Raw genomic sequence first — 72,089 nt, 5'->3', positions numbered from 1 at the left:
TGCAGGACATCATATGTGAAGTCTTGGACGAGTATATATCGGCTTACATGGAGCAATCACTGCATGAGCTTCATGTGTCATCACAGCCTGACTTATGTCAGGAAGAAATAAGAGTCCTGGAGAACATCACTAATCTTCCGAGGAGCTATGACACCACTGGATCAAAATAAAGTTGCATCACATGCTGCAACATAGTCTTGTCAAGTTATTCGTCGATGCGCATACATTTCCAGCACCCCGCTCGAATTCTCATCTCTGATGCGTCAATGTGTGGCAAGACAATGCTCACACAGAATATAATGAGACACCCTGAGTTATTTAGCATTCCTCTGCAGAGGATGCTCTACATACGAAAGTATGTGGCCAGGTGGGAAAAGGATTTTGACAGCATAGAATTTATGAACAGGATACCCACAGATTGTGATGAATAATACCGCACCCTCATAGCTATTGATGATCAAATTACGAAGGGGGTCCTATCGGAAGTACAGTCCTTGTTTTTGTGCGGTAGCCACCATAAGAACACGTCCGTGATCATGATCACGCAAGCCTTGTTCTATCACAATGATGATTTTCGAACGATATCCTGAACGCGAGTTAATCGTATTAGTCCAGCACGCCAGGTCCATACAACAGATCGAAATCTTCGGGCGTCAAGTTTTCGGGAAACAGTGGCTCTCCTAGTTCGTGGGCGTATATAACCAGGCGACGGAGATGGCGCACAATTATTTAGTTGTAGATATTCACTCCCAAACACCTCATCTCATAGCCTGCGGATGCGTATTTTACCGCACAAGCGGCAGTTCCTGTTTACGCCAGCGAAATGACCAATCTTGGAAGACATCTGACGCTTTTCAAAGTATTGGCCCTCAGCAAACCAGCGCACCGCGCATAGCTGCTTAAAGAGCCCACCTGCGACGACATTCGAATCCTTTCGGAAATCTGGCTGAACATTCTACACAGTAATATCTCACTTTCGATGGAACTTCATAAAAGCTTAAAACACACAAAAAATCATTCACTTCCTACAAGTCACTTCATAAGTGCCCCCAGTGGTTGAAAAAATATATTAGGGGACAACGAGGGGGTCTCATTCCCATACTCCCACTGCTCCTCTCGGGGTTGTCAAGTCCTGTGGCAGGAGTCGCAGGGCGAGCGATATCCAAAGCCATCGGTCATAGCTCATAGAATCGAAATAGGTGAGGTTCTGAAATCCAGCGTCCCGGACGCTATAAAAGTGGGTAAAATACTGAGAGCTCTTTATTACTTGCTCAAGCGTGCACACTTTCATCCCTTTCCTCCTTTGGAACATGCCACTTTGGAACGGGAAGGGGAACCCAATTCACCGGAATCCAACCAGTTCGATTGTAATCTTCTACCCTCGGACGTTGATAAAGCACGCTCGAAATCTGTGCTAAAAGAATTGAAGAAAGTTTTTACCTGGCAGTCAGATAATGTGCTAGTATATAGAGGGAAACAAATCAATCGCTCAAACACTGTGGCTCTCGTGAGCTCCTTAGCACGCCATAGCGCGCTCATCAAGAAACCCAGTTGGCTCAAGAAGTATCGACAATTACCTTGAATTGCCCACTGGAGCAAATATGGGGCCCTATCTTTCACGCACACCCGTGGTGTATGTGAAAGATTCGACAGGAAAAGAAATACTGGGGTCGTTCTGCGAGCAGAAGTTGCAGCCCGTCCACCATCTTTCATTGCGTAATAAGCGACTAATATCAGTGGTGATTAGAAAGAATAAAATTAATGGGGTGTTGCACTGCGTGGTTCGCTGGTTCGGATACGTGAAATATAACGAATGTTGGGTGCCGGCCAGCGATGTCAGAAAATCAATTTTAGGTATCTGGTCTCGAACACCAGCATGGATCTGCACATATACAACATGCAGAACGACTTCAAGATCGCGTGAGATAAGCCGCTACACCTGGATGACTCGTACATTGTTGGTCTGGAGGGATTTCCCAACAGCTTCCAGAACGCGAACCAAGTGGCTGATAAACTGATAACGCTATCAATGGAGAATAAGCAAACAAAACACCTCACGTTCGAAGATACACACGCTGTTGAATAAAATACCGGCCTTGGTGGCTCAGTCGGTAGCGTGTTCTGATTTCGAGATCGCGGGTTCGAACCGAGCTGAGGACGCCAGCAACGTGGTGGCAGGGTACAAGTTGCCTAGACACTCTGTCTTCCGCGAGGGACGTTGAATATGGGATGCCGTGTGGTGAGATTTCATTGCACGATAAAGAACCCTCAGGTGGGCAAAAGCTATCCACAGACCGACCGCTGTGGCGTCGCTCATGATCGTGACGTAACACCCAATTAAAAAAAAAGTTGAATAAAATATTCCAGAATACGGAATATAATGGACTTGCGACGAAGATCACTACGTGTTTAAGCTACCATCGAGCATGTGCTTGACGTAGACGGTAGACCGCTGCATCTCGCGCTTGGAATTGCCGATATTAAAGGAGAAAATCTGGAGGGTGGCAGAGTACGCCCAGTTCCAAACGTGCTACCGCTGCCGGAGGAAAGAGTCGTTATCATGCGAGTTCGTCGAGGGATACTGATTTCTACCGATCTAATTTCGGAACCCAGATCGCCAATTACCGGCACATTCAACGAATTCTTCAGAGTGACGAACAATACAGTATAAGGGGTGGAATACAAAGACAGCACTTACTCTATCTCTCTCCTAGTAAATTTCAACGTGTTGACAGAGTTCCTTGATCTCATTCAGGTGAAGCACATCTACATTGAAGGATCCCAAAAAGACATCATGTGTAATCCCATAGTGAAGGCGTACAGCGTTCGCATAAACACTTGAGAGACGGAAACTCGTCGCATTTCACTTTCACCAAATTACTACGAAGTACGCGGAGCTCTCCTGACCGCCGTCAATGTGCATCTGGAACCCATGCTGACGTCGCGTACGATGTGTGGGCATGGACGTGCTCGCTGAGCGTGCGAGAAAACGTGTCGGTTACATTATCCGATTACTTTGCATACCTACTGGGTTTTGGTGCGAAAACCGTATTTACCGAAAATGATAAGGGCGTTGACGAAGTGATGATAGATCTTCCCATTAACTGTATTACGATACACACGGATCTCGTTGTCGCCTCCGTAGTGGGAAACGGACGTCATCCGATACTCAAATTAATTTCCATTTTTTTACAATAGAACACAGGAACAACTGAGTTTTAGCTTTCTTCCGGTTCAGCGCGTTAGTGCAACGCGAGATTTCCTCAATAACTGTTTGTATCCGCGACGACACCGGTCACAGGGTACCGGTGCAAAATCGCGGTAGGACGCACACTTTAAGCATGTCCAGTAAAGCAGTACCAATCTACAGAATTGGTGTTCCAACGATGTACAAGTCGCACGTGTATACCAGAGGGAGACAATTTATTTTCTCAGCTCGGGCGTCCACTCTTTAAACGTGCATCGCCGTACATATGGCTGTCGCCGCAGCTAAATGCGTGGCCAAAAGTCTGTCGGACAGGTATTCTTTCTGAAGAGCGGTTCAATGATCGGCGAAAGATACGGGCAAAGAAATTCTTCGAGATCTCGGAAGGGCTGGACGAAGAAACGGAGGAAAACCGGACGTCTTCGACGGCATAAATCACACTGGGTCCGCGGCAACGATTTAGTTGCGAGATAACACGATTAACGTCGTACACCCCGACGCCTCTCTGTTGGATAAGTCGGAAACATAATTATTTTCCATGCCTGGAACACAATAGCATACACTGAAGGGGGAATAGAAGGTATTCTACCCGGTCTCTGATATATACTCCATCACTGAGTTCCAACACTCGAATTTGGGGCATCACTGTCTCGATTTGAACTCTGCGTACATACTGACGAAAGTCCGCATCGTACGTGACGATGATAGGACGACGTAAGACGATGTCTACCGCCTGAACGCGTTCGCCAGCCAAGAATGTAGTCGTTTTCTTGAATCAGACCGTGATTACGAAGAACAACTCATATATAGTTATAGAAGCTATCTGGGTATTCTGTGTCACGCCAGCGCCACAAAGCAAAATACCATGCTTAGATCGGGTCTGTACACGCAAGATGAACGGAATTAGGAAAACAACATTCGTGCTCGTCGACTGACCGAGCGATGCAACGTCATGCGTTTGCCTCCCATCGAACCCGAGCTGAAACGTCGATTCGTCGACGAATATAATGATGTTCATATTCAGAGCCTCTATTCTCCAATGTGTGGCGTGCATTGTTGTATCGTGGCGACGTTGTTGGCGAAAGGGAAATCACTGAAGCGCATTGTATCCCTGTTTTCTAATAATCTCGCTGCTAATGACCTAAAATCAATAAAGGTGCTAGAAAAGTTTTTTGCTTCAAAAAGCGTGGTGTCCATTATTCTATACAGGGTGTCCCAGAAAACGTTGTTATTGAATTATAATTAAAAAACTCCACCAGCTAGAATCATGCGGTCAACAGCATTCGTTCTTACTAGGTGTTTGCCACCTACTGATGTGAATGTCATGTAACGTAAGTTTAATTATGTACATCTTTGTGAACAGAACTCGAAAATTTTCCAACTAAATGCCACATTTTCACACCATCAATGTGAACAACGTGTCGAATTTACTCAAATTAATGATAATTGACAGGGACGTTGAGGCACTATCCCATCAGAAATATAGCCGAACGTCATGCTTTTCGGGGGCACCAAGAGCATAGCGCTCGACGACTTTTTGGGCGGAATCATTGTCAGTCTGAGGAAAGGATGTTGGAACCTCAGCCCACCCCGGGATGGTAGAAAAAGATAACACAGACATAGCTTATCGCATCCGGCTTCCGCTGGGATCATGCCTTCCGTCTCCCAATTTCAGGAACTGTCACTTTTTTACTATCACTCTGTGGGCTGGGTTTGCGACCTTCTTTTGTTGGCGCTTCACATTGGTGGGGTAAAAAAGTTACCTTTACTTGGCAAACTTCCGAGTTCGGTTCGCAAAAATGTACATAATAAAACTTACGTTACACAACATTCACATCTTGAGGTGGCAAAAAGCTAGTAAGAACAAATGCCGTTGACCGCATGAGTCTAGTTGGTGTAGTTTTTTTATTATAATTCAATATTATTGTATTATATTATATTCTAGGACACCCTGTATAGCGTCCCACGAGCTATATTCGCTTAGCCGATGAATACCAGCTATAATCGTTCTGTATAGCTTTCTATCATGTCATCCTATCTATATAGCTTCCTAATCCCTACGTATCGATTCATCACACAACACAGCATTTTTTTCTGACATCCGGAAATGCGTCTATTTTATTTACTGATGATTACATATGGGATTATGCATGCAGCCATTCAGACGGGGCTCGTTGGGACGCGTCACTTTTCCTTCACATGAGTAAAGATGATGTCGGGTGATGCGACTCTTTTACCTTCCCAGAATTTCTCCTTCCCTAGTTTCAGATCCTGTAAGTGACGCATTTCTTCAAACTTTTCATCTGTTAATCACTTAAACCGACTGGGTAAGTACACTTTAACACGTTTATCGTTTTTCTCAGGAGTTCCACGTATACTGCCTCCCCATACATAGTTTCGACCTTGCATAAGTCCAACATGTCGAGCTTATCATTCTTCGTAACCATGTTCATTTTCTGAATGTTCCCAACACTGGTTTTCTTTAGTTTATCCAGCTTCTCGAAAATACATGACAAATCCTATTTGATGACTTCCCTTTCAACTGAAACTTTCTACACACACCGACTGAACTGAAAACAAGAACAACTATTATTTAACTTTCTCATGTGGAAGACAATAGTAAGAATACCTTCCTCACCGTGCGCTTGAAGAATCAGCCCTTAGTCGACTGTTGGATATAACACGGCTCAAGAACAGGTAGCTTCTTTACGGTCATGGAACTCAAATGAGTCATATTTATGACAGCTTTTATATAGAGAACCCCTGGTGGGGGGCTGTGGCTATTTTAGACTGTGCACAGAGGTGGTGCACTGCAGTAGGCTTATAGAAAGAGTTGGGTCGGATTTTGTTTACACAAAGTTCCAATCACATAGGAACAGTTCTTTAGCCTGTGATATAAAACCGGTGGCGCGCGCATGTTAGCTGGGGTATATAGAAGGAGTTCGACAGCCCCATTTCGAACTTCCTGGAAACCCGGATATGGTAACTGCAAAAGCGAAGACTTCTTTTAGTTATAGAAAGCTTGTTGTAGCATGCGAAAGTAAGCGGGCTTTGATTTAAAACAGCCGGTCCGCTTTGACGTGGGCTTATAGGGATTTTTTTTTGCTTCAGATAGAGTTCTGACTTGTTTAATCATGCAGAACAGTTTATTCTTGGGGTACGTAATAATACATGTGTCAGAGACCTCAAACGAAAGTTCGACGTCCCCATTTCTCGGCAAACATGATTTACAACCCCAAACCGCGGGAGCATGCGGAAACAAGTGAGCTTCGATATAAAACAGATGGCTCCCACTCGAACACGTTGGGGCATGCAGTGGGCTCAGCTTCAAAAGTTCGATGACCCACTTTTTTGGAAAACATGATGTACAACCCCCAAACCATGGGAGCTCGCTTGACCCCAACAACACACTGTTATCCCAGGGATATCCTAAGAGCATCATGCATGGACGGGGGTGATATCCACAGGACGGGGGTGATATCCGCAGGACGGTGAATCTGATCCTCAAATCATCCTCAACATGTCATTTTGGCACTATATAGCGTCCAAATGACATCCTCAGATCATCCACAGATCCTACGTAAGGACCACTTGAGAATACTGCTAGAGCATTTCTAGGGTGCAATTTTTTTAATATTCATATCCCTTTTTCAGTATGCGCACTTATAAAACACCCCCCAAGTCGTCAGAGAACCCATATCAATGTTTTTTTTATTTATTGCGCAGACAACAGTTGCATACTGACTCTATGCATCTTGGTTAACTGCCAGAATGAAGCCTGACTGTTCCTTTCTAGTACATAATGGACAATAAGCGCAGACGCACTCCGAAAGGTATTAGGAAAAACCTTCCCGGAAACAACACCGAAAGGTATATATGTATTGGCATCATCGTGGAAGACCAGCCATCACCGAAAGGTATTCTTCTTTCTTTAGAAAAAATCTTCCGAATCTATTCTCTTCCGAAGCTGAAACAGATACTGTTTATTGCTTTCACGCGACTCTCCGTGCATTCGAGAGCCATGCTCGTCTGCGACACAAAACAAAGGGTGAGCTGTCCATGTTTGTTTCGATTACGCGAGGAAAAACTACAAAAAGCGAAGAATTAATTGAAGTATTAGCTCTACATCACTGCAAAGTCTGTTTCTTACTCATTCTGGTTTGAGAAATTCAGGTGGGGCCTTTGCAAGTCAAAAGCAGTAGGACAGAATCGCACGTTTCTGTCATTTCCACGAGGTGGTGGTGGTGATGGTGATTGGGCTTGCCGTTGTCGGCCTCACGAGAAATGCTCCATGTATCATAGACAATCATCCTTTTCGGAGGCAGATAATTTTATGCTGGACCACCCTTCATTTCAGAAGAATGTCAATCGGGTCCAAGCATCGGCCGGAAAAAAAAAGTGTTTAGGGAGTCTGAGCTGGTAAACTAAACAAAGTAATATTTCTCGTCCCACTATCTACCCACAGGGACGGGCACAGGACGTACCAGAATGACTCTTCACTGACTGTCCGCGAGTGTCACCCTCAGGATGTTCTGGGGATACACCTTGAACGACGAGGACACGATGATACTGTGGGGACATCCTGAGGACCGTGTGTGTTCTTGGGGGAGTACGTGGAAACACGCGAGCTTTGCTATAAAACAGATGGCCCCCCTCACTGAACATGTTGGGACATTCATTGGAAATACCGATTTATAAGCCACGGGAGCGCCTGAGGGGGGGAACAGTCTTCATTGTAGTCTCGAGAGCGCGCCTACAACTCCCTTCAAAAGTAAGTTATTCTCACCCGACTCCTTGTTGCACATTTCTTACGGTTTCGTCTACTTTCAGTGCCTAGACGTGAATTCTGCTTTTTCTGCAAGTACGCATCCGGGGCAGGCCGCCGAACCGTACGGTTAAGGACGTACGCGTAGGAATGACCGCAGTTGAATTTACCTGCCATATTGTGAACTGTCTGACGTCCTCCACCACGACTGCAAGGATCAGCGCTGGCCACGCAAGTACGGATCCGGTGGTGGAGCGTTTGCGTACCATTCGGAGACGGAGAGAGCGGAAGGCTCGGCGATCCGGCCAACTTGCAGATGCACAAGTCGCGCGTCGTGCAAATGCATCGGTACAGAAAGCCTTGAAGGCTGTCGACAAAAAAAGATTGCGTCAGTTTTGCGCGTCTCTGACTCCGTTTCCAAGCCCTGCGAAGGTCTGGCGGATTGCGCGGAGTCTCCGCGAAGCTCCTCCCGCGAGGAACCCCCTAAGATCTCTGGCACTCTCAGTATCTAGGCCTGAGAAGGAAGTTGCCTACGGCTTCTGCAAAATTCTGGCAGCAAGGTCCGAGGCAGCGAAATGTGCAGCCTTTCGGAGCCATGCATTGGTGCTGCAGCATGCTATTAGTCAAGCCCTGTCAGTGTCTGACCCTTACATGAACGCAGACCTCACGTTTGCTGAGCTCAAGACTGTGCTGGCACTCTCCCACAAGAAGTCGTCGCCCGGTCCAGACAAGGTCACCTACGTGGCGCTCCGCAATTTGGACGACGCATCCCTTTTGGCGCTCTTAGAGGTTTATAACATATCATGGAGGTATGGGCAGGTCCCTGCTGCGTGGAAGGAGGCACGTGTAGTCCCCATCCTGAAACCAGAAAAAACAACCCTCTGATCTGGCATCTTTCCGACCCGTGAGCCTCACCAGCTGCTTAGGCAAAGTGCTTGAACGTATGGTACTGCACAGGCTCGAGTGCTGGCTGGAGCGAAGACCTGTTTTTCCTCAGGATATGGCGTATTTCCGCAGGCGCCGTAACTCGATGGATTCGGTGCTCGATTTAGCCTCTTCGGTCGAAGAAGCGAAGGCGCGAAGACAAATAGCGATGGTTGTCTTCCTGGACATCAAACGGGCGTACGATTCCGTAAGCCATCCTTGTGTCATTCATGGGTTGTTGCAGGCTCAGGTGCCTCATAGGGCGCTGACGTGGCGCTCCGACTTCCTCCGTCAACGGAAGATTTTCGTCACTACAGGCGAGGGGGACACGGAAAAGATCACTGTGCCACAGGGAGTTCCTCAGGGAAGTGTCCTTTGCCCTCTGTTATTTAACGTTGTCTTGATTAGCCTCAAGGGGTGTCTTCCTCGGAGGGTGCATCTGTCCATCTATGCTGATGATATCTGTGTCTGGACGGTTGGCAAGTCCCGTCTTCAATTCAGCAGCGGCTCCAGATCTCACTTGATGCCATACGTGCCTATACTTCCTGAAAGCAGGGATGGACATCTCAACTAAGAAAAGCGCTACCCTTTGTTTACCCGGAAAGAGATGCGCCGGTTCCAATTACATATCGGGGAATCCCCCTTAAAGGAGCTAGGAAAGCACTTTAATCACTAGCATTTTTTTTAACCAAGTGGTTAATAAGCATATTAAAATGCACCATGCGAAGTAATACTATCAACAGGTGCATAAATATCGCAGAATTCGATTTTGAAAATCGCGACCGTGCGCAACGGTGGCAATACCCGGAACGAGCCGTCGAGCCGCTTGCGTCATTTTGACGTCAGAAAGGTGGATCCCCTGATTGGTTTCGAAGAACGTCGTCTGCTATTTTTCACTCGGAACCCCGCTGCAATGGTGGAAGAAGTTTCTTTTGCTTTTTCTTTGGTTTATCAGATACAGTAAATGAAGACTGGTCTACAGACACTGTTCAAGGTTAGACCGTGAGATTGTAGAGGCCTCCTCATTGAATTCCCCGAGCGAAGTCAACCAAAAATCGGTGAACCTCTCCCTGCTTGACCTTGCTTTCCCTAAAGCGACCTTCCGGAGTAGGTGGATTATGAAAATAAACTTCAGGTGCCAGTTGAACGCTCTTCTGTCCGTGTCTGTGTTTTGTATGCTGTTCGTTATTGTGGTGACTGTTTCTTGTTGTGTTGTTGGTGGCAATACGTATAAACACAGTGCGGCACTAAGCGCTGCTTCACTTCACGCCTCGAAATTATCGCTGCATGACTATGACCACTAATTCCGTCCGCTATGTCATTATATCAATATACGCTATATCACTAATTTGCTATGATCACTAGTGCCCGTCACTTTGACTAGCAACTTTGTTAGCCATTCAGTTAATTCCTTATTCAGCTGGAGGAGTGTTCTTGCCCATACGTTGTCAGATACAATCCAGTGAAATCTATCGCAATATGCCGTCGCCGGCACATCGTGGCATCAGGAGTTGAACATTCATTGCCTGAGTTACACACCAACATAGCCAAGCAGTGTCATAAGACCACCACAATTTATGGTCAACTTACCAACCATCGAGCTAAACGAGAATTGGCCGACGCAGACTACAAATGTGGACGACGCAGACACGCAAGTTTGAGTTGATCCGTGCTCGGCGCCATTTGTTTTGTCACCATATAGTGCATCAGTTTTATCCACCATATAGTGACCGATAACGCCGGTTAAGTTTGCGTCCGACGACATATATCAGCATGCACTGAAACAACACGTGACTAGCGTAAATTTTAGCTGACTATAAAATGCACATGTTGCGCGCGGAAAACTGCCAACGGCAAACTGTGACTAACCCACCCATAATATTGCAAGCACACAACTAACCAACCAACATGCCGCCCTGCTAAGCCAAATGGCTTCTAAACGTGTCTTTCGTTCGCTAAGGCGACTTGAACACATATAGAAAATTCCTGAATTTGAGTGGTTAAATAGTGATGTTATGTTCTTAATCGCGGCATAACATCTTACGAAGCAGCATTTCCCCTTTTCCTTGTTTCCAGAACATGAATATCGAGGTCCTCCGTTATTCATCCCTTGACAGAGAGAAAGCAGGGTGAAAGAATACGGAAAGAAAGAAAAGAAAACCAGTCAGCATTGACCCGGATAGAAGCGCGGTCGCCGCTTTCAACTTTTATTACGTCACCAATGACGTTTTTTTCTTTCTCCTCCTCGTTTGACTCCGGAGGAGCGAGTCGAGTGGGAACACGTGCGGCGATGTTCAAGTGTCTTTTTTTCTACGAAAAACATCGCGCACAGAGAAAATTTTCGTGTTAATCATCAAGTTAAGTTACCTGCTTCCACAACGCGTTCGGAACGGAAAATGTTTGAGATGGCTTTCAGAGTTCCTTTAAGGCAGCTGAGACTTGGATGGTGGTAGCCGAAGCCAGGGAACTCCCATGGCGTCCTCCATCATAGAGAAACTTTCCGCCACTATTTGCGATTGCGGTCACCATCGCCGTCACCCACTGGTACAGAAGCTTCGTAAGCGGAACGACAGCAAAATCGCGCTGTGTGTGCAAGAAGTAACGGGCCACATACCTGCCTTCACTGTTGCCCCAACCATTTCTTCAATAGCACCATCACATCGCCGAAACTTTGTGGCGATGTGGTTTCACAACAACAACTTGTGGTTTCCCGACAAAAATCCGACACATTATAGAAGACCGTAGCCAGTACGTATGCGGGCGACGGGCCTTTAAATGTCAACTTGAAATGCTGGATCAGAGGCCATTCAACATCTGCAAAGTTCTCGGCCCATGGAGTAACCCTGCACATCAGTGCCGTGCACTTTGCACTTTTCTTTCCTTTCTGAGGGTTACCGGCCTCCTTCAAGAACTGTAGGGATTTCCTTCCCTCGTATCCCTTCATATGAACCTTTTTGGAATGGGTAGGGTCCTGCACTCAACGCAGGGAAACATCCCACATCATCATCATCATCCATTCATCTATGTTGTTGTTGTTGTTGTTGCTTTTTCGACTCCCATGATATCGAGGGTGAAGAGCTATCGGAGAGACGATTTTCGGGATCTCCTACACCAGCGAGCGCACCTCCTACTGAGTAGGAGCGCACCTCCTACACTGTGCACACGTGTGATACCATGACACCCCGACGTGGGGTATATGCTACCTGCGTTTCTACCAGACTGACACTGCATTTCGAGGTATTGTTAAATGGTTCATGCTATTGGTGTCTGTTCGGGATCAGGGTGTAGAAGATTTGCAACAATATTTAATTATTCATTTCCACGATATGGTTGCTATATTGAGAGTGCAAAGAATACCCTTTAGGTTTAGGAATAGTAAACTGACGTCCCGTTTGGCTGACCTTTCCCCCTTTTTTCTTTTGGTCTAATAAATACATATCCCTTTAGGTATTGCATTTGTTGTGACGCTTTAATGAGTAAAGAAATTTGGGGGAGATATAATTGCGTACATCGCCCACTTTATGGTGTTTGCTCGCGAAGTCCACAGCGAAGGAGCTGTTGCGAATATTGACGGGCTTGATTGAAGAGTCCACCAGGTGTGTCGAAAACTGGGAGCTGGAAGGGATTGGGTTTGTATCCACTGACGTCCAAAAGGTTCAAATGTGTATTTCTGTTGTGAAAATTAGTAAATTTGGATGCGATGGGGCACTTCCCACTAATTGGCTAAAGACAGGTACTTGCTAACGAATATCCATCTACCGGCGCGTAAGCAGAGCGAATGTTTTAAATACAATGAGCTTGCCCTCCTGCATTAACAGGAAAGGAATTTGTGGAAAAAAATTCACAATTATGCATTGGAGTACTGGTGACCTAGCCGCTTCTCCGTTTCCTTCTCAAATCTGGACGAATTCGAAAGCAAAAAGAGGATATCAGTATACGCATACACATACACGCACACGTTGATCCGGGAGCGCACGTGCCGCGACCCCCAGAACTGGAACAGAAAATAAAATTCACTTATCAGAGGCAGACAAGCATTTTTTCAGAATCAAGTCTCTCCAACGCTTGTTGAAAAAGAGAAGTAGCCATTTCGTATACCATTTCGCTCTTTCGTGAAGGAACGGTGAAACATCGACGCCTGTGTGTGGACATAAACGAAATCCTATGGCAATTTTTTTAACTGAGCAAAAATTTTGTAGAGTTTACCAAAATGCAGTATGTGCAGAAGTACAATAATGTTGTCACATTGGACATGGATAGCTTATTGGCGCCTAGTAGTGTTGACATGCAGCATTACATTACCTCTAGCTCTTGTGCCGTGCTCTTGCACACCCATGACTCAAAGGTGATGCGCATCAGGATGGATCATGATAAAGATTCCTCGCAGAGTTCGAGGTAACTCGTTACAAGTAACTCATTACTGTAACTAAGTTCCTTTTTTTGGTAACTTGTAACTTGTCTCGGTACTTTTGCGCCGTGGTAACTTTCAGAGGAACTCGTCCCTTTTTCAGTTAGCTTTGCCAAAGTAACTTAAGTGAAGTTCCAAGTTACTTTTAACTCGCTTTTCACTGACGTCCACGTATTTTCTTGCTTTCGCTCGGGTTCTTTCATGGCATTTTTTTGCCATAAAACGTGATATTCAATCAATGACAGTATTTTATTCAGGAAGTAAGAACAGCTACATTGAAATGAAGCTGAACCATTGTGCGCCCACAGAGAGTAAGATGCAAAGCATTTTGGCTTAGAACTGGATTGTGTTGGATTAGATTGGGATTAGAAATGGCTTTTATTAGATTAGGAAAAGATGTTCTTGTACGTAACGAGATAATACTACTTGTCTCTCTACCTCAGTCCTCGTCGTATAAGCGCTGTTTAATATTTAACTCGCGAATTTTCCTGAGCAACAGCGCGTAACTGTGAATTTGCGTCAATTTTCTTGGCTCTGCTGGCAGCGACAGACACCACATCTCACCCGCGTCGAAAGCCCTACATAAAATCCTCCCCTAACCGCATGCACATCTTCAGTTTACATGCACTATGTGAGCGCGTATTCACCATCTCGATTCACGTCTGCATGTTTTGCGGATTGGATACGATGCGATTTTCCAGCGAATTGGCTCGTTTTTCTGGAAGAATGCGATTCAACAAGTGGATCGATGCACTTGTCTTCACCTTTCTGGATGCCATAGGACTTCGATCCATATTCTGAAGGGGCTTATTATTTCATTCCCCGCATCATCACCAGCAATGGGGTAGAGTATCGCCCCTGGCGATGACACTCCCCAGTCATCATCTCGCAATAAAGTTGTTGTTGTTGATGCACTTCTGTTGCATTCGTGTAAACACGGCTAGTGTCATCAGCCGATGCACTTTTTTTTTGTTCCGGCCCTTTCCGTACTGCAGCCATCCTCGTAGCGTTTCTGCGTTCCTCTTGCAGCTCGAAGCAGTACATCGTTCGATAACAAGTACAACGTCCATTCTACTTTATTGAAATCACATATCGGTGCATTTCAGCAAACAGGAATGGTAAAGAGCCCCTTACACCAGAGGTAGCGGTACTGTCGAAATGACGCTCTCCAAGGCATCACGCAGTGTTCCATAAAAGGCAGCTGAGACAGCTTCCTGGATGTTAAGGTGGATTTGAACGTCGAAATTTTGACGTCGTTTCACCACGTTGAGGTGAAGACTCCGGGAATAGGAGAGACGAAGCTTTGGAGGCATAAGGGTCCACGTCTTCAGCACGGGTGACGAACCTGCTTAATTGACCAGAGTTTTGTTTGTATTGAGATGAATATGTGGCATGGAACGCCAGGCTGTTATAAAATAGTAAAAGCGCACCAAAAAATATCACAAAGGCATGCAAGAATAGCTAGGAAGCAAGCAAGCTGGTGACTAGAATTCATCACGGTAAAAACCCAAGGAGTGGGTATGACGATGACTGGACACGCACACGCAGTTCTCAAGACTTTGAGACCTTGTGTGTGCATGTCTGTTCTTCGTTGTCCCCGTCTCGGGTCTTTTACCGTGATGACCAAAGACATGGTTTCTTTGAGAAATGAAATGCACAGGCTTGTAATTTTGAGTAAGTGACAAAATGCTACTTTTGTGTAATAAATCGATTAGCTCGTAGTGCACCGTTCATAAACACTCCGGAAATGTGCGTCAAGGAAGTTCAATGTCAGGAAAACTTCGTAGTCGGTCCAGACGTCCTAATATTCATCAAGTGTTTTCGTAAAACACATAGTAAGGTACGCGCTACACAATGCAGCAGCATTGCATGCGCTGTGGTTAGAGGAAAGATCTGAATGGGCTCAAGAAAGCATGAACCTCTTCGAAAACACAAGCGTGACAACTCTGGCTCGCGTTTCTCACTGAGAGCGCTGTCACACTCCTACGAAGCCATGACTTCCAGTTATTTGGCTTTGCAGGCGGCTTACAAATGGGTACAGGTCTCGGGCAAAAACGTGTCGTGTCAAATGTCACGAAAATATTCCACACCTACCATGTTCAGAGACGATCTCCAGGTACGCATTGGATCGAACAAATCTGGCCTCGACGCTGATGCTTTTGTTGACGCGGTTTATGTCGTCTCCTTTGGTTGACCCGTCGTATAGCACCTTCAGATTGTCCAGCGTGAGGTAACAGCGTATGGAAACAGCATCGTCTCCAGTGTCACTGGACGAGCAAAAGCCAAGTCTCTCCAGTCCTGGTGACTCCACAAGCCCCGTGAGTTTGCCGTTGTGAAACTCCGCTCTCATGCCAGGTTTGCCTGGTTCACTTCTGGGCACTGTGAACCGGAAGTCCTCAAGAGGAATGCCTTGTGGGTGATATGCACGCAGATAGCGTGGTACAGCAACAGAGATCAGTTGGTCGACGTAGCTACTGGAGTCATCTCTGACCGCGGCGACGATGCCTGAGAAAAGGCATTGAGATTTCGCCACTTCATTTCAGAATTGAGCGATCAAGAACGTGATGATGTTGTGACACTAATGACAGTTCAACACTATAATTACACCCGTGTACCTATACCAATGGTTTGTTGAAGCTATAGAGAGTTCCTCCTCTCTGGAGATCAGTGAACTTCACTGGAGTCTTTTGCATGCACGAACAGATGCTTTGTGCATATTTCTTATTTGCGAGAAGCTATACACATAAATGTGCATTACAAATTCACGAAATGTGCGTGCAAATACGCAACAAAAATGCAAAAACATACAAAGACATATGCAGCATAAGCATTTGAAACACACTTACGTTAATTTGTGCGACTAAGTAGCAGTGAGGGAGAGAGCAATGATGTAGAGAAAGATTCCGTACACGGTTACGACCTCCTCGCACTTGCCGATAATCACTCCACCTCGACCCAACTGCAAGCCGGAGCATTGACCCCAAGCGCGATGTTATTTCCCCATGCAAAGAATAGACATACACATGAAAATATTTTTATTGAGTGCACTCATTGCCCCTCAATGAGGTCCAGTTGACAGAACGTAAAACTATATGTCAGTTCTATTGATGCTGCAGCAAGAATTGCGCTCTGTAAAATTTGATGGCTAAATCAGTCCCGACAACGAAACTCCTCCATAGGAGGAGAGTGCACTCTGCTATTGGTCAGCATTCTTCACAGTACCTAAGAAGATGTATGTTTCAGTTTTTGCTCATCAGACAACAGATGCTTTCGCAGTAACAACAGAAATAACAAATTGTAAAATCATGTATATACACCTTTGCAAAAGTTCTCAGGCTACGCCCATGTTGTTGGAACAGAGCAAGTTCCAGATCAAATCAACATGTTTAACGCAAAAACAAAACAAAATAACAGGACGGTTACGGTTGTGAAACGCGAATTTCAGCGGTAGCTGTTCTGTGTGGACATTGACACTTTTATATATGACACTGATATATGCACAACTACTTTAGAGTGACGAGTACTGCCTTGTGATCCGTGAAGTGAGTGGTGATGTGTAGAGCTGGGATTAGCGGGACCAAAATATTACTAAATTCTGGACAAAAGCGGGACAGGAAACGCTGAAAAATCGGGACACTTTCCGGGACAACGTATCCATCTCTGAGTATGTCAAAACTACTGTTACTAGCTTTAGATTATTTTAGCCTGTTTCGCATCACCGAAACAGACACTCAACAGACAGAAGAAGATACACTATAGAGCAAAAGTCATAACCACAAACAATCGTTACAAAATATATGTCACCTTAAGGCAAAGGGAGGTAGAATTGCGTGCAGTATGCCTGGTGAGAGTTTGTGTCTCCTTTAGTGTCTTTGCATTGTCTGTTCACTAGTAACGGTGTGCCAACCTCTTTAGTAACAGCCACAACAGGCCTAAGCTTTATGGCTTCCTGGAATGTGCCACAGGGAGTCCCTTTCATTGTTGCCTTTTCGATGTACTGCAGCCGGTCAGGAACCCGAAACCGGTGAGCTTGTTTTCTAGTGATTTTTTTTTCCTGGACAGCCCTTCGTCATTGCGCAAGAAAAACACTGCCTTTGTGCACGTTGCAACTGGTTCCCCAGTTCTCTGATCCTCTTGTGTAGTGCAGCGACAGCATCTGCTGAAAGAGGCTGGTACTGCGATGACGCACGAGGACATAAACAGGCATCGCGTCCAGGTGAAGTGGCTGAAAAAGAAAAGCAGAAGTTGACACAACAACAATTGGCTGTGTCTTTATGCAAGAAGAACCAAGCTCTGTAAAACTGCTTGTACAGCTGGTATGAGGCGCTGTGTCATCAGAGTGCTGTTCGAGGGGCAAATCGCAACTGTTTTTCTAGGCGGCAGAGAGGCGGACACTATGAGACACTGCTCAGATATAGCTACAGAGGCACAAAGCAGCACTAGCCACAGCACACTCAAAACGGGCCGCTGATGCAGCAGAAGGGAATACGCTGCGTCCAGTGGAGCTCTTTGTGGGTCTACACCCATATGCATGTAAATCAAGTAGTGCATAAGGCATATTTGCCGCGAGGCAATCGCACGCACTATAATGCCTAGTGTGTAAGGAGCAGCCAGGCAGGACATCATTGCTCCTAGTCGTAAGGTGGCCGAAAAGCAAAAAATATGCAGCAGAGATGAGCTGGAAGTTTGGTTTAAACGAGCAACACTCGCAAAAACCACACTTCATAGCAGGCGCACAAGGATTCATGTGTACAAGGTGTTGAGAATGGTGGTAGGGAATAGGCTCCACAGTAGTGGACGACGTTGCACTTGCAACGGTGGGCTACGACACAAGGCTCAGTTCTAGCATCAGAAAGCTTATATTAAATGCAGACTGTTACTAGATATCATCAGTGTAAATAAAGTATTCCCCTGAGGAATTTACGGGTCTGTATTAGTTCCTGGCCCTTTTCACTTCAGAATCTATGCTTTCCTCAAACGATATGTACAATTTCACGTTCTTAACAGGCGAAGCAGATTTGTTCAACTTGGTATTACATGCTGATTGCTTGCGTTGGAGAGGAGGCTTCCTAAATCACGGCCCCTCTCTGTGTACGATTATCCATGGTACGGCAAACTTCTTGTGCCCATACTTACGGAAGATAAGAGGCTCAAACTGATCGCCAGTGAAATGTTCCTGAAAAAAGAAAAAACAATTACAATCATGCTTTTGCAACGCGAACCCGAGGCATTAATTTTTAACTGTGTAACCGAGTTTAAACCTGTGACACCTTGCAGGATTGATCTGCTGCACTATTTACCACCTGCTCGGCAAACTTTAGCCCCTAGTCATCCTTACGGCAGGTCAAATGACACATTTTGTGGCGTCGAACGTGTTGCCAAACGCAGCGGCATAGCGTGGGTTCCCAGCGCCCGGGCGAAACGAGTATCGCGCCCCCAAACAAGACACATAACAGGAGTGCATCAGAGTCTTCTTTCCCCCACATCCAGTAGGAAGTGTTTCATGGACTTTGTGCTCCGGTTGCTTCAGTTTGAGAATATGCGCTGCTGTCTCAACATGCGCAGTCTACTGCAAAAGCACACAGGATGCAAGTTTACACCGGCGTGCCATATCAAACCTCGCTTCAATCGTTTCCGTCTTTGAAGGCGCCCAGAAGATCGTTCCAAGAACGCCCAATGCTAAAAAAATTAGATTTTTTTTCAGGTGATAAACGGTTTCACTGTTTTTATTTCGGGCTTTTTTCTCTCTGTCGATAATTCGCGCCCCAAAATATCTTGCGCCCGAGGCGACCGCCCCTGAGGCCCTCCTCACGCTATGCCACTGGCTAAACGTAATTAAAGGTTGTATGTGCCATGATTGAAAGAGCGTTACACGGTGTAGAACACGTTGGTTAAAACCTGACATTATGGAAAGCACAGAGACACAGATGGACATAGACAGCGTGCGACTAGCAACTGAATCTATTCAACACTCAACGTGACCCAAGGATACACGTACTTGACACCGTTTAAGGTTGCCTTTGTGCCTCGGGACTTTCCAGACTAAGCGTTCAGTGTTGAATAAATCAAGTAGCTAGTTGAATGCTGTCCGTGTCCGTCTGTGTCTTCTGATTGAAAGAATCCCACTTACCTCACAATGCCGAGAGCATTCCTTCCTAAAGCCCCCTTCCTTTGGAGTCCGCCCAGCCGATTCAGTTGAGCCAAATCTTTCTTCGTGCCGCATGGCATTTGTTGGAAGGTGCCCCCCCCCCCCCCCGTGAACAGTTTCTTCCTATCACCCGTGTTGGTTCCGGTACACGAAGGCGCAGCAGCTCATCACACTGCCAATAACAAACGAGAAACTAGCGAAACTTCAAGCAGACTTCGACCGTGGGCATCAAAAATGGCGATCTACAGACAAGACGAGAGCGCACGCTATTGCTTTTAGTGAAAACAAAGCGACCTCAGATTACGACGATGGTCTAATACGAAAGAGGAAGACAGCGGGGCGGGCTAAGGGAAAGAAGTTTCGGCGACGTATAGCGAGGAGAGGCATTCTTTAGATGTTGTCGGTACTTTTAGTACTAAGGGCTTTAGCTTGTCCGCCCTATTGTGAGGAGTCTGGTAAAGATGGTGACTTGTAAGTTTCTATTACATTTCCCTACCAAATACAATTCGGAACTTGATGTTCATGTATCGAAATCAGTGGGAAATGTGTACACGTCTCCCCCTCGCTTTTTACTGTTCCAGACGTGTAGATAGCTTTTAACTGCCACACTCACTTGTTATCGTCATCCCCCCCTCTCTCTCTCATCCTCATCTCTCACACACTCACCATAGTTATGGCGCTCTTTGGCCTTTGCCGCCTTTGTGCCATTAAACCCATAATCTCTAATCGCTCAGACGTGTTCGTCGCACATCTGCAATGGAAGATCCTGTGTTTGATCGATTTCCTATAAGATCGATTCCATCCCATAAGCGGAATCGTCCCTCGAGGACACCAGCTTTGTTCAAGCCTTGCGGCCCTGATCGCTGCTTTTGGCAGGTTAATCCCAACCTCATTGCAAGTGACATCGTTCAGCGGACTCGAGAGAAAGTGTTATCCAAAGACGGGGTACTCCTTTATTAACGTCCCCTTGGAGGGCTCTGCTAATAGCCTTTGAGGCTTATCCTCCGTTGCCGGGTTGATGTCTAAGCGTCTATACCGTCTTCCTACCTCAAGTCAATGGGGCGAATTACCAACGTCTCCAAGTGGTATTCCGAAGCCCAACTTTTGGATTATCTCCGTCTTTTTGGTGTCATCCGTGTGAGGCGTGAAGTTGAGTGCTCAAGAGAGGAGGATGGTGAGTCCATTGCACGCCAGAAGCCCAGCGTAATTCTCACTTTCGCACCGGGTTGTCCCCTCCTTCCGGATGTGCCCCTGGACTTTACTTGTCATCCTTCATCCTGCACCCGCCGCGCTATGTTTCAACTGCCAGCGTTTCGGCTGCTGTTCGGCGACTGTCGTGGAAGCGAAGTCGTGGAAGTCTTTTTGCGAATCCCTTGATCCGCACGCAACCAAGGGGCATGTCTGACATCTGGTAAATTCCTTACGATAGCCTGCGGCTATCCTAAGGAATCGTTACGTCACGTTACGTTACGTTACGTTATCCTTACATCAGGGCATCTCGGAAATTGCTGCCGGCGAAGAATTCTGCCAGATGCTGCTCAAGCCGTGAGCAGCTGCTTTCTCCCACCAATACCAGCTCGCAACCGTGGCAGCTCTCCAGGCCGTAGATCTTACCAGAAGTGCAGCTGATCCCATCCTGGGCACATTTCAACGCTGAGGAGTTAGAAACAGCGATCCGGACGTCTCGCCGTGGGTCAGCGCCAGGGCCGGACGGAATAACGTACCATGCTGTGCCACATCTTTGCCCAGTAGCCTTATGTGTCCTTTTGTAGCTAACAACCTCTGGAACCTCGGATTTGCGCCTGCGTCTTGGAAGGTGTCTCAGGTTGTGCCTGTTCAAAAGCCTGGGAAGCCTCCGCATGCGGTTGACTCGTTTCGTCCCGTAAGTCTCACCAGCTGCCTGCGCAAGTTTATGCAGCGCCTTGTTCTTACTCGGATTGAGTGGTTCTTGGAGTCTTGCAACTGCCTTCCCCAGGCTATGGCCGGCTTCAGGAGAGCACGATGCACGATGGAATGTGTTAAGACCTCGTCTCATCAGTTGAGGAAGAGTGTGAGCAAGGAAGGATTACTGCAGCCGTTTTTCTTGATATTAAGAGGGCCTATGACACTGCTAGTCATGCTCATGTCTTACATGAGTTGTTCTCGCTGAGAATAATGAGCAGAGCGTTACGATGGATTGCCAGTTACCTCAGTGGACGAGCGGTCTTCATGCGTACAAGCGTAGGGGACACACAGAAGTTCAGAGTGGTTTCTGGTGTTCCCCAAGGGGGTGTACTTAGCCCCACACTTTTCAACGCCCTGTTGGCTGCTCTCCCATCTCTTTTGCCGCGAGGAGTGCACATTAGCAGCACTACAGAGTCTGTCCTCTTGAGTGTGTTGGCCAAAAGTGTCAAAGTATGCTTAGGGGTCCACGCATCCACATCAAACAAGCTGGCGATTGATGAGGCTAGGGAACCACCGCTGGCAGCCCTTCGGCTGCAAGAGTCGCTTCGGAATTTCGCCCGTTGGTTTACGTGTCGTAACCGCCACTACCTCGTTCGGGCAATACATCAGAGGTCGTGCTCCTCTTATTCACAAGCTCTCCAACCATACCGTGGCACTATACTCCGACATACGCGGCTCAAGTTGCCCCTTCCTGTCTGGAGTATGGGGATCCCGAGGGTTAGGCTGTGGTCCCGAATCTCTCGGGGAAGAAATATGCACCTACCTGTATCCAGCGGCAGTTGACTACCGACTTAATACATAACATCGAAGACCAAATGGTAGCATACAGATGGCTCCACTACAACGACTGGATCGACAAATGCCTTCGTCATGCCCGCATGTGGCATTGAAAGTGGAGTGCGTTTGTCCCATGAGACATCGTCGACAGCAGCTGAACTCTGCGCTCTACTCATGGCTAGGGATATAGCGTCGGCTCACTCACGGACCAAGTGGGTGATTATCTCGGATTCCCAGGCTGCTCTGCGGTCCCTTGTGTCTGCAGGAACTACCAGTGCTGTCAACCCCGTAGTTGCAGATTTTATAAAACTACATGCAGAGGCGGTGGCTGATGGACGGGAAATGCTTTTTCAATGGATCCCAGGACATTGCGGCATACCTGGGCATGATGCGGCTGACGCTGCGTCACGCAGAGCACATCAGAAGCGTGAGTCACGACTCATCTACTACAGCAAGTCTGACGCTAGGGCCATGTTGTCTGCTCTCCGCCACCAACTGGCTGAGGCACAATGGCTCTCTGGCGCGGGTTCGCGCCTCGCTGCTACATCGCGTTGACCCGGAGCTTGCCTCTACTTTCCTGACATCGTTCCCTAGGTCGTTTGCGTCACTTTACCACCGGTTCCGCCTCAATGTGCCCTACAGCCAACGTTTTCTTCACAAGCTTGGAAAGGCAGATTCACCTAACTGAGGCACCTGTGGGACTGTTGAGGACACTGAATACATCTTATTATCCTGTCCACGGTATCAGCAGCACCGACTATATCTACAACTATCTTTAGCTCAGCTGGATGGCAGAGCCTACGACTGTGTTAAGGTTCTGGGCCCTTGGTCACCCGACCATCAGTTCCACGCCATGCAGGCATTTGCCCGATTTTGGGCGGGCTCCAAGTTGGTGGACACAGTGTGTGACTGACAGTGTGTGCGAGTGACTGACTGAGTGTCTTTGTCACTCATTATTCTTATTGTAGTTAGCCATTTTTCTTTTTCTATGTGATCTGGAGTAGCCGGTTCTCGTAATGAGTGTTTTTTCTCAATTTTTTTTCTTCGCAATTCAACTCAGCTCATTCACTACAATATTTTCAAATGTATATTTGTGTCTGTCTACTCTTTGCTCTGACCGTGCAGGGAATCACGCTCTACATCATTGCTCCCTACCTTCCTATTACTCGAATACGACGTCTTCTCAGGCTACTAGCCTTTCAACACTAACAAGAAATGGCTAGATAATAGAGTAGCACAATGTCAGTTCCTACTTGTAGTTCTGGTGGCCGTACACAACGATACAGTGCTCAAAGTTATCACGGTTGAAATTTCGACACTTGTTCTTAAAATCAGCTTGTATGCAGAGACTCTCAACATCTCACGTTGTTACGGGAGTGTATTGGAAATGTGAGAGAAATTTTGGCGGCTCTGCTCAGGCAGTAAGGCGCTAGACTCAGAGCTAAACGCTGCACGAATTTTGCGATTCTCGCGAGGGCTGCGTTCAGTTTGGCGGTGAGTTTAATTCCAAGCGTTTCTGGAATCACCAATGATGAAATGACCGTTCAATGGACCACACTGTTTGCAGTTGCTCGACACCACTGGAAGACTGTCGCGATCGCTCTTAACTGTCACACGCATCTTCTGCGACGTCATCTTGAGAGGAAAGCTGCTGCACGTTCTCTCTAGCATCGGACTCAAATGACAGGAGCGCAACTACGGTATTCAATGGTCATTACTTCTGAAGCATTCTAGAGATTCAGAATTTTTACCTCGGCTACTACTCATTTAGGTTTATATTTGAGAGCAATCGGCATGCTCATGGGTCTCTGACTAATGACTCTTGGTGACTTCCCCAATCTCACCATGACAATAAATTTCGGGGAATATATTTATTAGAAGAGAAAAAGATAAGGAAAAGCGGAAAGATCAGCCAAAAGGTGTGTCGACTTGGTGTTCCGCAAGATAAGTAGAAAATAATGTTACTAAAACTAACTAAATAAAATAAAACTGGAAAGAAACTAATAAACTAACAGAAGCCGAGGGAGTGATGAGAGAGAGAGAGAGAGTGATCAAAGCAAAACGAAAGAAGATAAAAAGAAAAAATAAGATGAAAAAAGAAGAGAGAACTGTGCATGAGGGCGAGGTGGGGGTGGAACACTAATGAATTATATGACGCAAGATTTCACAAGGTGAGAGTTCACAGTCTATGCATGAGACCAGTGTCGCTGAGGAACGTCAGAATGGCTTTTCTGACTTTCTCTCTGTGCCGGATAAATTGGGCTAGAAAAAAAAAAAAGAAGAAGAAAGAAAGAACAGTTGTAAGTAGCTCGTCCTCCCGTATCTCTCTTCTACGTCCTTGTCATTTTTCAGCGCTTCCATTCGCTATCTCTATTTCGCTGCGGCGCAACACCTCGCTCTCCATCCAATACAGTTCAGGAGGGCTTGATGTGGTTTCCTACGATCACCACCAGACAGATACGGTACACCAGATTTTGCGCGGAAGCTTGCCCAGGATCTGCACCAACAGTAGTCACCCTCTCTCATCGCTGTCCTCTTTCCGTATGCCCGCAGCAATATTCTGAGCCGCAGATACCCTAATGTGCTAACAGGCTAGATTCTTTTTCATCTTTCCCCACATCTTGCCACCGATAGTATGCATTTGTGCAAAATTATTCAACATAAATTCAAACACGCGTTAACCTGCAAAATATGCATTTTCATGAATGTTGAAATTCGTAATGTAAAAGCCTGAGTCTGGGCACACAAAGGGACGACACGAGCACGAACGACACGACTTAAGTCGTGTGTTCGTGCCGTCCCTATGTGTGCCCAGACTCAGGACTTTACATTATGGAGTTCATCCACCAGCTGGCCTGCATATACGCCATCTTGAAATTCGTAGCATTGCACTCGCTGAATGTGTGCTGAGTGTGCCCCCAGCGATTACGGCATTTTGCACTCACTTGGTCGAAACTTTTGAAATACATGTTGAACTCCATCATCATCATCATCTCTGTTAATCTCTGTTCATCACCTCTCATCTGTTTGTACTTTCTGTGTGTAAGCGTACTGGGGTAGCCAGTTCGACTTCGTCGAAACTCAGATCCCCATTTTTTTCTTTATCACATCACCATCATCACCATGCGTTAACCTGCGAAATATGTATTTTTATGAATTATGAAATTCGTAGCATTGCATTCGTATGGTCCTATAACATGCGTACAGAAAACTGGGCATACATGTATAGGAAACACATTCAAAATATATGCAGATCCGCGGCCTGATAATCGGTACTACGCGATCTTTCTCTCCTTTCTTGCAATCGTTTATGCATGAATTCTAGGCCTGTACGAATATTCGAAGCGAATCGTTCTGTATTCAATTCGATTTCCGAATCGAATACGGAATTCCAAATTCCAATTCATTCATTTTTTTCCAAACCGAGTCTGCCCGAATAATTGCGAAGCTGTTCTGGACATCTGGCCAGTGGTAGTATGCCGTTACGCAAAAACACACAATATAAACTCAACCATGCGCTAACCTGCAAACTATGCATTTTCAGGTATTTTGAAATTCGTACCAAGGCATTCGTATAGCCCCATAACATACATACAGGAAACTGGGCATACACAGGAAAAAACGTGCAAAACATATGTAGATCCGCGCCTTGTCATCAGTACTGCGTGCCCATTCTCTGGTTTCTTTGCCATACTTCGTGGGACCTTTCCCGTTTTCTGCTGGTGAGGGTGCGAGGCCTGTTTGTAACTTTGTAACTTGGCTCTTCTTTTCAGGAGGCTGGAAGGAGCTTCGTGCTCTTGTCTTCATAGCAGTGATCGTAATTTGCACAGTGCATTAGCGTCACCGCTGGCTTTATTTTTCCGTTGTTTTCTGTGTTGGTTCTTTTCGAGACGGAAGCAGCGTTGTGCTGTTGTCTCGAGGGGCAGTTAGCTCAACCTGCCTGGTGCAGCGAGTCGCCTCGTTATCATATCAAAATTCTACAGTTTTCGCTGGACTCGTTACTCGTGTTAGCAGAATGTGCTGGTTACGCCCAGTGCTCCGGAGCCCTCTCGTTCGGTCACCCGCATGGGAGCCACGGTAGGTTTGGGTTTTCTCCTGCCTTTTACCTAATTAGGCTTTGGTTTGTTTTTGTAAATTGTTAGGTTTGTATTTTTAGTATGCCCTACTGTTGCTGTCCGTGACGTGTCGTGTTCGGTACCCGACGCACTCTGCTCGCTCCCCGTCCCTGGTCACCCGCAGACAGCCATCCGGACCTTGCAGGGCCATTGAGGAGGTTTAAGGTACCTCAGCAGTGCCCTCGTCCGCAGAATTGTCACTCCAGAACCTGCAGGCTGCAGCCTGACAATTCTAATTCGATATTGGTGTAACCATGCATGGCGCACCAAGGGCAGCGCGTTTTGATGTCAGGCGGTTCGCCGCTGTAGGCATAACCATGTGCGCTGTTATTACTTGATATACGGCTCTCCTCGATCACGCGGATATCAGGTTGATAACCCAAACAGCACAATGTACTGAAAGTCGAGTGCAATAGGGGTGGACGGGTAGGTGGAAGGCCCTGAACAGACTCGTGAAACTGAAGAACATAAATAAGACACATACCGGCCACCCCTATTGCACTCGACTTTCAGTACATTGTGCTGCTTGGGAAGGTGACGTTACGGCCTATCCGGCAGAACGGTATCTCGGACGGACTTAAGACCGCCCGCAACCTTGAGTACGCTTATTTCTTAGCATTTGCAAGATATAGCCCAGAAGGGTTACAGTTCGATGCAAATCCCTGGTAAACTTGGGAAGGAGCCGGCTTTCGGCTGGTCTAAGGCCACGTCACGGTTCCCGGATATCGCCGTTTCCTCGAGTATTTGACACCCTCGTATTTGCGCAAAGGTTCGTCATTACAGCGAGGGTCCTGCGGGGCCCAACCTGCTAATACGGACCATACAGGTTTCAGCCTGTATGTATCCGTCAGTACTGGGTTTCGGTCACCACATCCAGGTGCTCACGATCCAGTGCGCTTTGTCGAACTTCCGTTACGCGGTCCTTCGCTCGTAAGTAGAGGAGAGGGCTCACCCAGCGCTCGTGGTGGGGAGCTTCCCTTTCACTACTGCCCATTTTCCTTTCTTCCAGTCTCCAGTCGACGAGGACCAGGGAGGACGGTCCGTCCATCATCAGGGCGGCCTGGTGGATCTTCCCGTTCTCGGCCCCCGGTTCCTCCCGCTGCGGTTCCTCGACCACGGTTGAGATCTGCTTCGACATGGACTGTCGTCCACAACGGTTATCCTGTTTCTTGGGCTAGCCACTCCAGGTGGTCTTCCCAGCATCGCCCCGTAAATACTAGCGTAACAGAACAGACAGCGCCTCCACAGGGGCTACAATGTCGGGTAACCACTAGCGCCGCCACAACTTTTATGGCATGAATTATTAGCCTGTGCGAATATTCGAAGCGAATCATTCGGTATTCAATTCGATTTCCGAATCGGATACAGAATTCTAAATTTCAGTTTCTAGTCGAATCCATGTTTTTTCCAAACCGAGTCTACTTGAATAATTGCGAAGCTGTTCTGCACATCATGCGAAAGGTAGTATCCCGTTACGCAATATAAACTCAGCCATACGCTAACCTCCAAAATATGCATTTTCATGTATTTTGAAATTTCTGCCATTGCATTCGTATAGCCCCATAAGATGCACACAGGAAACTGGGCATACGCAGGAAAAAACGTGCAAAGCATATGCAGATCCGCGCCTTGTCATCAGTACTGCGTACCCATTCTCTGGTTTCTTTGCCATACTTTTATGACATGAATTATTAGCCTGTACGAATATTCGAAGCGGATCATTCTGTGGCTGATTTGATTTCTGGATAGACTACGGAATTCTAAATTCCAATTTCTAATCGAATCCGTGTGTTTTCCAAACCGAGTCTACTCGAATAATTGCGAAGCTGTTCTGCACATCTGGCGAAAGGTAGTATGCCGTTACGCAATATAAACTCAACCATACGCTAACCTCCAAAATATGCATTTTTATGTATTTTGAAATTCGTACCATTGCATTCGTATAGCCCCATACCATGCACACAGGAAACTGGTCATACACAGGAAAAAGGTCCAAAACATATGCAGATCCCTGTCATCAGTACTGCGTACTCATTCTCTGGTTTATTTGCCATACTTTTATGACATGAATTATTAACGATGAATTATCGATGTTATTAACGATGACATGAATTATTAGCCTGTACGAATAATCGAAGCGAATCATTCTGTGTCTGATTTGATTTCCGGATAGACTACGGAATTCTATTATGAGGAGCTCTTTCAGCATGTTGGTGCATTACATACTCAGAATGGGAATAGTGCGCAGCAGAAACAGGGACACAAGACTAACCAAGGCCGAGCTCTCACTATCAACACTCTATTATAGAAACTGCTGCTTTCGATTCGATTTCCGGATCGATTACGGAATTCTACATTGGAATTTCGAGTGCAATCGATGTTTCCTCCAAACGTGCACAATAAGGGAGGGCAAAAAAGAAAATGAGCGCAAAGTCATACTGTGAATCGTATCAATATATTGCGTATGCATGCTGTACACATGTTTATCATCCGTGCATGTGCTGCAAATGAATCCGGTGCGGTTGTGCAGCTAAATTCCCTTGGTACTCCATCCGGCTTCATTACTATATAGTCGTGCAAATGTAGTCCGTCAGCTCTCAAATATTACACCGCCGCAGATAGGATGGCTCATCCATGGGATGGCTGGACACGAGAGGTCACAGCCTCTTTCGCGATATAATGTAGTCCATCATAGTCACTCTGCTTCCGTATTGGCTGCTAAGACTGCTCACATGGCACCACGCTGCGTGGTGGCCTTGCAGTATTTCCCTTTTCTTTTCTCTTTTGATATTGTGCTTTTGTTTGCTATTTTGCTATTTGCTATTGCTATTGAGCTTATCTCCAACGGCGTATGTTGTCGACGGACTAGGTTTCTTTCACTACTATATTCGGTTCGCATTCGCTTCCGTTATGAACCTACTCGCTTCGTATTCACTTCAGTTTTAAAATAACTATTCGCACATGCCTACTATTCTTCTACTACTACTAACTACTACTTCTACTAAAAATTCTACTACGAAGGGCTATGGAAGAACCACGTAACGTTCCAATCGCCCACGGCAGGCAAAAAGAATTATTGTCTGCCTCCTCTTTCATTTACTTCACGTCGTGGCTCTCTGCTTCGCGTGCTAATGGTGACAGGAAAGCGCTCCTTCCTTGGGCGAATGAAACCTTCGAATATTCGCATGATTGATTGACTACACAGAGTACATGCAAAGAGAACCTCGCGTGGGTTCATAATTTCTCTGCACGAAAAACAAACCTCCCATAGACTGGAGCTAATCGAATGGTTCACAGCGACACACAGCTCAGCTCATTGACTCTATGACGTCACTATTTGGCATGTGATATGGCGTCACCAGAACATGAATGAATGAACCACTTTTTTGAACGACACACCGAACTGAACTGAATGCATGAGTTCATTTTATTGAACCAGGGGAGCTTTTGCCCTTCACTACTTCGGAACGTAAACAATACCGCCGTTACCAACGTGTTTCGGGCCTCCAACGCCGCCTACGCTACTGTTGTCACTATAATTCAAAATCAAAGCTATGGGACGCCTCCAACAGCAGATCTGCCGCGTTGCAGCTTATGTGCTGCGACTCATGGGCGTTCCCAGGATTTTTGCAAGGGGGGCAAAGTGCTTCCGGGGGGGGGGGGGCAAGCGTGCACCCCCCCCCTCCCCTACCACCTCTTTTTATGGACGCGGACTGTGTGGGTGTTCAGAGGTTCCTATTATGACATCTGAGTAGAATAATTACCACCTATGACTAAAGAGTGCACTATTTTCACAAGCGACCTTAAGCGACCTTGGAGCTCCAAGGGGGGGGGGAGCACGGTCCCCCTTGCCCCCTCTCGGTACGGCCATTCTGCGACTGCATGCTCGCATAAAGCTATGAGACCCCGGCCTTAGCAAGTTTTCCTCTTTCTGTTTTTTTTCTTTTTTTTGTGTGTGTGTTCTTCAAAGTCAAGTATCGTCTCATGATAAATGATGATGCAATAACGTTCTACCACATCCAGATATGATATATGTATGTGACAGTCATGGTTTCGGGGTAAGCACGATGATAGCCCCGGCAACATGTCTCCAAGCAACCGACCATCTAGCCAAGCAAGCAACCGAGCAGCAGCACACCGGTACTGGGCTATGCTGCATGGGTGTTCGCTGCAGGGGACTTCCATTACAGGGGTTTCCCGATGCAACCGCTTCACCAAGGGAAATTTTCGCAGAATCTCGGCCTGCGAGACCTTTCGCAAACGATCACCAACTCGTGTCCCACTCACCTTGCGTATTCATTACTACATGAAAGTTACAACGTATAAGCATAAGAGTAGGTGCTCCGAAGCAAGATGTCATACCCTTCACCCTTTTTCCTCTTTTTTGTTTAATTTAATAACCTATATATCCCCCTTCATCCCATTTTCTTACAGTGAGATGCAGCTCACATACTTTTCAATAACTGCAGAGGTCTTAAACGGTTTCGGTCTTGAAGCATGCGAGGGGGGGGGGCATATACTTCACACACGTTTTCTTTCAAACTACTTGTTATAAAAGGCTGTCCTGAAACGTGGGGTACGTCGTACGTTCAGCTTCATTTTATGGCAAGATGTACAAATAAATAACGAATAAAACGAAACGTTAGCTTCTGAAAGTAAATACTTCGTAGCTTACCAACAGCAATGGAAGAGACGAGGAATGTGGCAACCATTCGCATTGTGAAGGTTACTGTGGTATAAAGCTACCGCGTAGGCTACTGCCGTTTCTATGTGGAACGCCCCACATCCGCCCCAGACCGGAGGATGATAAACGCACGTGTGTCGTTCGAACCTCTGCACAGGATGCGTCCAACCACCCAATTATAAACGATCCCAGATATCGGCTAAGGTCTCCACAAACAGTTTTGTTATCAGAGACGAAGGGACCACGCGTAACTCTGGACGAGGCAACCGTCTCGATCGACAGGGCGTGTTTTGTAAAGGTGAAAGAAGTCATGTAAAGTACTTCTGTAGGCTGTGGCCAACCGTTTAGGAATCAGCTTTAAACCCAATGTGGCATTGATTGCGTAACATCTGCGCTATAAGCTTCATTTTCTGAGCACATTTTAGTCAAGTGGAAGAAAACACTGAGCTTGCAGACACGCAGGAGACGAACACACACGACTTCAGTCTTCTAGACGAACATATAAGTTGTCTTTCTTTGTTTCACAACAACAATAATAAATGATGAAGAAGTGGGATGCTTCACAAAATTCGTGTGTGTTCGCCTTTTACGCGTCTTCAAGCTCAAGGTTTTCTTGCACTATATGATTCATGACCAGCTAGCTAACCGCCTTATGCAGTAATATCGACATTTTAGTATGCTTCATTTGAGGATCATACAGAGCGATACAAAAACCCCGGGCACTCATATTCGCACTTCCAGGCCAAGTTTGTCAACTCCCCTCCATAAATGCGTTGTAGATACTTCTCACGCGGTTTCTCCTACACCTGGTCTGAGCGATGTTTTCCTGACGCACGCAATGCTGGCGATTTCCTCGCAATGCCTTTTTACCAAATAGCAGAACCCAATATTCTAAAATACAGTGCTTCAAGTACACATTTACCATTTCTGCTAGATCCGAAAAGAATCCCTGGTAAATCGTACATTGTAGCAGTGATGTTGCAGTGGCCATGCCTCCGTTTCGGTGGCCGTTCCGGCTACATCCAACGCCAGACGGAAACTCCAAAAAGCAGTGCAGCACCCTGGAACATCAGAGCTACAGATTAAGGAGATCGTCCAACCGTGCGGCAACCTCCAGCGCCGCAAATCCGTACAGAAAGCTCTGCTGAACTTTCTGAAGGCAGTGGACCCTCACGGTCGGTTGTATAGTGTAGGAAACTGCAGAGCCAGACGTGTGAGCCTTCCTTTTCCCCTACCCCTTTCCCCACTCCCTTTCATCACTTCCCCGAGCAATGTGCCGCCAACCAAGGCAGCAGACCGCTCGAATCCCCATGTCACCCCCCCCCTCCCCCCCAATGCCTCGGATTCCAAAAAGTACACCGCGTGAAGCCCCTCTGAACTATGTATTCATCAGTAGTGGTGTCGCTTGCAAGAGATTGTTCATAGTATGATATGACATTCCTATGTCAAATAATGGTCGGACCAGTAGCCTGCTGGTAACTGAGACACGTTCAGGAACGCTGTCAAGACAAGTACGATCGTTGTATCTCTGTATAGCCCGTCACTCACACATGTGCGTGTGTGTGTGTGTGTGTGTGTGTGTGTGTGTGACGGGCGTACAATGTGCAAGCACATTGGATGATGATGCGGTGTGCGATTCACTGCCGTTGTGGCGGTAGACTGCCCTATTGCACATTGCAGTCCGTCACTGGAACAGCGTCAGCACATATATTGGAAGTTCAGCCTAGAGTTCCTTTAACACTTTGTGACTGCTTATAATGATTACTGTGTATTTTGTATTTGGTGTGTTACAAATATCTGAAACGTATCGTCTTACGCAAGGGATGTTAAATGCGGTGTGCCGTGAGCCGAGATTTTGGCGCAAGTTAAATCCTCAGGTAGGCCAAATAAATCGAAGCACGCCCGCACTGTGGCATCTCTCAATTATCCTATTATAGAGTAATGGAGGCAAATTAATCTGTTTCTCTTGTGCATACAGCCCACCTGACTCAAAGGATGTCACATTCCTGTTGTCTGAAACAGCGGAAAGCTCGGGCACAGAAGAGTAAGCTTGAGGTCATGAGGTAAATAGAAACTCTGAGAATTTGTTATCTTTTCTTGCACGATGGAGACAAGATGTCGGAACCACAAGGGCTTTCAAAATCTCGTAGACGTCAAATGTAAGTGAAATATTTTGAAATATTTCAGTGGAGCTTGTCCAAGACACTGGGTGCACAATAATGCAAGGATTATAAATCTTGGTTGGCTTTCCAGACCAAATCCAGATGAGCGCTTTTTCTGGTGGCAGAATCCAGTTTGCAAGAGCTGCTATCACAGTGCCCCTACTGTGGGAACGATGGTGTTGACATCAACACCACAACAAGGGGAACATGCTTGAAAGCTGTAATGCGTTGCAAGTGTGGGAGGGAACGTTCTTGGCATAGCCAACATTGGTTGGGGGGGGGGGGGCGATCACTAGGGAACGTCCTGCTCTGCTCTGCAATCCTCTTCTCAGCTGCGAACATCTCAAAAACGTTTAGAATGTTTGAGATTATCAAGATTGCAACACTGACGATGTCTCAGTACTTTAGAACGCAGAAGGAGCACCTCTTTCCGGCTGTGACATGACCTATAACTTTGCTATGACATGCCCCACAGAATGGGATAAAAGGGGCACGTGATATGTTTCTGGCAGTTGCGTTGAGTGTATGGTCCTGATTTTTCCTGCTGTTTAAATTATTGGTTGTGCCTTGAGTTCCCCCAGCAAATAACCAAAGTAAGAAGTAGAAAGAAAAAACATTTTTCTGTGATTGTGCTACGATCTTATAGTAAGAACCTCCTTTGGAGGTGCTTTAACCAATAGCAAATGCAACGTTGTAGGGGAGGCAGTCGAGTTCAGTGTTGGTTTTACCTCTATTTCTCTGACAACCTTGGGGCCATCTACCATGTGTCCCAGGGTTTCTCAGTTTGGGCTAATCCCAAAAATGTTTTTAGGTCTACCTTATGAGACAAGCAGAGATCCTTGACCAGCTTCGCCCACCGCCCCTGACCCTTGCAGGGGGTGGCAGGTGTGACTCACCTGGCCACACTGCATTGTATGGCCCTACAGGCTTCTGGAAACTGCTGCCAAGCGTATCGTGCACTTCGAGTTGGTTAAGGTAACCTCAAGTTCGTTTGTGGTCACCACATTAGTTTTCTGAAAAAACAAAAAACAAAAGAAATATTATCGATAAAAAAGCACCCACAATAGAAGAACTTGGTCATGTTACATTATAACTAGGGAATTGAAAAGTGACTCGCTATTGCCTACTGGATTTCCTACTACGAAGCTTGACCTACTGTGGATACAGCAGGCTGTAGTAGAAAGATATTAAAGTGCCTCCAGGCATACGTGCTGAAATAATTTTTTAAATCATTCAGCGCTTTCACACGTCAAGCGTCCTGGAACAGCTGGTCGCACCAGTGTGACCTACGTTTCCATTTTTTTCTTTCTATTTCTATTTCTATTTTGCGCCAAGGCAGAACTTAGAATGCACATGTGGAATGCTAAATTCAGTGACCAGCACTTATTGTAGTGCAGTAGCATGGACGACAGGAAAGGCTGTGTCTATAAATCAAGCTTAGTCAAAATGATTAATCACTATCGATTACAGAGTATTCACTTGTAATGAAATTAATCACGAATCGCTTGTAAAAATTAATCAATTACTTGCCACATTACTCACAAAAGTATATGATTAACAACAATAACAAGAACAACATAGATGAATGGATGATGATGATGATGATTTGGGATGTGGTCCTGCGTTGTGTGCAGGACCCTACCCCACTCCAAAAAGGTTCATATGAAAGGATGAAGAGGGAAGGAAAATAAAAGAAACCCCTACAGTTCTTGAAGGAGGACGGTGGCCTTCAGAAAGGAAAGAAAAGTGCGAAGTGCATGGCACTGATGTGCAAGGTTACTCCATGGGCCGAGAACTTTGCAGATGTTGAATGGCCTCTGATCCAGCAGTTCAAGTTGACATTAAAGGCCCGTCGCTCGCATACGTACTGGCTACAGTCTTCTATAATGTGTCGGATTGTTGACGGGAAACCACAAGTTGTACACAGCGCCGTGTTGCTGTGGTCCAGCCTATACCGGAGTGCAGGGGTGAATGCAACGCTAAGTCGTAAACGACGCACAAGTGACTTAAAGAGGCGAGAGAAACTGCCTGGCATTTCAAATAATAAAGTTGGGTCAACAGCATACAGAAGCGACCACCGGGTGATGTCACACCATTCCTGATGGACCCAGGGCGACGTTCCCCGTTCGAAAATATGATGGAGACTGCTGAGCGGCTATGGTGGGCCGCAGCAGCTGCCCGATCCGCTACCTCATTGTCTTCCAATGTGGCTTGGGACCCATTGGAGGGTCAGCCGGTGGCCCCTGTCTTCTAAAACCTTGAGCGTCATCAAAATGTTCACTACCACCGGAGCCAAGGAGCCGCGGATGCCCATGCTGTCTATGCACTGCAGCGCTGCCCGCGAATCTGTGTAAACCACCCAGAGGCGGGGGTGGTGATCCAAAACAGATTTGAGGAATAACAGGATGACATACAACTCCGCAGAGGTGGCCAAGGTGCGGTGTGATAGGCGGAACCCACGTGAAATTGACTCCTCTGGAATTACAAAGGCAGCAGATGAGCCGCCAGTAGTGGAAGAACCGTCCGTATATACGGCGGTTTGGTTTCTGTATGCAGCGTCCATCAACTCCAGAGTAGCCTACTTGAGGACTGGAGCAGGGATTTTGCCCTTCGGCCCCTTGACCCCAGGGATGTGAGTAGAGATGGACGGTTTCGGCGATGTCCATGGTGCTACTGAAGAAGCGGTTGGGGCAACAGTCAAGGCAGGTATGTGGCCCGTTACTTCTTGCGCACACAGCGCGATTTTGCTTGAAGATTTTGCGCGCTTCTGTACCAGTGGGTGACGGCGATGGTGAGCGCGCAATCGCAAATAGTGGCGGAAAGTTCCTGTCTGACTGAGGACGCCAATCGGGAGTTCCCTGGCTTCGGCTACAACCATCCTCGTCTCAGCGCAACGCGGAACGCCAAGACAGGTCCGTAAGCTGCGCGCCAAGACACAACGGAGCCTGTGTTCAGACGTACGTGATAGTCCATGCAACGCAGGAAGGCTGTATACTACTGAGCCACGAACAAGCGCTTTGTAAGAATGCAACAACTCAGGGAAAAGAATGCAACAACTAATGCAACAACTCAGGGAAAAGAGGCGCTAACGCCAGGAATAGAACCTGGGTCTTCTGATTTCCGGTCAGATATGCTAACCACTACACCACACCAGCACGCCGTTTCCCTTGAGCCATTGAGTGCCTCAAGTACGAGGTGGACGGACAACCAACCACGCTATTCCCATTCTCTCTTACATCTTTCTCACTCACTCTCCCAAGCGCTTTGTGGAGTGCAAGAATTTTCCGCTCATTGCATCCCCAGCGCGAGCCGGCAAAGTGACGTATCACATTTCCCCAACGTTGCACCTTTGAAATGAGAGGAACCTGTGGAACCTGTGGTGCATGACCTGCCTTAAGGGGGATCCCCCGATGTGTAATTGGAACCGGCGCATCTCTTTCCGGGTAAATGGAAGGGTAGCGCTTTTATCAGTGGAGATGTCCATCCCTGCTTTCAGGAAGTAGGCATGTATGGCGTCAAGTGAACTCTGGAGACGACGCTGAATTGCGGGGCGGGACTTGCAAGCCGTCCAGACACAGATATCATCAGCACAGATGAATAGGTGCGCCCTCCGAGGAAGGCACCCCTTGAGGCCCATCAAGACAATGTTAAATAACAGAGGGCTAAGGACACTTCCCTGAGGAACTCCCTGTGGCACAGTGAACTTTTCCGTGTCCCCCTCGCCTGTAGTGACGAAAATCTTCTGTTGACGGAGGAAGTCGGAGAGCCACGTCAGCGCCCTATGAGGCACCTGAGCCTGCAACAACCCATGAGTGACACAGGGATGGCTTACGGAATCGTACGCCCGCTTGATGTCCAGGAAGACAGCCATCGCTATTTGTCTTCGCGCCTTTGCTTCTTCGACCGAATCGAGCACCGAATCCATCGAATTACGGTGGAAACCCGCCATTTCCTGAGGAAAAACTGATCTTCGCTCGAGCCACCACTCGAGCCTGTGCAGTACCATACGTTCAAGGACCTTGCCTAAGCAGCTGGTGAGGCTCACGGGCCGGAAAGTTTCAGGATGGGGCCTACAGTGCCTCCTTCCACACAGCAGGGACCTGCCCATCCCATCATGACATGTTATAAACCTCTGAAGAGCCAAAAGGGATGCGTCGTCCAGATTGCGGAGCGCCACGTAGGTGACCTTGTCTGGACCGGGCGACGACTTCTTGTGGGAGAGTGCCAGCGCATTCTTGAGCTCAGCAAACGTGAGGTCTGCGTCCAAGTCAGGGTCAGAGAATGACGGGGCTTGACCAATAGCATGCTGCAGCTCCAATGCATGGCTCCGAAAGGCTGCACATTTCGCTGTCTCGGAGCTTGCTGATAGAATTTTGCAGAAGTCGTAGGCAACTTCCTTCTCAGGCCTAGATACTGAGAGTGCCAGAGATCTCAGGGAGTTCCTCGCGGGAGGCGCTTCGCGGAGACTCCGCGCAATCGCCAGACCTTCGCAGGGCTTCAAAACGGAGTCAGAGACGCGCAAAGCTGACGCCATCTTTTTTTTGTCGACAGCCTTCAAGGCTTTCTGTACCGATGCATTCGCACGACGCGCGACTTGTGCATCTGCAAGTTTCCCGGATCGCCGCGCATTCCGCTCTGCCCGCCTCCGAATGGCACGCAAACGCTCCACCTCCGGATCCGTACCTGCGTGGCCAGCGCTGATCTTTGCAGTCGTGGTGGAAGACGTCAGACAGTTCACAATATGGCCGGTAAAGTCGCATGCGGTCATTTTCATGCTCACGTCCTTTTTGCACAGTTCACGAAAGGACTGCCAATTTGTTAGCCGCACGGTTCTGCGGCCTGCCCCGGGTGCGTACTTGGAGTAGGAAACAAACATAGGAACGTGGTCACTGCCTCTTCCGTCCAGGTCCGTGGACCAGGTCAGGTACGGAAAAAAGTCCCTCGAGCAAAGTGAAATGTCTAATACATCTGTTGAGTGGTCCCGGCGGAGGAACGTTGGAGACCCGTCATTTAAGACACAAATATCCAGGTCCTCAATGGTGTCGCACCACAGGGACCCCTTGCTGTCTCGCCTGCGACTCCCCCACAAAGGGCGATGAGCGTTGATATCCCCAACAACAAGGAAGGATTCACCCACTCCTAGCAAGGGCTAGTGTTAGGTCATGGGCTGTCATCTGGACTGACGGCGGCACGTACACGCTGAGAAGAGCCAGTGAAGTTTTCCCAAGAAGAATCTTGCAGTGGACACAGTCGAAAGGCAACTGACTCGCTGTGTGTACTTGCGTCACAGCCAAGTCTTGTCGCACACATAGCACTGTCCTCCAAGATGACACCCCCTGCTGACCAAAGACGGTATATCCACTAAGTCGGAAGGCTGGCATCACGTATGCTTCACAGACGGCCAAAATGGGAGTCCGGTACTTCAATAAGATCAACTTGAGATCCGGTAGCTTCGTACGCAGACCACGCGCATTCCAGTGCAGAATAGTAGCCCGCTTATACGGATGGTCCATGACTCGCGGTCAGAAACTTTTCTGCAGCGAGTAAGGACTGGACCTCCTGGAGTCCAGCGGCGTCCGGGTACGCCGCTAAGATGGCCTTGAGGACGGCTAGAATCAGCGGGACAGTAGTATGGGTCACACAGTCAGCTGGACGCCATTAGTTTGCAATTAGAGCAATTTGGAACCCCCCACAGTAATTAGGATCATTCAGGGAGTCATTACACTAACTGGGGAGCATCTAAGACGTGTCCAGACCACTGTGTGAGTTGCCGGCTACTTGAGCTGATAAAAAAATAGGTAGAAAATAAAATAAAAAGATAGAAATAGAGTTGAGAGAAACAATTTATTCGAAAATCAACGATGCCGTGACGAAGAAACGGCTCCGGGGTGACCAGCGCTTGTTGGCGTCGGGTAGTTGAAGAGATCGACGACAGGTGGCCACTTAGTTGCAAGGCATCACACCAGATGGCGCCACCATCATAGCTCTATGTGAGAAAGACAGAGATACAAGCGGCGGGTAAAATGGCAACACTGCTAAACAGAAAACAGTACACATCGGGGAAAAGGCTTAGGGGGAGCGATCGGTTAGGCCTAACAACAGCGCCTCAACACTATACACCTAACACAAGGCGGGAACCGCTAAACGTGCGTCGACACGGAGAAAAGGCTTGGTCACTGCTGAACAAGTCTAAACATGCGAGAAAAGGCTTAACACGAGCGCAGTCAAACATCGGCAAATCACTCGTTGGTCACCGCTAAACACGGGGGGCACGGCAAACATGCGAGAAAAGGAGCGCGGCAAATCACTCACTTTTTCCCCCGCGGCGACTGCTCATCAGCCAGGCAGAAACTGAGCCAGGTAGCGGGCGCGGGGACTGCGGAGCAACCGAGCGAGCACACGTCTGCTCTCCGCGACAGCCAGCCAGAAACTGAGCCAGCCCCCCACAGCTCTCGCAAAATCTGTATCAAAATGCGTGTTACTCCGCACGAAGCAATCCGTGCCTCTCCATTGGTCGGACGCCACAAGCGTGTCCGGATTGGTTGCCAGAATTTGAAAGCGGCACTTCGCGCTTCCTCGCCTGCGTGCTGCGTTCTCCTTCGGCGGTTTCATTTGAAATCTGAACGGTGGGCGCCCCGTTGGCAGTGTCTTTCGTTGGGAGGCAAGTGCGTTCGCCGATCGCCGTTTTATCCGTGTATTATGGTGCCTTTGATCGTGTTGTACTGTTTCTCGCCACAAGCATCGGTCTACGAAGAGCCAATCGGATTTCAAACTGAAGTGTTGTCGTGAATTCTGGCTCGATGAATATGTTCGAGCGCCGTCAGATCTGCATAGCGGTGACAAGAAAATCCGATTCATGAAGCAGCATTTTATGTTTGACGTGTAGCAGGCAAGGACATGGTGATCAAGCAAATGTGCGCAAGTATGTGACAGTTGTTCGTTGCTGGGAATAAGCTGTGTCGATATGCGTATTTTGCAAGTTAGAACTTTGTTCCAGTGTGCTAGGAAGCGCTACGCAATGGACTCAGTACGCTCAGTGCATGTATATGTGTCAACCTGCCGATTGTGTCAGTATAAATAAATTTGTTCATTACGACACTTTTCACAGCTGTTTGTGAATCACGGAATAACTTTACGACGTGCATGAAAGCTAGTAGACTTAGAGGTGAGGGGTAGCCGGTACAAGCCAGTATGGAAAGCAACAGCCAGAACCGGTCGGGCTGCGAGCCGGACGGAAAGACTTCTGATTGGAGGATTGAGGAAGCAATCGCTGCACTCTCATTGGTCGTGTGCCCAGTGTTGTGTGAATTTAGCTATACTATGGGCTCTATGGGGAGTTGTGGAGGGCTGACTGAGCGAGCGCGGGGACTGCGGAGCAACCGAGCGCACGTCTGCTCTCTGCGACAGCCAGCGAGAAACTGACTAGCGCCCTCTGCAGGCTCCAACAGCTCCCCATAGAGCCCATAGTTTGAGATAATTCACACAACACTGGGCACACGACCAATGAGAGTGCAACGTTGTAGAAATTATGCAATGCCAGTCGGCCAATCAGGAGCCTTAGCTTTGGCTGACCTTTCGACCGGTTCTGGCTACCATCGACTTCTACCGGATTTTACGCCTACCGCCGTTACCCGATATTCAAAATAACTGAAGCTTCTTTTGGCTAAAAGAAATATTTATTTGACACAAAGCAGTGATTCAAAGATCTGATACATGGATGCACTGTGAATACAAAGTCCACTGCGTTGCTGACGCACTGTAACTAAGTTCGAACTTGAAGCAAAACGAACACAGCTCTCGAAATCCGACGGGGCCCGCGCTTGTTCTTCACACTCCAACCGCTCCAACTCACGAACCATTCCAGTTCCGGAGTTGATAGACTGTTCGTGGGAGAATAGTCGTGTCCAGGAACAGCACAACACACGTTGAAGCACATCGACGCATGAATAAACCAGCGAACACTTCTACAAACTGTTCTGCCGATTGACATCACCGAAACACGAAACACAAGAGTAGGACGCCTTGCCGGCCGATTTTATGAAGATCATCTTCTTTCGTTGTTTGCAGAGAGGAAAAGGCGCTTGTGTGGCACGTAATCGTAATCCTGTCTTTGTTGTCAGGCCTCAAAATCCGACGGCGCCCGAACGCGTTCTTCACGCACCAACCGCACCAGCCCACGAAGCATTCCAGTTCCGTAGTTGATAGACTGTACGTGGAATAATAGTCGTGTCCAGGAACAGCACAACACGCGCAGAATCACAAACTGTTATGCCGATTAACATCACCGAAACACGGAACACAAGAGGGCGGACGCCGTGCCGACCGATGCGAGCTATTTCGAAACTATGCTGAAACTGCTGAAACGGCCGCCGGGACGCTGCACGCACATGCGCGCGTACAAAATGCGATTTCAAACCGTTGTCGACCAATTGGAGCGCGCACGCAGTCTGGGCCAATGAGCTTGCAACGTTGTAGATTGGCGCAGTGGTACATACTCTACAGCCGCATCCTCGGTTACCTGAGGGGGACTGCCCTCTGCACCGCCCCCCGCGGGTGGTTTCGGTTTCGCCTCTCCGCTCCTCCCGCTGCGCGCGCGCCCTCCTAGCGGTGACGGGTGGCTTCTCAGTTTCGGTTTCACTCTCCTTTCTTTGCACGCGCATTTATCTGTATAAAGGCAGCGCGCACCGCACTCGCGTCATCACTACGTGGAGATGTACAGCTACCACTCGTTACAAAATTGTTCCCGCACCCACGCTTCTTGGGAAAAAGTGGAGAAGGAATGTTTCAACAGCGAAAGTCCCCGCAACGAGCTCGTCATCACTGCTTTTCGCTACGTGATAGACATGGTAGGCTTTGGCAATATAGGAGAGATCTCGCCGGGGCCGCTGCAGGAGATGGTGCGTCGGATCTACGCCCGTTACAAGAACGTCTGCATAACGGTTCCGGACGGACCCCTGGGACTGATGAGTGAATTTGTGAGTCTGGCCAACGCAGAATTCAACTACATCGCTGCAGACATCGTGGACCTTCTCGCTCGTGCCATCGCTCATATTAAGCACGCCCTGCGGAAGCAGTGACAGTCTACATCGTGAACTTTGTCATTGATTTATTGAAATACCGCTTAGTTATTGACATGCAACGCATTAAACAGTCCGAATAACGTTGACGAGACTGTGTTTTCTTTCACTGAAACATGTTTATTGAATACATACAAAAAGGTTGGTCGATAGATGCCTACACCCTCCCTAACTTGTCTGATCTCACGAAGAGAACATTACGAGATGATCAGACGTGCCAGAAAAGGGGAATCTTCATCGCAGCGTCGTCATTGCGCGGGTCACGGTACCAGCACGATGACGGAATGGTCATTCTTTTCGTACACCCATTCCGCTACCACACTGCCACAACGACCCGTGCTTCTCCTGTCTGAGGGAGAGAGAGAGAGAAGCATGTCTCGACTAGAACTTTTATTCTCGATTACATGCGCGTGCAGCTCTTTGTTCCACGGTTACTCGATGCCTGACGACGACGCTCTCGAGCTCTCTTCCGGGTTTTCCAATGCTACACAAAGAGAGAGTACTATCGTAATCTTATACGCGTCAAAACACTAGGAAAGCTTACCGTATTCACAGCTTCCGTAAGGGAAGGAGTGTACGGCATCCACGAGATAGCGCTTGTCGTCGTAGGGGACCAAGCTCTTCTTGAGTCTCGAAATGGTGTACATCGCTTGCTTTATACTCTGGATGGTGCACTGCTTCTGACAGACTGTCTTTTCATCGAACAGAGAATCTCGGTACATTTCGTGCAATAAATGTTTCCTCACCACGTCTTTCTTAACTCCTTTCGCTCTCGAGATCTGTTTGTGTGACCCAGCCAAGCGAATGCTATACATTTTCGCTCGGATGGCTACGACTTCCTGAATAAGTTCTTTGAACTACCCCATCTGGTTCGCATGCTCATCGTTGAAAAGCGGGTGGTCCAAGGGATAGGAAGACAGATCTAACTCATTCTCAATCTTCATCAGCTGCTCTTCCAGGCTTTCACACGTGAGAGAAAAAATTATGCTGTCCGTATCGCTATAGATCAATTGCACTGGACACGTCAAACGAGAAAAGAGCGACTCGTGGATGAAGCTGTACATTCGGACTTTGGATATTTCTAGAATGGCAAAGCCCACGTAAAGCGGGTGCGTGCATTTGATGCGACGCTGTTTCATCTCGTATAAGATGCACTTTCATATCGGCTCACTGCAGCAACAGACGCGGACAAGGAGTTAGAACATGGAAGAGACAAACCACCTGCAGACTCTCAACAAAGAGTAGTTTAATGAAAAGAGGAAGTATTTGAAGAACAAACATTGTGCGTCATCAAGGGCATATCAGTACAGCACACGTCATAAGGTCACAGGTTTACCACGTGGTAGCCTAGAGGTTCTGCAATCACACTCCTGACCTTGAGGGTTCACCTAGATTCCCTTGATGATGCACAACGTTTGTTCTTCAAATACTTCCTCTTTTCATTAAACTTCTCTTAGTTGAGAGTCTGCAGGTGGTTTGTCTCTTCCATGTTCTAACTCCTTGTCCGCGTCTATTGCTGCAGTGAGCCGATATGAACTTGTACCAACTACCCCGCTTTGTCCCTCTTGTGTAAGATGCACTTGTCACTCAGAATGAGAAAATGCTGACAGTCGACGGAGCTAGCTTTTCTGAGCGCGGTTTCTTTGTCGTAGGCTATAGCGTACCTTTTCATCCGTCTCACATTTTGTATCGTCTTACCGAACGTACTATTCGACATGGTTTTGTACAGAAGTCGCTCGAATTTCGTGGACGCGGCATTCCTCAACGCGACGTTCCTCTGCATGAAGGTTTGCAGAAAGTTGTCTTGGCGGAATGAGAGGATGCTGTGAACACGTTTTATTTTCATGCCCAACCTCACGTACAGTGCAAGCAATGCATAATGAACGACGTAGCGTTCTTTGTCGTAGCACGTCAGCAAGAGTTTCTTTGTGGCAGGGGTGTTCAGCGCCAACGCATCTTTCAAGTGCTGCTGGTAGGGGGACAGTTCGTTCTCGTCCACGCACCTGTGTTCGGGCGCCAGGGGAAAATCCCTGGTGAGAGCGTGCAGTTCTTCGGGATACGACAAGTCTACCACGTAGACGTAACCCACTTCCGAATCGTGAGGAATGATGAGAAAATCGATCTCGCTCCACCTCGAAGGATCGACCCACTCAAAGCCCCCTGTTGGGAGATGGAAAGTCATCGCGTAGGGGTACAAACTGTTCACGTCAAGGTACTGGATAAAAGTCTTTTCTTGCTGGGGATCGTAATCGTCGCACCCCTCGTGATTAGCCCGACAGTATCTGTGGAAGCTGTTACAAATGCCTCCCCTGATTCCCTTCTCGATCGTTTCGTACATCTCTTGGTCGCTTATGAGCTCGAGTTTGACTTTGGTGAGCTTCAAAGCGCTGCTCCACGCGTAACTGGCGAGGGACACGGTGCGTAAGATATCTATCCCATCCGTCTCTAGCGCAATCTTTCTGAAGTACAGTACGACGTCGCACAGCTGACAGGTGTCGAGCGTGACGTAGAGACGCGTGTAATCTCCTAGGTCCTTGCATTTGAACAATTCGAAAATCTCGAGGGCGTACTGATAGTCCTCGTCCGTGATCTCTTCATCGTTCAGGTCGCTTTTGAAAGCTTCCTTTGGCGGTAGTGCGGGCAAATTGTACGCTTCGAAACTGTCGACGAAGGTGTACGAGTAAATTCCCTTCTTGAGAATCCGACGAAAGCGATCACCAAACATTTGATGGGTGCAATGAAACGCGCTCTCGCCACCGCTGGCGAGTAGCGTTTCTACCAGGTTAGACAACGAGAGGTTGAAAAACTGCGTGGTATCGCGGAAATGGAGCTCGCCGGAAAGCCCGCAGTAAGGCAAAAGAGGTGATTGAATACAGTTGTCGTTATACTCGTTCACTGCAGGTAAAGTCCTTCGAAGGTTTGCTTCGATGGGGGGAAGTCCGTAGCTGTCGAAAAACACGGCAGACCCTTCGTAGTTTTTCAGGTAGAGCACCCAGTACTGCCCGCGCTTTCTTCGCTCTTCCGTATTGATGATTAAATAGCCGGGCTGCGTAATTCCAAAACACTACCCTGTACAACGGATCGCGCTGTGTCTAGCTTTAGCGGGCGATAGCTGATCATCTGGCAACCTGCGTTACCATGGCCCTTGGAGGAAGGAAACTAAGGAGATGCCCTAAGCGCCTCTCCCAATACAAGCGGCCGTGCTGACCCGGCGCAAGGCATTGTGGTTAGTTGCCCACACACGTGACCCATAAACGTCACTGCAAAACGTCATTAAACATGGCGTCCTCCATGCCCGTGGCGTATCGACACCTGAATACGGAGACGAGCAGCGGCCCAATAACTACCTTTCGCTTTCAAAGCATCTTTGGAGATAGAAGTTATCATACCCGTCGAAACACACAATAGAACATCTCACCGTGGAAGCAATGGATCACCAAACTGCTAGAAGAAGTACTACGTACGTCATCGTGGCTTCTCTTCTGTTCTGGAGAACTTTCGCTGTGATTTATTACGTGGGAAATGTCTAAATACCCCATACCCTTCAAAATGTTGTGAAAATGGACTCCTTGAAGGCCAGTGGTGTGCTGAAGATGGATTGTAATATATATATTGTATCGGCGAGTAGCCGTCAACGTTCATAGGTATGCAAAATGTCACGGTAAATACTCAAATTAGGTGACATAACGTTATAACGTTGTTAACAAACAATACAACTCTAAGATATTGCAAAAAAGACATTCTTACCCGCTCATATGGGGCAGTAGCATTGATTATATGTAAAATGAATGAGTATAATGGGGCTGCAGAATAGATGATGATTAGAGAGAAACAAGAGCATTTTGCAGGATGATACCTTCTCCCCTTCTGAGAGGGAACAGGCAACACATTGAATATAGATTAATATGTGTAGTGTGCCTACAACCCTTGCAAAGCAACTGTATCGCATCCTACAAAAACACACTCTCACTGTCCTTTGAATAATGTCAGCTTAGTGTACATCTGACGACACCTCTGTGTATGACGGTCAGCTGTTAAAGTTTTTGCAGCATGATGGAGACGTACATCTAGATATTTGTGTGCAATACCCTTGATCAGATGGAAAAAATGGTTCTCTAAGGGACCTTGTTCAAGCATGTGGGATCCTCGAAGTGTTGAAAATATGTTAGTGGAAACAGTAACATCGAGCACATCCACTAGCATCTTCTGCATTAGTGCTTCAGTTGACAGTCTGGATGCTAGCATAGTTGATCTATATACTTTTTCAGTCTTTTTGCATACTTGGATGACATCCTCCGATGGATACACAAGCCACCCCAGACTTTTTAGACGGATCAGTGAATGCTGAGGAAGGCAGGATGCTGGGGTAGATAGTGCACTTACACACACTTCACACTTCAAGCGGTTTCGCAGATAACGCACCACAAATCCTGCTATGTACGCCACGACTGTGTCGGCATACGGTGACAAGTCTGTGGGGTCCGGTATGTAGTCGTGGTCCAAATTGGGTTCAAGTTCCAGATCTTCCTCACCTAGAGTTAGCTGCCGCCGGTCTGCAGACCAGTTGATGATGTCCTCAGATCGCGGCGATGCTGCACTGGACACAGTAAGTATGCTGATACGTTCCAGTGGTAGGCAGTTACCTGTGGTCGTATCACCGACTTCATTGTGAACTATCAGTGCCTTAAATGCTGATGCTAACTGTCTGGCTGTTGGGTTGTTGTTACATGATCCATGGGCACGGATTGCTCCGAAGAATAATTCTAAGTGATCCTGACTTACTTTGTAACAGGGTAGATATTGCAGCTTCGATGTCCTTTCAATGAGATTTTCATACAGTTGTAGTGCACTTTGGTGACAAATGAGGAAGCCAATAAATCCTGTTCTTCGGTTGCTATCTACGAGCAGTTGCCCATTATTGGTGAGTCGCAGTGCCGCCAGATAGGATGATGCATCAGTAAGGAATGACCGGACTTGTATAATGTTTTCTGAACACAGTGGCTTTTTCCATGAGTACTGCCTGATATTTCTGGAGTTTAAAATGTCAAAACAGTTATTCACAACACGAATGAACTTTTCTGTTGGCTCCGTATCGTTGAAGCCTGGAATATCAAGTTCGCGGCAATGCTGTAGTGCATCTGCAACTGATGAGCTGAGCAGTTGGGCTGCAAGTTTGACTTTCATTGGCTGTTTCTGCCAGTGGAGATGTGCGGTACGTAACTTGTTGCCGGCATGAATTCCTTCTTTCTGCTGGAGAAGGTGCAGCTTGTCAATGTGGTCCCAGCATATCCTACCGCCGTTCTCATCCACAAAACTTTGTTTGTGACAAAGGGCATTCCGGACAAGTTTTAACATGTGGCACGGATCGAGAAAGACTGCAACTGGGTTCATGGTCACTGGATGTGGAAATGTAGTCTTGAGCCCAGCATCGACATCCAGACAGCACCCAAGGATTCGTAGCATTGCTACGTTTGAAGATGCTCCGTCACATGTGAGCGACACAACCTCTGCCCCAGCCTCGTGGGCAAGTGAAAGCCCCTCTTTTACCAAATTTGCCTTCTGTTCTCCAGACAGTCCACCAACGAGAAAATAACCCAAGGGAAGCTTCCACCTGCCATTTACAGAGACGACCATCAGAACCAAAGCCTCTTTAGCTATTGTGCCATCACTGCTGGAACCCATTCCAATGTCTACATAACCATGTGATTTTTTCCCATCCCATTCAACATGTTGCCGAATTGCCATCTCATCGGTCATTGCACTGCAGAGAGTTGGAATCTCCTTCATTTGATTCTCTGCTACCTTCATTTTAAGTGCATTCAGGGCTTCTTTGGAAAATCCTGGTTGACCATCAATTGACTGATACCATTTTTTGAGTGTACGAGGATGGGGCAGACAAGTGTCAAAGGTCCTTCTCACATATCTGTACGCCCTTGCAGAATAAAAGTAAAGTGTAAGTGCAAAAGCACGGAGCTCTGGACTGTACTTTCTAGGGAGTGGTCGCCTTGTCTTTTTAGCTGTCTGTCTTAGCAGTAGATCTTTGTTAGCTCCTGCTATATTTGATAACACATCCGCATTCTCTTGCAACAGAATATTTTTAGCCGTCAAGTCCTGGATGACATTTTCTAGATTTCCCATTCTCCGCTTCATACGTCGCTGTTTTTCTTGTAGGGCCTTGATTCTTTTTTTGCTCGCAGTATGAAGATTTCCAATCCGTCTCACTTCTTGCTTCAAAAAAACTTTAACTGGTGTGTCTTTCATTGGGGATGTTTCCTAGTGCAGTAGACAATTCTGTATGAGCATGACTGATAGGTAGGCAGATTGCTAGTAAATATGAGGCTCCTAGTAACAGTACTGCAGCTCTAACAATTAAAACATATTAGTCAGTCCATTTTACGTGGACCTTACTAACACTCAAATGTGTATTTTCAGATATGCTTTGAGCTGTTCTTATATGAAAGGAGTTATACCCACTTGTTTTAAATGTTGAACTTGCAAACAACATTGATCCTCAACAAATAAATCAACTATGCCAATTGCCGCTCGTGGAGCAACATTGAAGGCAAGACTATGCCACTTTTTTATCACCCAGTGAGCCTCTTCATGCGTACATTTAGGTCGGACATTAACAGCCTCTGCTTTCGAACTGAGTCACTTACCCACCAGTAGGATACATGGGCAGGGAGATATCAACACACATGCTGATTGTCAAAATTTTATTTGTATTCACCTGCAGAAATTCATTGAATTGTCAATGTGACATAAGGTTATGCAGAGTAATCACATCGAAACATGCCAGAAATGAACACATGCAACTCATGAACGGCATCATATAAAACTTTATTTCCACATAATGGCAGGAATTCATCAAACTCTCAGTGCCATGCGGGGTTAGTTGAAATAATCATACTGCTCCAGTTGAACATACACAAATCACAGCATGCAAATCATGATTCACGTCATATAAAAATTTATTTTCATACCACTGCAGAAATTCATCAAATTTTCAGCAAGACACATGGTTAGTCATAGTGATGACACTGCCCCCGTCTATATAGAAAATCACAGCATGCAAGTCATTACTTACATCATGTATCACATGCTTGCACCACTCCTGCTTTTATTCACCAATAAGTGTTGGGCCTCAGGTTACTTGTATTTACAAAAAGTCACGGATAAATACCCAGTGAGAACTTATTTAAAAAAAGGAGAGTGGTAGCTATTTTACAAAGATGGTCTACATATTGCCATGATGAAAAGATGTCTACATAAGGACAACGTAATGCTGAGGTCAATGTGAGGGAGCCTCATCCCCACCCCGTAGAACAAACTAAGTACATCCAGATTGAGAACCCCTGCTGTATACTGTATGCAACTATGTCTATTGCATCTGATAATGTGCCTGTATCTGGGTTATATCTTACCACTGCCACGTCCATACTTGTGCTTGGTGTGGAGAGCCTTGTATCCTGAATGTAAAAGATTATAGTTTTTATGTGATGATTCATTTCAGCAACTGGGTCATGAACTGCTACGACATTTGAATTACTCCTGACTGGCAATTACAAATATGTCACACTTCAACACATGTACAGATAAAGAAAATATATCAATTTAGATGATATAATGCTTCTGTTATATTACTTCACATGATCATATATTACAGTGACAAGAAAAAAATATATTATTGTTTCTACATAATGTATTTCTAAACTATAATCCCACTGCACTGTTGTGACCAATGAAATTATTATAGATTAATGTAACCATGCACACCATCCATGAGAGACAAATGTATACACACCACTGCTGTTCCAACAGTCGATGAAGGAAACAGATGCTCAGGTTCGCATGGGGTACACTGTAATCATGCATAAATAAACAAACCATTTTGGTTAACACTGTCTTGCAATTTCAAGAAGCCATCACATCAGGTATCTACTTACATACTCCTCAAACGGATTCTGCACAATGTTGGTTGTGTCAAATCCTGCACTACCCTATGTAGGTAAGAAATAAGGAAGATACTTTGTTACTGGTGTTTTCTATAGAGGAGAGAGTTGTAGAATTTATCTCAAATATTGCTGTGGAGTGCCTACACAAATGAGCATGACACTCACATTGGAGTCTTCTTCATGTGCCAGATAGGAAGTGCTCACATTTTCTGTGCACAAGCTGAACTGGTCCACTGAGCCTAGACTTTCCTGCCATGTTGTGATGAAAGTACAAGTAGATTAAGTACTTTCAAGGGCACCACGTCAAATATCTTCCACAATACAACTAGTCTAACAGTTCACCAGAAAGAACGGAGTGACTGATGTGTGTAATGCAAATACAAAAACCCATAATATAGCAAAAGGTATGGGAAAGGACAACTCACATCAACTTCCATTGCACATGTGGCAGGGACCTGAGCAGCTGTGCATTCCACACTTGGGCCTGGGTGGCTTGTCCCATGTATCGTCTCCTGAGTGGGCTGTTCTTCCTATTGACAGATGGCACAGGAGAAATATTTCATTTTTTAATTGTTGAAACCAAATTAATACACAAAAAAATAAATACTGAGACTAAACTGAGTTCGAAAACTACTTTCAGGACCTTAGCAAAAGAATTCAAATCTTGAACGTCTAATTCCTTGAGCAGAACAAGAAACTTCACATAATGCATGTATTACTTGATGTTTCTTGTTCTGCTGCTCGATTAATGTTAGTAGCGCATGTCACATGATACTTTTCAATAAGCGAGTTAATTCTTCGTCTTTTATTTATTTATTGTTTTCAGAAACACAACAGGCAGATTTAAAGAAGAGGGTGTCATATTCCTGCTGCGGCAACGAGTCACAAAAATTCAGATTGTATAGTGAACAAATGCGAAAGCGCCATATAGTTTACTTCCGCAGGTTGGAATGGTTGAAAGATTTTCAGATGACGACCACGTCTGAACAACGTGACGTCGTACGTTTGCTTTTAATTTATACGCCGGCACAATTATATATGCATTTAACAAAGCACCGCACAAAATTGTTACCGACTTACCTGAGAAGACCAAGGGAATATTTGGGGAACAGCACCCGCTCGGAGACGCACACGGTTCAAGGATCTGTCGCAATCCTGAGCACGAAAGTGCTTCGAACACAGCTTGCTCGTTCTCGGCTTCGGTGCCCAGCCAGTCCGTCGAATTGCGCAGACCCACGCATCTCGTTGGGTGTTATCTGACGGAAAGCTGCGTGAAATAAATGGACAACACGGTGCTTAGCTACGTTTCTAGATGCGACGACAACGCAGACGAATACACGCACTCCCGAAATTCAGCAGTCTTTGCAAAAAAACTTACTCATGAAATGTGATTCCGGCCTCCGCACTGCTGCTCGATGAACGGGTGTGGCAGCCTGGACAAGAACAGGTCACCATAATCGAAATCCGAAAGTCTAATGCTTCATGCAGCCGCGAACTTCCTGAACTTCCAAGCCTCCGCGCAGACCGCCATAAAACCGAAACAGGTTGGGATCACGTGACCGGGCAACTAGATGGGCGTGGCATTGCCAAGAGCGACCGCTAGAGGGGTCCCACGGCCCTCCGTGCGTATAGCCCTCTCCTTAGTTTCCTACCTCCATGCCATGGCCACGCCGAGACGCTACTGCATTTCCACTGGTTTCAAATATCGATGGAGAAAAAGAAAGCAGATATCTTTTCCAGTTGATGACTCGTCAGCGAAACTTTTTGAGTCTGGTTTTGTTTTGTTTCGTTTTTATTTAGTTCGTACGATTACATCAATGGCATCAGAAACATAAAGCGGAGCACCCAGTGGGAAAAAATTTCGTGTCATTTGTAATTTCATATGGCTTGACTTCCTGTCGTGCGATATATTGAACTGTGAACCATGCCAGATATCAGCTGAGACATCGTATTGAGACACGTAGTGGTGGCGTAAAATGACGAAGAATGGCCCACAGCTTCTGGCTTAGAGCTTGGGAACTGTTATGGTCTTTTTATTTGCTATATTTTTGCTGTTACGTCAGCACGAACAACCGGCTTCCGGTTTTCGGTGTTTACAATTTCTGAGACCTCTCGAAGCACGGTATAAATGAACGCCAAACCAAATTACAGTAGCACAAAACTGAATTGACTTACTACATAATAAAGGAACAAGATAACTTCTCTTTGTCACTTATCTTTGCTCTATCTCGTAATACCTAGGAAAATATAAACACCGAAAACAGCAAAGCTTAGCTGATTGCGTTTTTTTTTTTTCTTGTTACGTTTAAATACAAACAGATCGGGTGCTCTCTGTAGGAAACTGAACATGTTCGCTGACCGAATTCCAGCTTGCGATACTTATAAATATGCGACAAACAGTGTGAGAGCAGTGGGCGCGTCGTACACAGGCGCATTATGATCTTTGTTGTCAATGCGCCATTAAACTCCCAATCATAATCATCATCATCATCAGCGTCGTACACATAATTATACCTTAGAGCTTAGACATACTCAGCAATTAGTCGCTATAGAGCAATACCGAAACATACCCTTTGTGTGATATGAAATTATTTTCAGAACTAAAGAGAGCAACCCCCTTTGCGTTCTGATTCTGTTTTCTGCCCATGTATGTGCCTTCCATTTACGCTAGGAGTATGCCTGAATGATATCGGAGTCTTATGTGCATTTCACGTCTCTATCACTGAGAAATGTATTCGCGATTCCCGAAACGTTGCTATCATTTCAGTTCGATGGAAATCATCACACTACAAGCACCACGAGTCTTCGCAGCTCTGCTGGCTCTGCTAGCTTGCCAAACGCACGACACATTTTTCTCACAGTGTAATTCAATAATGAACATGAAAAGGCTGCCTTCGTCGACGGTCTATGCATGGTTTGTATCCTACCTTGGGAGTACCAAGCCATTAAAACTGGCTGACCACTCTCAGCCCCATACCGAAGAAGTATCCTTCTTTTCATCGTGAATCACAGGTCCAGATTTAACACAATCAGTCCACTTGGAAAGCACCACGCAGTCAACATCTGCAATTTAACACAGCTTATAGAAAGCTCGGCCGTAGAAGTGGAAGGGTACGCTGATGAAAGATCCCTGCATTCTTTCCTCCAACGATATTTGAAACCACTCCGAAAGCATGGCGTCAGGGCGTTGCCATGCCAACGTAGGTTGCCAGAGCATCACCTATCATCCGCTAAGAGTAGAGAGAGCACGGTCTGTTGCACTGGGTAGTGTTTTGGAATTACGCAGCCGGGCTTGCATAAAACGAAGGCTTCGTCGGAAGCGCAAATGCCTCTCAGCATGGAGGAAGCAAGGGGGTTCAGGGACACGAGTTCCAAGATGTCGCTCTCGTACATCTTTTCTATGGGAAGGTGACCGTACGGTCCTTGTCGACGCACATGAGCTTGGGACACTCGGAAATCAAGAGGACGGTAACCGCGTGTGGAAGGGCTTTAGCGAAGCGTAATTGCAGGCGAACGTTTCCTTTTCGCCACTCGTTCAAATGCGAAGGAGAACATTTGTCCATGTCCAAGTTGAGAAGGAACCCGTTCGTTTTAAATCGCTCGTAGCTATACTTGAAATGTTTTTCACTCAGTTCTTGCAAGAAGTTAAAGTAGGGAATTTTGACGAGGTCGTTCTTAAAGTCGTACTCGGCTCGCACTTGCTGTCCGTCCACGGAGAGCATCGAATGAGACAGGTCGTAATGGCGGAATTTGTAGGGGTTCGATTGGATGTCGCCGAGAAAGTCGGACGTGGCGAGCAGGACGACGCATAATTTGGAAGGTACCCTTTCGGGGTAAACGTTTTCAAAGTCAGCGTCCAAGCTCCCGGCACTCAAGCTCCGCACCTTGGTTTCCAATCCGCGTAACACGTAGATGGCCGGCGTGGTCTGAAGCCGCCGCTCGTATTCCAAAAACAGGGAAGGTGCCAGCATCACCTTTTTCGAGTGTAACGTCATTTCTTTAATGTCTACCTCGTAATTATACGTTTTCTTGTCGTTTGGGGAGCGATATGAGTTTAAATTCGTCGTAGTTTAACAGGAAAACGACGCGAATTTCGACGGCAGGTACCATAAGGCGCAGCTGTTGAAACAGGTCGGTATTGATCTGACCGACCAGGTTAAAGTATTTTCCACCCTTCGTCGCTTCGTAACGTTGTTTCGGACCGCGAGACGAGACGTCGTAATCGTTCTTTAAATGTTCGTCGTCCGAGAGTCCAGCCGCGTGCACTGTTTCTTGAGCCAGGGGCGTGGAATGAATCACGACGTCCAAAATACTCCTGTAGGCGTACAACTCGTTGGAACTGACGAGCTTGTTGTTCGCATAAATGGTGACCGTCTTAAACATGCCGCTCAACAGATGGTTTATTGGAAAAACGACATCTTTTTCGTCCATTTCTCCCCCGTCGTCGCGAACAATGCGCACGGTCAAAGACACGAAACTGCCGTAGAGATCCAAGTGTGCCCTGAGCGATTCCATGCGAAATGATCCAGCGGACCTGCTCGTCCCTGACAAAACTATCGCGAATTTTTACGAAAATTTTTTTAGCAGTCCCTAATAGTGCAAAATGACACACCACGAAACATTTCTTCCCAAATCTCAATGTGGCGGGTGCTACACACGAGCAAAGTTCGCAGCGCTGACGAAAACCGTGCCTGGCGTGAACGGCAGGTGCGGCTCATAGAAAGCACCAAGAACTGTGCGGTTTTCTTTTGCATAGAGAGGTAGCTATGCTCTACACAGCATCCAAATCCCGGTTGTCGTGCTGTAATAGGTGCAGGTATGCAAAGGCCGGAAGTTTCGCAATTTTCCTCCTACTTCGCGATTTTTTTGTGGAAAATCAAATCATTAAATTTTAATGAATATTTTTCCCTGAGAAGGCCTCGTGGAATACTTCAACAGGAAAAATCGCAAGACACGTAATTCTTGTAGTCATCGCAGGAAAAAAAGAGGAAGTATGCGATTTTTCGAAAATTCGCTACAATCGAGCGTAAAACACGCAATGAAGAGGTCGGAAGAGACGCCTGAAACCAATGCAGTTTTATAGAACGAGCCTTCCTCTACAACATATTAAAAAATCTCGAGGGTGTTTTTTCGTATACAGGGAGAAAATAATTTTTTTTTGTTGTAGAGGGTATTATGGCCACACAGACTCACGTTGCATGTATCCGGTGGGGTGTTACATTTGTTTCTTGGGCTCCCGTTTTAATTCTGCGTATTTCCGATTTTTTTTCTGGTCGGTTTTCAATATGACAGCCACCCGGACCAAAGGAACATGGCTCCAGTTGAGCTCTGTGGAGTTCCAATTCACCAGTATGAATATTATAGGCGCGTGGATGCAGGTTCAGTTGAGGAAACTTTCTTATTTAAATGCTGAACAATTCAGCAAAAATATTAACCACAAAAGGTCTAGCAAATTATAACGCTAGAGGAAAAGACGAACGTGCAAAAAAGTTGTTTACATGGCAGTACTGGAAACGGCGGAATCTCGTGGTGGTGGTTCATCGTCCATGCTGTCGTAGGTTCCAGTGAGGCTCACAGCCATATAAAGCCTTGCACCACTCGCGTATGGAAGCGTATACCCGCGGATATCCGCAAGAAACTTCTGGGTTCGGATGAAATATGGACGCTTGTTGTGATCTGCGGATCGGACGTGGATGGCGCCGGATCAGGACCGGGTCAGACTCGGATAAACCGCGAGATTGCGCCATCAGTTTGCTTCACACTAGGTACAGAAGATAGACTACAAGATGTACGAAAGCCACTCGCGCATCTGAGAGAGATCTCTGGCTCTGGCGTCTCGAGTCGAGGTGTGCGTTCAGCGCCGATCTTGCGTTTCACTTGTAATAAACTCTACTTATCCCGTTTGGTGCAAAATGTGTTGCTGTGGTTGGTGCCGTATAATCTTTCGTGGAAGCTAAATCTGTACTTGAGAGAACGAGAGAGAGGAAGTCGCCCGTGTGGATGAAGTTTGGTGACAGTTTTTTTTTTGTTGTTACCCCCCCCCCCCCACACACACACACACTTTTCTTTTTTTTGCTGTTTTGTGATGACGGGAAACAACGTTTATTTCCTGGAAAATTGGCCTGATATATCGAGCATAGAAACTGAACTATTGCTGCGTGCCGTGGCCGACGCGGATTTTTCGGATAGGTTGCAGATGTGAAAAAGCTCACCCGCGCAGGGCTTTAGCTCACACGACATAAAGTATTACTTAGACCTGTCCATCACCGCTAATCCCCAATCTCCGTTGCCGGCACCGTGCACACCGGAAACAATGCCATAAACTCAACCACCCAGGATTGCAATACGCGTGTTATGCTACAGAAGCAAAGGCTATGGTAATCTTGCAGAAGTCTGTGCCACAGCATATTGCTTGCTCATTAAAACCCAACCAGACCAGAGAAAAATTTAAAATCAAAAGAATTAAAACAGGAGCCCAAGAAACAAATATAGCACCCCACTGGACACATGCAACGTGTGTCACTGTGGTCGTAATACCCTCTACTACAAAAAAATTATTTTCTCCTGTGTACGAAAAAACACTCTCGAGATTTTTTAATATGTTGTAGAGGACGGCTCGTTCTATAAAACCGCGCTGGTTTCAGGCGTCTCTTCCGACCTCTTCATTGCGTGTTTTACGCTCGATTGTAGCGAATTTTGGAAAAATCGCATACTTCCTCTTTTTTTCCTGCAATGACTATGAAAGTTACGTGTCTGGCGATTTTTCCTGTTGAAGTATTCCCTGGGGCCTTGGCAAGAAAAAATATTCATTAAAATTTAATGGTTTGATTTTCCACAAAAAAATCGCAAAGTAGGAGGAAAATTGCGAAACTTCCGGCCTTTGCATACCTGCACCTATTACAGCACGACAACCTGGATTTGGATGCTGTGTAGAGCATAGCTACCTCTATATGCAAAAGAAAACCTCATAGTTCTAGGTGCTTTCTATGAGCCGCACCTGCCGTTCACGCCAGGCACGGTTTTCGCCAGCGCTGCGAACTTTGCTCGTGTGTAGCACCCGCCACATTGAGATTTGGGAAGAAATGTTTCGTGGTGGTGTCGTTTTGCATTATTAGGGACTGCTAAAAAAATTTCGTAAAAATTTGAGATTGTTTTGTGGGGGCCGGGCAGGTCCGCTGGATCATTTCGCGTGGAATCGCCCCCTTTGTAAATTTTGCATAGAAAATTAGATCACGGAATTATTTACCCCGTTGACTGGATAAAAGAGTTGGTACGAAGTATCTTCCACGCCGTATTGAATGGAAGGGGGTTCGAATAGCATCACATCACTCGTTAGACAGATCGGTGTATGTATGTTTCCTTTCGTTGACGTCATGATGGACGGAGCGCGCACAGCAGATGTGTGACCTTCACGGCGTACCAAAGATATCTGCAGGTGCGTCGTGTGTCGGCGCCTTTTGTTGTCTTTTGCGGCGTTTCTTCCCATTGTTTTTTCCAGAGCCCTCCATGGAATCCAGCACGTCTCTCCCCGTTGCTATGGCCGTCTTTTTTACTGCGCGCGATATTCTTTCGCCATCGGCCAAATTCCGCGCCAAGCGCTTCAACGTTCTCTCGGCGATCGGTTTTATTTGCTGCCAGATGGGAACGATAAACTTGGATATGTTGCTCAACACACCGCCCCCTCGTTGGAAAAGGGGCCCCGTCTACACGGGAATTATTTTGGGGGAATTACGGTACATATTTGAAATGCAACGTTAGATTGGTTCTGCCTTTGGACCGCAACGGCAAACGTCTTCCCGTTTCGTACGCGAGAACGATCGTCACTGAGGGAATTTCGAATTGAGACAGGTTAAAATACTGGATGTTATCTAACGTGTAGGTGACGACGTGCTTGTCTTTCTCATAATAAAAGGGTAGTATTTTTATATCGTTTTTTTCCCGCTCCCCACGTACGTGGGTTCCACGATATCCGTGTAGACGATTATGTTGTGAAACGGGGGTTCCAGGAGTACCTCGACGGAGCTCGTGGCATCCTCCTCCTCCCCCGTGAACACGGTACGCGATTCGAAGCCCAAAAGCATGGCCAGGTACTCGGAAAGTCTTAAGGTGGAGGTGCCCTCGGAAAGGCGAATTTTACATTTCTATTCGGTTCCGTCGAAGCTGAAGCGCGCGCGTTCGCCTACGCGCTGGTTAATCACATCCAGAAGTGCTTGCGGCGTCGCATAATAGCCGGGAGGCAGATGTACTTGCAAAGATCGAGGAATTTTCGTCTTGATCGTGAAAGAAAATTGGCGCACTACGGGGAGAGAGACGCGTAGCGTTTCTCCGTGTCCCTCGACGGGTGTGAGATGTAGCAGCTTGACAAAGGGTTTCGGTACGTGCAACCCTTTCGGCATTTTCAGAGAGTAGACGTTATCCGCGAATTCTAGCGAGGCGTCCAGCTTGTGCGTCTGGAAATACTTATTGAGTGTGTTATGTAGGGACGTGGTTTCCGAATTCAGAGTGACGTCGCCGAAAGCGATGGGTGCGGCGTGCTCCAATAAGATGGAGGTGGCTTCGCGTTCGCTCAATTTGGGAGGCTTCACCGCACGACCTGCTTCGCGGGACGCGAGCGAGGCGTCGAGCGCCTGTGCGAGCCGAGGGTCCAATTCCACGGCCTTCACGTCCACGGGTAAGACGAAGTCGTATCGCGATTTATTGTACGCGAAAGAAACGTTAAATTCCGAAATGGCTTTTCCCAAATCCCTCTCGAGATCCGAGGTGGCACGAAAAGTTCTCCCGGCTTCGACCGTGTCCTCGAAAGAAACCTCGATTTTCGCATCTTGCCTTTCGTACCCGACATTTAAAAAATCGTTGCTTATGCTGAGATCCATCAGACCGACTTTATACCGATTCGAGAGCTGAAGCGGACTATCGAAAGCTACCGTGAAGGCGTTGAGTTTATTCGAGGGAAACTTATCCATGCTGGCGTTCGAGAGCAGGTGGACGTAGATGTCTGACGTCATTTCCCAATCTTGACCACGTCGCTGCTCGGAACCCAACTGTCGTGTTCTTTGTCGTAACCGAACCAGCGAACCAAGGAGAAGCTCTGACCATTCACTTGCTTCTTTCTCAGCACTTTCGTTACTGGCCAAGGCTGATTGGCGTCTCGGGTTACGACGAGCGCGGTGCGCGCTGCCTTTATACAGATAAACGCGCGCGCAAAGAAAGGAGAGTGAAACTGAAACTGAGAAGCCACCTGTCACCGCTAGGAGCGCGCACGCGCAGCGGGAGGAGCGGAGAGGCAAAACCGAAACCACCAGCGGGCGGGCGGCACAGACGGCTGCGCAGTCCCCGCACCCGCTCAGTTTTTGCCTGGCTGATGAGCAGTCGCCGCGGGGGAAAAGGTGAGTGATTTGCCGCGCTCCTTTTCTCGCATGCCGTGCCCCCCGTGTTTAGCGGTGACCAACGAGTGATTTGCCAATGTTTGACGGCGCTGGTGTTAAGCCTTTTCTCGCATGTTTAGACTTGTTCAGCAGTGACCAAGCCTTTTCTCCGTGTTGACGCACGTTTAGCGGTTCCCGCCTTGTGTTAGGTGTATAGTGTTGAGGCGCTGTAGTTAGGCCTAACCGATCGCTCCCCCTAAGCCTTTTCCCCGATGTGTAGTGTTTTCTGTTTAGCAGTAGTGGTTAGACCTTTTCTCTTGCATGCCTAGACTTGTTTAGCAGTGTTGCCATTTTACCCGCCGCTTGTATCATGTTGTTCTGTCTTTGTCACATAGAGCTATGATGGTGGCGCCATCTGGTGTGATGCCTTGCAACTAAGTGGCCACCTGTCGTCGATCTCTTCAACTACCCGACGCCAACAAGCGCTGGTCACCCTGGAGCCGTTTCTTCGTCACGGCATCGTTGATTTTCGAATAAATTGTTTCTCTCCATTCTATTTCTATCTTTTCATTTTATTTTCTACCTACTTTTTTATTTTTATCAGCTCAAATAGCCGGCAACTCACACAGTGGTCTGGACACGTCTTAGATGCTCCCCAATTAGTGTAATGACTCCCTGAATGATCCTAATTACTGTGGGGGGTTCCAAATTGCTCTAATTCCAAATTAATGGCGTCCAGATGACTGTATGACCTGCCGGCTTCTTGAGCTGATCCCATACTACTGGGGACCAGCACAGCTGCCGGGGCAACAACAGTAAATGATTATTAATAGTATAGCAATTCCTTGTAGTGCCTTGCATACAATGTCTGACCCCGACCTCTCTTCTTATGGAGTCTACTGAGATCAGCAGTAGCAACGCAACGGAACCATATGGTCTACAGAAATGCCTCGCCTTTCTCGAGGTACATGACATGACTGTGGACTCCCTTGTCACTGACCGCCATTCTGGCATCAAAACCATGCTAAGGAGATTGTGCCCACACATAAAGCACATATTTGATGTGTGACATGTTGTCAAAGGTGAGTGGTGTAATTTTCTGAAGGGAGTTTTATATGTCACACGTGATAACATCCAACAGGAGCTAAGAAAAAGCTCTTGGCTCTCAGCCATTCTACAAAACACCACGTTGTGCAGCTGTGGATTGAGAGCTTGACGAGATATGGGTATTGGTGTCCGCGTACAAGCGGGGACGATGGGGACCTATGTCTTGTAAAGTGGGTGTCAGCAGTTAACCACATCGTTGACATCCATGAGCTCGACAACCGGTTGTACCCGATTTGCTACCACGGCACAGTTTCTGAACCACGACAATGGCTCAGAGAAGGTAAACACTGACATTTTGCAGGTTGTAAAACATTATATACAGAGCAGCAAAGTAATAAATGTTTTCCTTACCCAAATGGAACAAAACTTCCCGTGGTGTTCCTGGGGACATCCTTTCCCGGAAATTTGGATCTCCATGGGAGACAGACATTTTTCCAACCGACATCCCCCACATCTCCGAGTGGCCACGGTTTGGACTTCCCAGAAACATCCGTCGTTTGTCCTCACAGGATGTTATACGCATACTTGCATACATGCTCAAGGCCCTGCATTTTGTCATTATTATTCATACTGTTTTATAGAGCCGCTGCTAAATGGACAGATTCTTACGAGGCCCGTAGGCGTATTTTAATGCCATTCTGTTTGAGCTTCGGCAACTGCATCTTTCTTTCTCTGTTGCTCCTGTTTGTTTGTTTCTCGTACTTCCGTTACAGACAAAGAGCACGAGGTTTTAAAAAGCAAAAATAACGCCGTGGATATATAAGCTCTTAGAACCACCCAGATCACTTAGAAAGGCACTGGCATACCTTTCCAAAGCGAAAACAGATATTATATATTCCTTGTCTCGCGAGCTTCCACAAATTCGAGAGTCCTGTTTGCTTGCGAGTCAAACTAGAGGGTGAGGTGTTTAAGTTTAATGCAATTGCGTATACCAGTAACACTGGAATGAAGAATTGCTTGTCGTATTAACTCACTATGACGATAACGTCTGCGTTTCTTACTGCTTTTGATTTGAGGCATTCAGTTGGTTCATCGAAAGTCGAACTACGCCACTACACACCTTGCCATGTTTCTTTCTCTCCTGTGATAATGCTCCATGTAACATCCCGTCAGGGGCCCTATTCGGACAATTCTTCAAACGGCCGTTACGGTACGTCCAGCGGATGTACGGCTAGGGATGTCTATTCTTGTAGCTCCCAGAGATGTCCACCTGACATCCATTTCAGGACGTGGACGTTGGGATCTATTTCGGACGTCCGCAGGAGGTAGTGTTCTGTCTGGGTACTGACACTTATGGGTGAAATGCACAACACAAATTACAAAATCGTACAGCAGAATGAACAGCATTGAAAACCGTGACCAAGATGTTGGCTAATTCCAGCTAATTTCGACCAAGCGAGGAACCTGACCATCTCCAATTTTTTTTTTGAAAAAATATGTTCTTCAGGGGACGGGAAATGATGAAAAATGCGCCTATATTTAAGCCCCAACCTTCAGCAATTTTCGAGGGAGAGGGGGAGAACGAAACTGGTCGAAATGTGACCCAGTCATTTCGAGCTTCTTTGAGCGCTTCTCAATTGAGGAGTATGCGGTTCTAAGAGCCACAATATTTTTCACCTGCTCACTGCTACATGGACAACATGCTCTCTTCTTCCTACCCATTTATAACTGAAACTTTCTTCATAAAAAAATGGCAAAGTCGCAAGAAAACGCGAAAAAACGCGTGTTTCGGAACCGTTTTGTACTGACGCCGTTTATCGGAGAATAATGAAACCTACACCATCCTACATCCTACACCGTTGATGGTAGTAGCTCATAAGCACCAAATGCTCATAACCTCCAAACGCTCAAAACCTCCAAACGCCAATATGCACCGAAAGAAAGTTGGTGGTTTTGAGCGCTTGGTGGAAATGAGCAGGAGGGGAGAAGCTGCTCATAAGCACCGAACGTCCAGAACATCCAAATGCTCATATGCACCGAAAGCCGGGAGACCACAAAGGTCGGGTCTTCTTCTCCCGCATTTGGAACAAGGTCATAGGGTGAGAAAGGTAGAATGAATGGCGACTACCAAGGCCGCTTAATGTGTCAGTTTGGATGTTTATGAAGTTTTAATTTGGCTGAATGTGTGGGCTTCAATGGGGTTTTCGTGAGTCAACGCGTGTTGAACGTTGAAACGTGACAAACACGTCCGCCGTCACTCTTCTATTGTCATGCGCATGCAGCATGTTCCTAATTGGTGGACTTACGTCGCGAGACAACTGTGATCATGAACGATGTCACAGCTCGCGTGGCTCAGTGGTTAGCGTGCTGCCCGTGTCGCGTCGAGACTGGGAGGTACCCGGGTTCAAATCCTGGTGCCGGCTGTGCTGTCCAGAGTTTTTCCTGGGTTTTCCTCAGACGCTATCGGCACAGTTCCTTTAGAAGTCGGCCCAGGATGCACATTTCCCAGGCCGTCACTCGTGACTTTGGCCACCTCTGTGAGGCCGACAACGGCGAGACCTTTCATCAGCACAGTGGATTAAATTCGCCTACCTGAGGTAGAGTGTGGCTGACAAAACGTCTAAGAGGAAATGTGACCGATGGACGGATAATATAATGAACATGGAACACCGTCTACTCCATAGCGGCTAAAGCTACATATATGCTAAAGTAAACGGGTAAACATAAGAGTAAATGAGTAGTAAAAATAAACTGAAGAAATAAAATTAAACTGAGCATATGTTGGAGGATCAACGCTAACACCCAGTGAGCTTGAACTAGCGGTGCAGGAAGGAGGCTTGACGCTGCACAGCGTCGTAGTCAGCCACTGGCGTCATCGAATGGTTCTGTAGCATTCGCTACAGTTCCACAGTATAAAGTCTGCGTCGTGAAGCGTACATTAGAAGTAGTTTTTGCATGTGTTACAACGTGTCTGTTTTTGCATGTTCTTGCCTATTTAGGTGTTTTTGAGGGCCTAAATACCTGTGTATTGTCATCGTTTTAGCACGTAAATTTCCGAGTTCTACTTATATGAGGAAGTAACGTTGACCTTGAATACCTAAAACGGTGGGCAAACAGAAATGAGTTGAAAACCAATCATCCAAAGAATCAAGCCAGTCATCTTCCAGACCGAAGATTGAAGAACTATAGGAGCGAGAATGTGTAGAGCATGTTGAATGGAGTTCCGGAAAAAAATAGTCCGGAAAAGTTGGTCCTGGAAAAATTGGTCCCTAGTTGCGTGGCGCAAAAAAATGGTCCCGCGCGGTTCCGTGCGCCCAAAAATACAGGAGCGTTGTTGTGGGCATCTGATGAACCGGATCATAGCCAATCAAGTGCTATCAAGTGCAATGTCTGCTACCTTCTCCTAAAAGTGACAAAAGAAAAGTAAGAGTCGTCTTTGTGCAGAACGAAAATTCAAATCGCAGTTCTTTCGTATCCTCACTGATCAGGCCGTATCTTCTGTTTCATCGACCAACTCGTGGAGTGGTAAAAAGGTGTTTGGATTTCTGAAACTGATCGATCAAGAATGTCCTGCGCTCGACCATGAGAGATGTCAGGCCTTCTGAGTTTGTAGTCAACCGAAAGCAAGATTATCACACCTCTAGACTATGACACTTTGATTAAGCAACTTGCGAAGAACAAGGCTCGAAAGAAGGGTTTTGCGTAAATGTTCACTCTAGGCCTATGCATGCATAATATAAACCCTACATAAATATCGTATTCCAGGTTCCGCATTTTAAGTGACCCTATTTAGCGTCGTTCATCACCTCATCATCCATCAATCCTGCCCATTGTGCCTTGGGGTAGTGGGCGGCACTTTATGTGGCGAATTTCCCCATTCATTATCATTAATTTATTTGTTGTTGTTTTTGCAGTGAGCCCGGACATATGTTCGGAGGAGGCCACGTTCTTTTTTGCTACAGCCCTGGGAGCCGAATGCCTTTCGATCTAGAATCAAGTCTTTCGTCCTAGGCTGCCTCCATGTCTATGAAAATGAAGTTCAAATTGAAATCCATAAACGAGAAGGCGCTATTCGCAAGCAGGACCCAGCTGTTACATAAACTACAAACTGACACATTAAGCGGCGTTGGTAGTCGCCATTCATTCCACCTTTCTCACCCTATGACCTTGTTCCAAATGCGGGAGAGGAAGAACCGGCCTTTGTGGTCTCCCGCCTTTCGGTGCAGCATTCGGTGAGCATTCGGGTGTTCTGGACGTTTGGTGCTTATGAGCAAGTTCTCCCCTCCTGCTCATTTCCACCAAACGCTCAAAACCACCAACTTTTTTTCGGTGCATATGGGCGTTTGGAGGTTTTGAGCGTTTGGAGGTTATGAGCATTTGGTGCATATGAGGCACAGCCTCTGTTGATATCATTTTCATTGTTCTAGAGTTAATCTGCTAGAAGCAGATTGCAACAATCCCACAGGCGGTATCGCGATATAGCTGTATTTCGGCCGGCGCTAGCAAAAAATGGCCCCAAAAAGTTGTCGCGATTTTTTTATATGTTGCGCTGAAACCCTTTCCGATTCAGAGAGATGAAGTTAACACATGGTTATGGCTCAGAGCAATGTACTTTTAATTTGTATAACTCTGGAAAACACAGGATGAGAACGCTAGTTTACAAAGGTGGGCTATCTGCTTGAGTCTTTTTCAACTTTACACTGTTGGGGGCTTCACTTTCATTTTCCCACACGTAATGAGAACGAAGGCCGAGCACTGGACGTACATTCTTCCACTCATCTTCTTTTTGTTGCCTGATCACATGTTCCGAAGGAAGTTGCAATAAAGTCACATTTTTGACATGTCTTGACACGGCAGTAGTGAGCCCACACGCGTTTCGTGTGTTTGTTGCAGCATTGTTGCAGCATGTTTGACAACACCTCCGACTCCGTCACAGGCGTTCTTTCAATGACCTGGAGCTGAGAAAAGCCACTTCTTTACAGTTGTGTTGCGTCCGAGCTCATAGTGCTGAAATCTGTTTTTGAAATGCGCACTGGCCCCATCAGAGATGTATACAGCGCTTCCATATAGGGGTTCGTGGTCCTCCATATGTTCTTCGATCTTGAGAAGAGAAAGCAATGCTGCTGCGCTGTCGTGCCGCTTGTCGTTTGACACAACAGCATAACAGCGAGTTGAAGTTGACGTAGTAGCCACGCATGTGAATATCGAAACTTGAGTTTTGTGCCAGTGGTAGCTCTGAACTTCCTTGTGCAGGATAACTGTCCAATTCTCTCAAAAGTCGAAATGCAATACAACGTGTCCTGCCTTTACAGAACACTTCTTCTTTCGGACCGCTTCTTTCTGGACCTTCCTGATGTGGTTATGGGTGATATAGGAGCACCCACTTTCTAATTACTTCGATGAAGTTGCGCGCAGGTAATGTCCTCCTCAGCAGGCCTCTGTCCTCCCATATTGCAAAATCAATTTCTTGGTCATCTTGGATGCCCAGACTTTCGTCAGTAAGTGCTTCTGTACCTGGACCCTGCTCGCAATCCCCAGAAAGACATTCTTCGGAGTTTTCATCACAGATGCACATGCTGATGATCCTTTGTGTTGAGCTCGAAGCTTGCACAGTACGTGGATACGCATTCCTCTCTGCATGGGTTAATACTAACCCACTTGGGGCGGATGGAGTAAAATTTGCTCAAGCTAAGCCTTATGTCTGGATACTTGCTCCTAAATTTTCTGTAGGCTTCGCGGATTGAACAAGTCATGTACCTCTTAGCTTTTGTGGGTTTCTGGCCTCCTCCTTTAAAGTGCACGACGTCTCTTGATCTTGGGCTCTGAATGTGCAGTCCAGCTCATCCACCGTATAGAAGCCCGTTGCTGCCGCCAAATCATCTTCCTTCAGAGCACTGCGCTGGAACGGATCAGGCAATTCCCACACATATTTTTCCGCGACCAACTTCTGTGACTTCTTAATCATGTACCGGGTCATACGCGCAGAGTTTTGAATCTGCCGAAGGGGGCCAGGACACAACGCCCCCCCCCCCCCTCTCTTTTCAAGCACAGAGGTCGTGCAGGGTGTCGAAAATGCAGGGTTGCGACGTTGTGAGACATATTTTTACAGGATTTTCATGATGACTCTCATGAAACACGCGATTCTTAGGATATCCCTCGAAACTTTCATCTTGAGTGTCAACTGGATAGGCTTCCCGGAGGGGGCGTAGCCCCCCCTGGGAAATTTCCGGGGGGCTCAGGCCCCCAAGCCCCCCGCAGTCGCCGCCTATGTACAGGGTTATATCGATGGTGTCAGCGACTCGGATATGAGCCATAACCGCGTTTTTAACGTGATTTCTCTGAATCGCATCCGCCTTTAGCGACCGTAACGCCGACCAGCTGCGGTAGAGTACCGCCCAGGGGCAGTGCGCAGCGCGCGTGCACATTGTCACTTTAAAAAATCGTAGCGTCACCGAAAATCAAATACGAATCTCAATTTTTTTTCTCAGCTTTTTGGTGGCCATTTTTTTTGCTAGCGCCTGCTGAAATACAGCTAAATCGCAATACCGCCTGTGGGATTGTTACAATCTGCTTCTAGCAGATTAACTCTAGAACAATGAAAATGTATCAACGGATAGGGCATGCGGTGACGAAACGAATGGTGTAGGTTACATTATTCTCCGATAAAAGGCGTCAGTACAAAAAGGCTCCGAAAAACGCGGTTTTTCGCGTTTTCTTGCGACTTTGCCATTTTTTTTACGAAAAAAGTTTCAAAGAGTGATATTAAACGGTAGGAACAACTTATTTATTTACACATGGTAAACAAGACTTTCGTGCACGAGTCTGCACTTACCTGAAGAAGTGCAGACTCGTGCACGAAAGTCTTGTTTACCATGTGTAAATAAATAAGTTGTTCCTACCGTTTAATATCACTCTTTGATTTACTCACCACCGGCAACTTGACATCGCCTATTTTTTCTGCCTTCGAAAAAAGTTTCAGTTACAAATGGGTAGGAAGAAGGGAGCGTGTTGTCCATGTAGCAGTGAGCAGGTGAAAAATATTGTGGCCCTTAAAACCGCATACTTCTCAATTGAGAAGCCCTCAAAGTAGCTCGAAACGACTCGGTCACATTTTGACCAGTTTCTTTCTCCCCCTCTCCCTCGAAAATGGCTGAAGGTTGGGGCTTAAATATAGGCGAATTTTTCATCATTTCCCGTTCCCTGAAGAGTATATTTTAAAAAAATTGGAGATGGTCAGGTTCCTCGCTTGGTCGAAATTCGCTGAAATTAGCCTGCGTACCAAATACCGCAGCCTCATCCCCATTCTCTGCTCCACAATACGGGTGGTGGATAAGAGCTTGAGTATTACTTATCTTTTTTTTATTCTTTATGCAGTAAATTCTTTCTTCTGCCTTCAGCAAGGGGACAAGAGAGAGCAATTGGTTTAAAATTTACCGAAATGAAACGTGACCAAAGGCAGACACAAGGATCCTTCCTTGCATAAAGTAATTGTGAGTACTGCGTGCCAATAAGGATAAACTTTGGTACGTGGCTGTCCTGTATTTATATAAATGTATTTGGTAGTCGTTATTGAAAGACCTTAACTTTACATGATTCCCGGAAATCTCACAGAAATGATGATTTTTTTGCGGACCATACTTTTTGTTGTGGTGTTGCAAATAATCTTGTATTTTGCTTTTTTTTTCTGTCAAAATGATGTAACCTAGAATTCTTTGCTATGCCCTATGGAATGTGTTCTTTTCACAAAACAAATAAATAAAAAGCTGTTACACAGAGCAAGTAGAGATGATCTACGACCCCTGCCCATGCGTGAGCACTTCATAGCTAGTGATCCGGCAGGCATTGGCCTGTCTGACTGCCTGCCGGCTTGGCTGGAAGCCATGGTTGGTGTTTTTGCATCTCTCTGGCATAAGCAAAGGTGCTAAAAATGCCAAACTCAAATATCAAATACATGAGCACAGCAGATGTATGGCACCACACGCTTAAAAATGAGGTGGTGGTGGTGGTGCCAAAAACCGGCACCTCTTAAAAATGAGGGGGGGGGGGGTGATGGCAGGATAGGCTCGCCGTTGTTGGCCACACAGAAGTGGGCGTCGTCACAACTATAGCCAAAAAGGAAAAGGAAAACGCATAGCAAAACAAAACACAAAGGAAGGACGGACGGATGGAGGATAGAGGAGGTTGAAGGATGGGGATGGCGGTGAGGTGCACGAGGTCATCGGGGAGAGTAGAGTATTAGATGGGTTGATCAGCAAGGCCTGTCTTCAGCAGGAAGAGAATGAGGTTTCTTGCTTTGGCGGAACGTTCGGCAGAAGAACCAGCGGGGTAGAGGATGTCTGCTAGCGAGCCCGAGGTGGAGCGAGGGAGATGTGTTTCGCGCGCAGAATGGTATGCTCGGCAGTCTCACAGGATGTGTTCGATTGTTTCGGGTTGTTGACAGTGGCCACAGCGGGCGTCACCCCTAGAGCCTCTTAAAAATGAACTTCACCACATAACACGCTCTTAGCCAACCATCATCCCGAATGACAGCGTTCTCTCCCCTGATTTGTTGAAAACGGGAGGCGTACGCCTTTTTTGTGACACTTATGCTGTTCATAATTGTCACAAAAAGTCGTACGCCCCGCGCTAAGGGTAATAGAGACTGTATCACTCTGTAGAATGGTTGGACTTCAGCGTGCTATGTCGTGAAGCTTTGTTTTAAGAGTGTACACTCTTAGAAATGAACTTCACCACATAGCACCCTCCTAGCCAGCCATAATCTCGAATGATGTCGTTATCTTCACTGATTTGTTGAAAATGGGAGGCGTACGCCTTTTTTGTGACAATTATGAACAGCGTAAGTGTCACAAAAAAGGCGTACGCCTCCCGTTTTCAACCAATCAGGGCAAGCAACGATATCATTCGAAATTATGGTTGGCTAGGAGCGTGCTATGCGGTGAAGTTCGTTTTTAAGAGCGGCGAGCCTATCCTGCCATCCCCCCCCTCATTTTTAAGAGTGTACGCTCGGAGAATAGAGTCGACGGCTTTTAGTATCTGAGAGATATCTAGAATCTTTTCTGTTGAGATAAACCACACTGTTTGTCTATCCGTTCTGAACTTTTATACCCGCTAAGAAATGCAGAACATACCGCTTTTTTTTCTTCTTTTTTGCCTGTAGACACCTGCAGATTTTCACTTTGCGGTTCGCAGTATAATTCAAATTTTCACTGCAGAAACCTAGGGGCTGTAGCCTTTTAGTGTATATGATGAACATTTCAAGCACCTGACAACATACTATTGTAGACACAGAAACTTACAGGCGAGTCTGGGACATCCTGATTGTCACTTCCACTCCTGAAGGATATCCCATTCCTGTCCTCACAAGAACAGACATATGGATTGGAGGCCTTTCACCGTGTCTTCATCCACTTCCTGCTGAAATCCTACGCTTTTTCAGACGAGGGGATGGTGGCTAGGTATGAAGCATATGGACCCACGGGCTAGGAGCCAAGTCCGGCACGGTTAAAAAGGATATCATAAGAATCTGTAATCTACTTCACTTGTAGGACATAGTTGGCGATCATCCACTACAACGAAAACGCAGACCGTGTGCAGTTGGAGAGGGAAGGCACGAAGCAGTACCGTCTCAAGCCATTGAAGGTGAAGAAGGCGTGGGTGGCTGTACACCTCAAGGAGAATGCTACCTACGGTATGTGCTTGTTGCATGCAGCATGAATGAATCTATGTTACAGTCATTGAGTTTTAGTTTTATTTATTTGCCAAAAATTTACCACACCAACGCTGGGTAACTTTGAACCGAGATCAAGGATTGCTAAATCGTGAGGTTAACACTCAATTCTTTTTTTTTTTTTTTTTTCACATATGTTAGATCTTAGACGGTCATGTGATGAACGTTTCAGTGACAATGACGCCCTTTAGTGAAGAGCAGTTAAGTGTTAAATTCAAGTTAAGGGACCGTTGATCTCGGTTCAAATGTTCGACGGTGGTGAAACCGTGCCTTCGCAGCTTTCTGACAAGTGAGGTGAGTAATATGGGGAAGGAACCTTGCTGAAATCCAATGTACATGTTTCAAATATTAAGTCCCACAGTGAGATCAAATATTCAAATCTAGTATTAATGTCAGATCATTGGGCATGGAATATCCCTCTGCCCATAAACGTTTTACTTCACCGTTAGCTATTTTTCAATTATTCAGCTGTGAGTGTCACATCAAATATCCTGTACAATGGGGAGCACAAACACATATATGGTTTAGTGACGGGCAATTTTCAGTGCATTGATCAGATAGTCTCCGTGCCAACTCCCGTCTTCGTATTGGACAGGTTATGCATCAGCCCTGATTGGTGAGGTGCTGCCACGCATTCAGGAGCGCAGAAGGGAGTCTGGAGCTGTAGTGACTCTGCCAACACTGTCATCAACGAATGGTGAGAGGCCATACTTTACAGAAGCAGTCCTGAAGCATCAGGCAATGTTTGTGCACACTTGTCCTTCTATATACAGGGTTTCCCAGCTAAATGCGAACATATTTTTTTAAAAATATCTATGTCCCTTTTTCTGAGAAGAAATCAATTGGAATATAACATATGCTGAAGGGCTCTACTTAGGAGGGCATTAGCAAACTCCTAAGGCAATGTCTTAATTAACTTTCAATAATTAACGTTTTAATTATAAAAGCTACGAAGTTGTCCCAATGAGAACATCTAGTCCCTTCGTCACCTGATACCAGATCCGTTTTCAGAAAACCGTTCGATAGATCGTCCGCAAAAAATTCGTGAAGCAACACCTTTTTCTTTTTTTTCTCATTGCGCATCTTCAGAGATGCGTCTTTCCTTCACCCCCAATGTGAGAGGGTGAAAGAGCACACTATCGCCTCTTGCGTCGTGGAAGAAGATTAAAATGAAACAGAAAATGCAATCCAAGATAAGGGCAGTTCCGATAGAGTCACCTGATACATTCGTTTTTTGTTTTGTTTCCGCAAGTTAAAGTTCACATTGGACGCAAGAGGCGATAGTGTGCTCTTTCACCCTCTCACATTGGGGGTGAAGGAAAGACGCATCTCTGAAGATGCGCAATGAAGAAAAAAAGAAAAGTGTTGCTTCACGAATTTTTTGCGGACGATCTATTGAACAAATTTTTGTTCGGCGTGAAAACGGCTACGACATGAGGTGACCGAAAGGAACAGATGTTCTCATTGGGACAACTTCGTAGCTTTTATAACTAAAAAGTTAATTATTGGAAGTTCATTAAGACATTGCCTTAGGAGTTTGCTAATGCTCTCCTAAGGAGTGCCCTTCAGCCTATGCTATAATGCAATTGATTTCATCTCGGAAAAGATGATATATATATATATATATATTTTTTTAAAGAAATATGTTCGCATTTAGCTGGGACAGATGGCAAAGAACGTCCGCCGTCCCAGATATGATAGAAGTGAAAACAGGATGTCTATAACCCTTATAGTTTTTTTTAATGAAAAATCTGTATAAAAAAAGACACCCTGTATATATATGTTT

At 46.6% G+C, this 72,089-nt stretch overlaps 1 protein-coding gene and 3 long non-coding RNA genes across 5 annotated transcripts; 1 reads left to right on the top strand and 3 right to left on the bottom strand.

Moving 5' to 3' along the window:
* Window positions 1-14,360: 14,360 nt before the first annotated feature.
* LOC135385506 (uncharacterized) lies at window positions 14,361-31,110 on the bottom strand. 2 transcript variants are annotated; one of them, XM_064614854.1, is made up of 3 exons: window positions 30,962-31,110; window positions 15,397-15,807; window positions 14,361-14,650 (listed from the first exon to the last, which is right to left on the bottom strand). In XM_064614854.1, the coding sequence occupies exons 1-3, from the start codon at window positions 31,002-31,004 to the stop codon at window positions 14,433-14,435; spliced, it is 672 nt and encodes a 223-aa protein (XP_064470924.1). In that variant the 5' UTR covers window positions 31,005-31,110; the 3' UTR covers window positions 14,361-14,432. The 2 variants fall into 2 exon arrangements, with proteins under 2 accessions (XP_064470924.1, XP_064470925.1); XM_064614855.1 differs by having other exon boundaries at window positions 14,361-14,647; window positions 30,962-31,106.
* Window positions 31,111-45,399: 14,289 nt separating this feature from the next.
* LOC135385504 (uncharacterized) lies at window positions 45,400-49,211 on the top strand. The gene is made up of 3 exons (XR_010420434.1): window positions 45,400-46,815; window positions 47,311-47,700; window positions 47,780-49,211. It is a non-coding gene; the product is annotated as an uncharacterized LOC135385504 (long non-coding RNA).
* Window positions 49,212-49,377: 166 nt separating this feature from the next.
* On the bottom strand, window positions 49,378-50,209 carry LOC135385505 (uncharacterized). Its single transcript, XR_010420435.1, has 3 exons — window positions 50,156-50,209; window positions 50,014-50,070; window positions 49,378-49,678 (listed from the first exon to the last, which is right to left on the bottom strand). It is a non-coding gene; the product is annotated as an uncharacterized LOC135385505 (long non-coding RNA).
* Window positions 50,210-50,322: 113 nt separating this feature from the next.
* LOC135383633 (uncharacterized) lies at window positions 50,323-51,419 on the bottom strand. The gene is made up of 3 exons (XR_010419981.1): window positions 51,245-51,419; window positions 50,590-50,694; window positions 50,323-50,413 (listed from the first exon to the last, which is right to left on the bottom strand). It is a non-coding gene; the product is annotated as an uncharacterized LOC135383633 (long non-coding RNA).
* Between the last annotated feature and the right edge of the window lie 20,670 nt (window positions 51,420-72,089).

This window comes from Ornithodoros turicata, chromosome 2 (assembly GCF_037126465.1).
Source record: "Ornithodoros turicata isolate Travis chromosome 2, ASM3712646v1, whole genome shotgun sequence".
Classification (NCBI taxonomy): Eukaryota; Metazoa; Arthropoda; class Arachnida; order Ixodida; family Argasidae; genus Ornithodoros; species Ornithodoros turicata.
The sequence above is the reverse complement of the archived record's forward strand: the minus strand, read 5'-3'. Positions and strand labels throughout refer to the sequence as shown.

Coding starts and splice junctions, on each gene's coding strand:
- LOC135385506 (XM_064614854.1), bottom strand. CDS start 31,004: ATGCGAATGGTTGCCACATTCCTCGTCTCTTCCATTGCTGTTG. Junction 15,808..30,961: donor CGTCTCTTCCATTGCTGTTG/GTAAGCTACGAA, acceptor GCCTTTTCTCAG/GCATCGTCGCCGCGGTCAGA. Junction 14,651..15,396: donor GGAGATCGTCTCTGAACATG/GTAGGTGTGGAA, acceptor TGGTCAATTAAG/CAGGTTCGTCACCCGTGCTG.